This window comes from Chelonia mydas, chromosome 1 (assembly GCF_015237465.2).
Source record: "Chelonia mydas isolate rCheMyd1 chromosome 1, rCheMyd1.pri.v2, whole genome shotgun sequence".
Classification (NCBI taxonomy): Eukaryota; Metazoa; Chordata; order Testudines; family Cheloniidae; genus Chelonia; species Chelonia mydas.
Window position 1 is genome coordinate 157754486 of NC_057849.1, and position 72089 is coordinate 157826574.

Consider the following 72089-nt stretch of genomic DNA (forward strand, 5'->3'; position numbering starts at 1 on the left):
GAGTGTTGTGTCTAGGACACTGAGGGAATTGGAATTGTTCAAAAACAGTTAATCCTTATGTAAAGATTGTCCCTGTTAGACTGCCAGAGTCAGTGGTAGGCAGCTTGAGTTAGACCAGCCAAGTGGCAGTAACATAAAGCTGGAGATCTGGGGGCTGAGCCTTATTTCAGCAAGAGATGTGGGTTCTCAGCACCTCTCAGCAAATGACATGGGCAAATAGGGGACGTGTGTTTAATGCAGAAGTGGTTTCTTTGTTGGATTCACACCTCTTCCTCCTCTACCCTGCAAATGCATCATTCCCTTCCACTTTGCCAAAGCCATCCTGTTCCACGGTGAAAACCCTTAAGTTAAATGGGAGAATCACATTTTGCCTGATTCATCTGTGACCTTACATTCAATCAGTGACACTCAGACTGAGGCTTCGGAGCTGCAAGTGGTTCTTTAATGTGTCTCCTGCAGCTCTTTGCAGCATGATATTAACACACTGTGTGATTTAATTATTCACCATTCTAAGTTATTAACCAATCGGGATGCTTTTACAATGTTGTTAACCAGTTGTAGAATACTTGGTCAGTCGTTTTGCTGTGAGAATAATCTATATAAAAATAGTAAATTAAACAATGAATTCACACTACCGTGACTCTTTTGGGTAATGTTGATCACTAATTTGGCTCCTGAACCACTGAGGTCTGAGTATCACTGCATTAGAACCATCTTCAACATGAAATCAGTTTTAAGGAGGGGGATTTGTTCCCTAATTGTTCAGTATAGGTGGCTTTACCTTTAGATGATCCCAGGATGATGTCCTGCTATCACACAACAGTGATTCTGTTTGCTATTGATTTGTACATTTGCATGTTCACTGTAAGTTCACCGATGTTAGCCTTTGTTAGCTAAAATTCACATGAATTAGTAACACAGCAGGGGCCAGATTCTCAGCTGACCTAAATGGGCACTGTTCTATTGACTTCCAAGGTACCTGGTCCTTATTGGAGTGGACAAATCTGTTCTCTTTGTGATCCACAGAATAATGAAAGCTTGGAATGAAAAACTAGATTTTAAAATGCTGACTCCCAGGGAGTTACATCAGGATGCATCTGCCTCTGATTTTTATGTCACAATTTATAAACCATTTACCACCAGGATTGGTGTAAACCCATGAAACATGTGAAACAGACTTTTTTCTTTCAGAGAATGAAAACTTTTTTGCGTGATTTCATAATACGCAGGGAGCTAACCTTGTTATTTATGTCAGAGAATAAATGCCAAGAGGGAGAAAGGCAGAAGAACAAAACATGTCATAGCTTTGTTCCTTCATCCCCAAACACAGAAAATGTTCAAAACATTTCTATTCATAAATGAGACCTACCATTAGAAAATCTCAGTTTGCATGGGGCAAATTATACCGAGACAGAGGGTTTATATAGTCTGCTTACTTTTAATAAATGTGTATGTTATATGGTTACTGACTGTGTATCATATGACACACATTAGACATTAGACAGGACTCCTTCATAAAGGAACACACACATTGGTGTGTAATGTGAATTCTTCTCACTTTTAAGGGCATATTCCCCCCCACACACACATTTTCCCGTTAGCATTAACACCAGTCACATGTCTAGCATATGAATCAAGAGAACAGTTGTGAACACATATACCTGAACTCATGAAAAGCTACATGCTGAGAAAGGGAGAGAAGTTATAGAAGAAAGATAAGCTGGAATGTCTCAGATTTGGCAATTCTGTAACTCTGTTGACATTTGCATAATACTTTGTGAGGGCAGCAAAAAGTAGCTGCTGGTTTCATAATGAACAAAGATCTATGTAAATTGTAGCCATGAGATTGCAGCCAGTCCTGTTACAGCAAAAACTAATCTTTCCCCTTCCTATATTAAAACTGCATGTGAAATGTTGTGATAGTTTAAACCCTAACCATAGCACAGTTACAGGTTCTTGTCTTCTTTTTCTTTTTTTACTCCACTGTGTTTCCTTAGCAAAATTAATATTATGGAGTCTATCTACCGGTAGACATTTATATTGGGTCACGGTATCGGAGCACCTTACAAGTTATTCAATATTAAGGCCAAATTCTGCACTTAAACACTGTGCAACCCCATTGATCTCAGTCACTGCAGAATGTAGTCATATGTCTTTGGAATATCAGTACAAAATGTGTCTTTTTAAAAATTAAGTGGGCCCTTAATGTTAAATGGAGTGAGACTTTGCTGTTACTAGTCACATATATGCTAAATACTTTTGAAAGGTGCTGAACTATTATTATTTGTACGAGGTTAATAGCTGGATGCCCTACCTGAGTTCAGGGCCCTATTGTGGAAGGCATTGTACAGATACTAAGAGACAGCCCCAGAGCACTTACAGGCTAAATAGGGCAAGATGGACAAAAGAAGCTTTATTATCCCCATTTTACAGATGGGGAGCTGAGGCACAGAGCTGAGGTGCCTTACCCAAGGTCACAGGAAGACTGACAGAGATAGAAATAGAATAATAATAGCCACTTTTGGCCCTATAGCATGCTGCACTTCTTACTTAGTGAAGTCAATGGGAGTTTTGCCTGAGTTAGGAAGACTGGACAGGGCCCTGCAACACCTCACTAATTAATAAGGTAGCACTTCGTAGATGGAGGTGGCATATTCATCTTGAGGAAGGAGCTCACTGTACCACTTCATGACAGCCTGGCTGTCTCTGGAGCAGAGATGACAGGCTTTGGAAGGATCTGCATTCGGGTCTTCACATCTGGAAGGACAATTGGGTCAGACCTTTAGGAATGGGGAGAATTTATTGGAACTTAGCAGTCACTCCTTTGGCTGTGGGAAAAGAGTAGAAGTTTTCTACATGGTTTGTTCTTCAGCCACATAGAAGATCCTTTTTAAATGGTCTTTACATATATTATATAGGGTTATGGCCTAGGATCTATGTCACTTCCACTAATATGACACAGTGCACATGGTTGGGTTCTCATAGACTCATAGACTTCAAGATCAGAGTGATCATCTAATCTGACCTGCACATTGCAGGCCACAGAACCTCACCCACCCACTCCTGTAATAGTCCCCTAACCTCTGGCTGAGTTACTGAAGTCCTCACATCATGATATAAAGACTTCAGCTTACAGAGAATCCACCATTTACAATAGTTTAAACCTGCAAGTGACCCATGCCCCATGCTGCAGAGGAAGGCAAAAAAAAACCAGGGTCTCTACCATTCAGATCTGGGGGGAAGATTCCTTCCCGACCCCAGATAAGGATTCTGAGCATGTGGGCAAGACCCACCAGCGAGACACCTGGGAAGGAATTCTCTATAGTAACTCAGCCCTCTCCATCTAGTGTCCCCATTACTGGATGTTGGAGCTATTTGCTGTTAGCAGCTGCAGATCGGCTACATGCCACTGTAGTCAATCCCACCATATCATCCCCTCCATAAACTTAACACGCTCAGTCTTGAAGCCAGTTAAGTTTTTGCCCCCACTGCTCCCCTTGAAAGGCTGTTCCAGAATATCACCCCTCTGATGGTTAGAAACTTTGCCTAATTTCAAGCCTGAACTTGTTGATGGTCAGTTTATAGCTCTTGGTTCTTGTGTCCACATTGGTGCTTAACTTGAATAACTTCTCTCCCTCCCTGGTATTTATCCTTCTGATGTATTTAAAGAGAGCAGTCATATATCCCCTCAGCCTTCTTTTGGTTGGCTAAACAAACCAAACTCTTTGAGTCTCCTCTTGTAAGATAGGTTTTCCATTCCTCAGATCAGCCTAGTAGCCCTTCTCTACACCTGTTCCAGTTTGAATTCATCTTTCTGAAACATGGGAGACCAGAACTGCACACAGTATTCCAAATGAGGTCTCACCAGTGCCTTTTTAATGGTACTAACACTTCCCTGTCTCTACTGGAAATACCTCGCCTGATGCATCCCAGGACCACATTAGCCTTTTTCACAGCCGCATCACATTAGCAGCTCATAGTCATCCTGTGATCAACCAGTCATCCAGGTCTTTCTACTCCTGTCACTTCCAACTGGTAAGTCCCCAGCTTATTGCAAAAAATCTTGTTGTTAGTCCCTAAATGCATGATTTTGCACTATTAAATTTTATCCCATTTCTATTACTCCAGTTTACAAGGTCATCCAGATCTTCTTGTAAGATATTCCGGTCCTCCTCTGTATTGGCAGTACATCCCAACTTTGTGTCATCTGCACATTTTATTAGTGCACTCCCACTTTTTGTGCCAAGATCAGTAATAAAAATGTTAAATAAGATTGGTTCCAAGTCTGATCTCTGAGGAACTCCACTAATAACCTCCCTCCAGCCTGACAGTTCACTTTTCAGTATGACCCATTGTAGTTGCCCCTTTAACCAGTTTGTTGTCCACCTTTTAGTTCTCATATTAATCCCCATCTTCTCAAATTTAACTATTTCCCTTGTGGAACTGTATCAAATGCCTTCCTGAAATCCAGGTAGATTAGATCTACTACATTTCCTTTGTCTAAAAAATCAGTTATCTTCTCAAAGAAGATCAGGTTTGTCTGGCACAATATACTTTTTGTAAAACCATCTTGTATTTTACCCCAATTACCATTCACTTTTATGTCCTTAACTACTTTCTCTTTCAAAATTTGTTCCAAGAACTTGCGCACAATTGAGGTCAGACTAATAGGCCTGTCATTTCTTGCATCACTTTTCCCTCCTTTCTTAAAAATAGGAACTTTATTAGCAATTCTCCATTCATAGGGTAAGACTCCTGAGTTCACAGATTCATTAAAAATCCTTGCTATTGGGCTTTCACTTTCGTGTGCTAGTTCCTTTAATATTCTTGGATGGAGATTACCCGGCCCCCCCTGATTTAGTACTGTTAAACTGTTTGAGTTTGACTTTCACCTCTGATGTAGTAATTTCTACCTCCATATTCTCGTTCCGATTAGCCACCCTGCCATTGCCCCTATGCTCTTCATTAGCCTCATTAAAAACTGAGGCAAAGCATTTGTTTAGGGGTTAGGCCATGCCTAGTTAATCTTTAATCTCCACCCCCATCCTCAGTGCTTAGCGGTCTCACCTCTTCTTTCCTAGTTTAATTCTTATTTGTGTGGCTATAGAATGTTTTACTATTGGTTTTAATTCCCTTTGCAAGGTCCCACTCTGCTTGGCTTTTGGCAGTTCTCACTTTATCCCAGCACTTTCTGATAAGAAGCTGCTTTCCTTGCTGATCCCACCCGTCTTCCATTCCTTGTAGGCTTGCTGCTTTCTCTGAATCACCTGTTTGAGATGCTTGCTCACCCAGCTTGGTCTGCAACCCTTCCTTATGAATTTTTCCCCCTTGCTTGGGATGCAGGCTTCAGATAGTTTCTGCAACTTTGATGTAAAGTAGCCTCCTCCACATTCAGATCCTTGAGTTCTTTGATCCAGTCCACTCCCCTAACTAATTTCCTTAATTTATTAAAGCTAGCTCTTTTGAAATCAAGGACCCTAGTTGCAGATCTATTTTTGTTTATCCTTCCATTTAGTTTAAACTGAATGAGTTCCTGGTCACTCGAACCTCTACAACCAGTTTTTCTGTGAGGTCCTCACTCCTCACCAATACCAAATCTAAAATTGCAGCACCTCTTCTTGGTTCAGCAACTGTTTGATGAAGAAATCTGCTATCACATCCTGGAAAATGTAGGCCCTACGGTTAGTAGTAGCACTTGTCCTCCCATCTATATCTGGGAAGTTAGTCTCCCATCATCACACAATTACCAGTAATATTTATTTCATTAAAAACATTTAAGATGTCTCTATCCGTCTCCAAATTGGATCCTGGTGGTCTGTAACACACTCCAAGCACTGTATCAGGGGAACCTCTAGTAGCTTTTTCCTCCAAAGTGATTTTTGGCTCAAACAGGACTGTCTTATCCATTCCATCACTTCTAATTTCTTTACAGTTCAACTCATCAATATACAAGGGTACTCCACCACCTTTCCCTTTATTTCTGTCTTTCCTGAACAGCACATACCCTTCAATACCTGTACTCTAGTCATGATTACAATTCCACCATGTTTCTGTTTACCCTAATATCTGGTTTCACTTCCTCCACCAGTAGTTCTAGCTTGTCCATTTTGTTAGTCAGGTTCCTTGCTCTGGTGTACAAACATCTTAATTGTGGGCGAAGCCAAGCAGCAACAGTCTTTGCCTGACTGGGTACACTGTCATTTTATGGCTAGTATTGCTTATCTGACTGGTGTCAGCACTATCCTTCCCCTTAATGTCCATTCTCCTAACCACGGCTGTATCCTTTCTTACTTGATTTTCCTTCCTCTCAATCTGGTGTGGAGATCACATGAGCATCTCCCACCTCTCTCTCTAGAGAACCTAGTTTAAAGTGCTTTTAATCAGTTGTGCCAACCTCCATCCCAGAAATCTATTTCCCTCCCTACTCAGGTAGAGTCCATCCCATGAGAACACCACTCAGCATTAAAGTAATAGAAGAGACATGTTAATGGGGGCAATTTAGATCTTGAGCACTCTGTGTCCCTACTGCTGTAAGATTTTTTTGTTGAATTTGGGAAATAGAAAAAAGGAAGTTGTGTTTAAATGCCCATCATATGAATAATAAACTATTAGGCTTCAGCTCTAAATGAGTGACAGGGCTGTGTTTAGGAAATGCATATTGAAAATGAACCTTTTATGAACTGAAAGTGAGATTAGGGCTGAAATACCCTATAATCAAAGCATATGAGTGGCACAGAAAGAGGAAAATATGATTGTAGACAATAACATGGCTGTAAAGGAAATACTGCATTGATGGCTCCTGCCCCCCACACCCATCCTAGAAACCCAGGCTAGAAGTCATTTCTATATCTACAGTGTAGTACATTACAAATCCCACTAACAATTTTGGCTGCCTTTCCATTGACTTTATTGGGCTTTGGCTCAGGCCCTAGAAACTGTATTTCTGTTCAAGCTATACATTCCTCTGTTTGCAGATAAGACAGCTACAAACTGCAGCCTGAATTCAGCAGACCCCATATGTGGGCCTGAAATAGGGGGGGTGAGCACAGTGTTTCCCCCTCTTTCCTTTGTATGGGCCATGGAAAGGCTAGAAAGAAGGGCAGTCCCTGTGCATGATTTAGCCCTCAAAGTTCATGGTGCATCCTACAGCCATTGACAGAGGAGGTTCTGACCAGCTAGTCCAAGACATTTAGAAGGCCAAGTTTGAGAACTTGGCCACTGTATTTTGTTTTAAAGAGCACTTTATAAAACTACAAGTTCTGCTTTTACAGTAGGTTGAATCCAGTGTAATGAGAGCAGAATTTGGCCCTTATTTTTGTAGCTACTAAAACAAGGACAATTTATCTTTTAAAAACACTTGATCATATTGTTTCCTCCATTTTTTCCTCCTTTAGAGAAAGGCAAGCTTAAAAATGACTGGCATGTTATGGCCTACTATCTTACGGTGGGAAACAAATGACTTATGGTCTTTGCAAAGTGGCTTATTCCATACCAAGAAGTGCTGGGAATGTTTTCCAACATGAGTGGGAGTTATGCATCCTACACACACACTTACCAGTTTGGTACTAGGTTGTAATAGCATTTCTACAGAACATGGAGTTATTCTGGAATAAGTGTCCATAATTGCACTTTAAAATTCATACTTTACCTTAATCCAAATGATCAAATGCCAGTTTGAGTTAAAACTCTTGAAAAATATTAACTTCTCCAGATGATGGGGGAACATAAGTTCTTGTAACTTGAATCAGACATATGTACTGTACTCTCTAGCAGTAAAGGGGGAGAGGGCCAGCACAAGGCTGTTTGAGGAAGGGCATAGAGCCTTGTGCAACATGTTCTGTACAAAGCTAATTCTCCTCCCACAAGAGCTGTACACTGAGGTACCTCAACTCTTTTCAAGAGAGACTTCCTTCCAGTTTACACTGGTCTGAGGAGAGAATCAGGTCTGTGACTTTAGAAGGTATTTCTGTTCCCAAAAAGGACTATAAGCCAATCAAAATATTTAGGAATTCATAGAAATTATGCACACCATTTTTTCTGTTTAAGATGTTTTAATAAAGATTTGTTCCCCCCCCCCCACACTGTACAACACATTTCAGTGTACATCAAGCTCAGATAAAAAATAAGGCTTACAAATTACATTTTTCCAGTGAATTGGTTTTTTTTTTTGCAATAAAAAATAGCTGCTACATAAATCCCTCCTGATCTCTGAAAAGGAGCCACAATTATTTCCAAAAATAGAATTCATATTTTAATCATATGGGATAAACCAGAGGGGAAAAAAAAGACAACTCAGAAAAAGGCTTGTATATAAATTGTTTTTAAAAGGACATGCATAGAAGTGAAAAAACATGCGCCATTTATCAAGAAAAATTCCACTTATCCATTTTAATGTTTTTTTTCAGTTAGGCAAAACAGGCCCTTTATGCCCCAGACTACATCAGTTTCTTGTAAAAATGCCAAAATGAACAAAGTTTACCAACTACAGTCAGAGCAAAATATTCACCGATACCCTCCATCTGACTGTCATATTACAGGCCTACAGTATAATCACGTACAAGGCATTTAAACAGACTTCCTCAAACTGCAAAATGTTGTATGTCCTATTCAAACATGAAACAAACATTTACATTCTTCCTATTTCAAACACACATACAATTAGTTTAAATTACATTATACAATATCTGTTAAATAGGAACATTAAAGAACTTCAAGAAGCAGCATATAAATATATACAAACTGACTTGAAATGGTGTGATTCCCCCCTCGAAAGGAAAAAATTATAATTGCTACACCAAGTTTTGAAACGTAAAACAAAATTTGTTTCTGTACCTAACATGTTCGTGTAATAAAATGTACAATACAAATTGTCTCACCCTCGGCTTTAAAATAAAAGGTTAAGTAGGTTTTTTTTAAAAAAAATGCATATCATGATGTAAGCAACGTGGTTAAGTTTTGAGCTAGAATTCTGATGTATAACTGGTCACTCTCCAACCTTTGGTATTAAAAACAACCCATAATAAAAGGCCAAAACATTTAACCCTAGAGCATTTTCATGTCTTCAGGTTAGAGCTAGGCACTGTGTCATCCTCCACACTGCTCCACGGGACTTGGTGCAGCAATACTTGAAGCCATTGCATCTGACGAAATAAGGCCACTTCTTCCTTCAGCTTTCCCTGATTACAAAACCAGTTCAAGGTCCTTATTTCTTAACAGTTGCACCAATCTGAAAAGACTGACTGCAGATGGGTCCTAGTCACAGTTCAAAATCTTGCAATCTCTGCCAGTTTTGCATGATAATCGCAGCGTTCAGTCTTCTGTGTCTGGCTGCACTCCCAGCATGGCATGAAGTTCCTCTGCCGTGTACCCCAGCAGGTTCTGTAGGTCACATACAAACCGGTACACGTAGCGTTTCCCTGAGGTTTTGTGGATGATGTTCTTGTCATAATAATAGCGCAGGCCTCGGCTTAGTTTCTCATAGTTCATTTTTGGCTTGTTTTTCCTTCTTCCCCACCGTCGTGCCACCTTCAGCCCCAAGGGGGGGGGGAGAGAAAGGCAGAACAAACCAATTAAAGCACACTATCTCAGTTAGCTGATAAATAGGAAAATTAAAACTTATTTAGCAACCAAGTCATTTTGTTGGTTCAAATGCCATCAAATCAGTGAGGATACTTAGGTCAGTAAGAGTTGAAGTCTTAAACAAACAATCTGAGTTATGGGCCAAACTTTTTGGCCCGAGGGCCACACTGGGGTTGCGAAACTGTATGGAGGGCCAGGTAGGGAAGACTGTGCCTCCCCACCACAGCCTGGCCCCTGCCCCCATCTGCCCCCTCCAACCCATTCAATCCCCCCCTGCTCCTTGTCCCCTGACCACCCCCTCCCGAGACCCCTGTCCCTAACTGCCCCCCTGAGACCTCACCCCCTATCCAACCCCCCCGCTCCCTGTCCCTTGAGTGCCCCCCGACCCCTATCCACACCCCTGCCCGGCCCCCTGGGACCCCAACCCCCCCCGTTCCCTGTCCCGAGTGCCCCCCCAGAACCTCTGCCCTTTATCCAAACCCCCTGCTCCCCACCCCCATACCATGCTGCTCAGAGCAGCAGGAGCTCACAGCCCACCAGAGCCAGCCCCACCACCCGGCAGGAGTGGTGGGCCAGAGCGCTGGCGGCACAGCAGCAGCACTGCTGCGGGGGAGGGGCCAGGGACTAGCCTCCCCGGCCAGGAGCTCAGGGTCCGGGTAGGACAGTCCCACGGGCCACATATGGCCCACCGGCCGTACTTCGCCCACCTCTGGTCTATGAACATGATGCCAATAGGTAGTGGATGGGCGCATGAGGCACCTTGCCACAAAGGGTTTTAAAAGAAAAAAAGTTGTTAGTGATAGAGAAGAGGTTAAGGTGAATTCCTCTCTCTCAAAGAGCTAACCACCTCACATGTGAGGTGGTTAAGTCACTTAAGGCCATATCCAAAGCTCACTGAAGGCTATAGGAGTCTTTTCATTGACTTCTGTAGGCCTTGGATCAGGCCCTTTAACTGCGTCAGAAAGGGGTTCCATCGTCAATTAGAGGGTTGGAGTTTATTCTGTTAGTGACTAATTTCCAAATGATCACAGCAGTCATTTGATGTATATCTAAAAACAGACCTTTGAAGGCCTCACTAGTCTGTGCATCTGCCATGTTTCTCTCAATTCCCAGAGGTTTTATCAGTTAAGTTACTTTCCTTAAACAGTTAAGCAATGCTGCAATGTAAAGGCAGCATGCAAAGACAGGACTATAATACACTAAACTTTTATGTACACTTAAGTACTTGACTGATGCTCTCGAAGTCACCCAGCAGTAAAACATTTACAGAGGCAAAGACTCCTGATCTTGTAAACACTTTGCCTTGAGGGGTGCCTTTCACTGATGGAGGATCAGGCCCTAGGTTTTTATTCAGTCACAATTAGCCACATACCTCATCTGGATCAGCAAGTTTAAACTCCCATCCATCTCCAGTCCAGCTAATAAATGACTGACAGGATTTGTCTGTTAGTAACTCCAGAAGGAATTGCCACAGTTGTATAGGTCCACTGCCTGTAAAAACCAAGAAGAGTAAAATTATTAGCCACAACTAAAGGATATAATAAGACCCCTACCATAATCCTAAGATTTATCTAACTAATATAATTTTAAGATGTTTGGCTGAGGCAAAGAACGACTGTTTCTGTAACAGGAATCTGCTGAAGGATACATTATAATGAACTGAGTACACTATTTTAATTCAAAGTAGTTATTTGAACCAAGCTTTACTTCTCCCCCACCCCTTCACTTCATTCCTTTCTGCTGGCAGCTATATTTAAAACCTTAAAGGTCCTAAACTAAAGTCCGTGCCCTGATGAAGCTTCCAGTGATGAGCATTTTGCCTGAGTTAAGTAGTCTAGGAATGAGTGCTTAGTGGGTGAGTCAGTGCTGGTGAACTCCTTGAACTGAAGGTTTTGTCTGGAGTTTCCCTTCTTTTTAGGCAGATGGAGCTCTACCCAAAATAGAATTCATTCCAGGTTTTAAAACAGGCTGTTTTTTTACTAGAATATTGCATTATTAGTGAATAAATCATTCATGAACAAACAATGAGTAAGGGAGCTTGAGAGCTACACTCTTCCTTTATCACAACGGACATATACCCACACAAGGGATCAGAAGCGAGAGAACAAGAGATATATTGTGTGACATCACTTGCCTGTAAAGCCTGCTAGAATTGCTGCTGGTATAACTGGTTTCCCTTGCTCTACAGGATCACTTCTTTCTTGAATGTAGTCTTTGAAAGACATTGTAGGTTTGTTCAGACATAGAGACTGGCTACAATCATCTTCAAAACTTTCATAAGAGGGCACACGTTGTACATCCACTAAAGAGGATTGGCTGTTCCAGGACTGAAGTTGAGAATCTGTGCTTTCATAACTTTCTGTGCCGCTGTCACTTGATTCATGCTCTCTGGGCTTACCTAAAAAATTAAATAATGGTTGTTGTTCAGTTTATTTTGTATGTATAAGCCACATTAAGTAAAAAAGAGTGCACAGAGTATAGAGCCTTAAAGTAATAATTAGCAAATGGATAAGGTAAATCTTACCAGAGTTATCCATCAGCAAATTCAGATTGTTTGTGAAGTCGCGGGTCATGGAGCAGTAGTTCACGTTGACGGTCTCTAACTGAGCTTTGGGGAACATCGAAAATTCTTGATCTGGGCTGAGGAGATTTGGTCCTGCAGAAGTCTGACATAAGTCACTCAGGAGGCTGGCTTTGGGGTAGCTATGCATTTGCATACCATAAGGGGCCTGTTCTGTATTAAAACCTAAAATGACAAGGAGAGGGGGGAAAAAAGGAATGGATTAGTTATTCACAACAATCCTTCTCATAAACATAATACCTTCATGTAAGCAGAACAAAACCAAGTCAACCCTTCCACTGCAACACAGACATACAGTTATGCCACTAAAAAAATATTTTTAAGCGGAAAACCAGACTGGGTAGGAACGATAGGGTATGGGTCTAATCCAAAAAGTCTACTGAAGTCAGTGGAAGGACTCCAATTGACTGCACTAGAGTTTAACCAGGTTCTGTATCACACAACCAGTATCTGCCGTATGATTTACAGATTGCCAGTTGCGCACAGAGCTCTCTGGTTTCCCAGAATGACAGAACAGAGATAGAAAGTGCTGGGGAGGGGGGCTAGGTGGTCCATAGCAGGATTCCTCTCTTGTTAACTGATCAGCAGATTGAGAAATACTGTGCTGAAAATACAACCTCATACACATAAGCAGCCTGGGGTAGGGGGGAGAGAGAGATGTCAGGAGAGGGCCACTGGTCCCTGTCCTCTCCCTCCCTATTTACTCCATCTGCCCTCTGAGGCTTCATATTGCCTCCACCTTCCTTCTACCAAAAAGAACCAAAAACATGACTCCTGCTGGACCCTCATCAGTGCTGCTTTTAGATTCAGCCTGGTAGTTGTGGTAATGGCCAGTTTGTACTAAACACTTTATTTGTGCAGAAAAGTTATGAAATCCCAAATTTGTTTTTGGTAAATGAATTGCCAAAAATCAAGACTTGACTTTGATTAACCACAACTTTCACACTGTCTTTCCTCCTGGTTTCACAGACTCCAAGATTTGCCTCAAGAAAATATCTAGTCTGATTATTTTCAGTGTTCAAACCAAACTTGCAGAATTACAGTTTGTGATATCACGTGCAGCATAATGCTAAGGAAGGGATTTTAAATGTCAACCAGATCAGGATACCTACTTAATGAGTTGTTATTGACCCAGTGTGGGACTGAGGTAAGATGAGAGTTTTCAACATATTGGTCCTGTGTCTTCTCTTGACTGTCTGAAAACAGAACAAATATTCTTTTTACACATCTGACCAGGACATTATGGGGAACTTCAAGGCAACTGGAGGTATTTGTGACAGTCACAAAGTTAGTCACCCGACAAACTTTCAAAGAAATAACTGTTGGTAGGGAAAATTTCATGCCGATAGAATTCTAATATTCAATCGGTCTAAAAATCTGCAACACATTTAAGGCCCTGATCCTGCAAACATTTCAGCAATTGCTTAACTTCATGCACATGTGCAGTCCCATAGAAGTCATGGGGATTATATACACATACTTAAAAGTTTGTAGGATCTGGGCATTAGGTAAGTGTTTTACACACAGGACTATAACAGTGAAAAGACAAAAAGCAAAATCACCAAAATCCAGCTAGACAAAAGAACACTCAACTTCCAAAGTTGTTTAACAAATGCTTAAATGAAAAAGACAGCTTATGGTAACAATGGGAAAAGAAAAAAAAAGTTCTCCTTTTTTCAATATAGTAGTTTTGGCTCTCATCTTGTTGGAGGATTAGGGTGGGTAGATCCCTGCATCCATGTGAAGCCCCTCGACAAAATTTGTCCTCATCCTTCTTTTGTCTCAATGAAAAGACCCTCAAGTCTCTGTCACTCCTACATTCATTCACTGACTTATTCCAAAACACTGGTAAAAGTCACTAGTAACATGACTTGACCTAGTTTGACTTTTGGTTACATTTTTTTTCTGATTTGGATTATATATTGCATCAGATCCATCCTAATCTCATTTATATCAATGACTATTCTGTATAGAACTGCTGCTGAGACAACTGCAGTCTGGCAGTAATTGACAAGCTAGAAACAACTGATTGCTTTTATGCTCTCCAGAAAACGATTTTTTAAAGCTACCTTTGATAATGTTTAAAGATTTTAAAAATTCACTTTGAGTTTTTTTAGGCAATTACAAAACCACAACTCAGTGAAATACATCACAGTTTTGTTTGAGGGGATTGCTTTGTTAGGATCACAGAGCAGGAGTCCTTTTTGGCTCTCTAGTTACCTTTTATCATCTGTTCCAGGTGTTCCCACAGAATGTCACCTACATAATCAGGAGCCAGCTCCAAGAAATGTTCCTTGCCCAGGTTGCACAAGTCTTGGCCGTTCATGACAAACTGAGGAAAGTTCACATTTGCCAAACTAAACTCCCTGGTAGCCCAAAAAAGCCATTGGCAAACCTGCTGTTCAGTCCATAGCCAAGGATCTGCAAATGGGGGAGGCGGAAGAGAAAAGAAAAATGCATAACATTTAGAGGCAACTCTTGATATTTATGTTCATAAGAACCTAAAATAAAAGTTTAGGTAAAAAGATATTGAGAGTGAGGGCTCATGTTTAAAAGAGTTATCTAGGATATCTACTTCTGAAGCTCAAATATCAATGATTTAGTCTTAATTTTAAATCACTGCCCTAATTTTTCCTTCTATCTTCTTTTAATCAGTGGATGAGCTCAGTTTACTTGCTCTTCTCATCATCTAACCAATCAGCATCATTTTTGCACTAAAAAGATTATAAAAAGAAAGCACTTACTATTTGGGATACCCAAACGACACTGTTCCTTTGCAAAGCCACTGAAAGTAGCTTTTAAAGCTTGACTCATCACGGCCTTACTGCATGGGGTTAGGAGAGGCAATTCACAGCTGTTTGACTCTAAAAGAAAGGGGGAGGAGGGGAGACATTAGCATTTAGGCTAATGGACCAGACAAGGAAGAATCCACAATGTTAAAGAACGAGCAAAAGAGGCTTCCAACTATAAAATGGGACCAAATATGGCAAGCCCTATCTGTAATAGTTATTTCTATGCCAGCGTAAGATTGTCGCAGCTAATGATGCAGACTCAGATTGACTTTGGTAGTAAGAAGTATGCCTTTGTTATGTAGAGTCAATTATCTTTATGAGAAAACAAGAAGACTGCTTCTTCCTCTTCTCTCCTCTATAATCTGAGAGCCAAGTGACCTCTTGTCAACTCTGGATACCCTGCACTGAGCTTGAGAACCAAGTAATGAGGAGGGTAGCAATGATGAGTTGGCTTGCGGTACATTTACCACTGCACTAGATTGAATGTCAGACCCACTCATGCATAGATCAGTCAATTGAATTTGTGGTGTTGTCATGTATTATTCAATGGTTAGAATGTAATACATTTTGGGTCACAAGCTAGTTCCCAATGCCAAATTTATGTAACTGGCTGATGATCCTGGTACTTGAATTTTATGCAGCCATAAACTGTTATAAATTCATAATATAGATAAGCAACTCCTTAGTTAATGCTGCAACCAACTTCCATTCAAAGGAATAATTTAGCCCCCATCCTATCTTCTTTATTAGAAAGATTTGGCATGAAAATTTCCAGACTTCTTCTGGAAGTAAAGAGCATCTTCAAGTAAAGTTTGAAGAAAATTGGTCAAATTGTTTTTGCATTATCTGTCATTTTAAAAAGTTACCCGGATTTGATATTCTGACTGGTGTCAGACATTTCCTTGGGTTCCCTCTAGCTTGGAACCAGCTGGTCAATACTTCTTCAAACTTTCAACTTTCCACAAATCTCTTTGAAAACGAGTGCACAGATTGTAGTTAACATGAGTGCAACCTAACTGCGTCATTAACAATTGCTATATCTAATAAAGTTAATGTCACAGGGAGAGTGTGCATACGCATGAGATAAGCTGTCAGGCTTTAGGACTGTGCATGAACCTGCAAAGCTAATCTAGCTATCTATGGTCTGCAATGAGCTCCACGTGAGCAAGCAGGTGAACCTCTGCACACATGTGGAGCTCACTGCAAGGCTGACTAAAAAACTTAGGTGCAACACCCATCACCATTGTATCGGAGTAGCTTGGGAATAAGCCAGTCAGAGAGATCTGAGGTGAAGGTAAATTGAGAACTTTGAGTACAGTCCTGCTACAAGGATTTCAGTGTGTTACTTATGCAAAATTTCTAAAGCTGCACAATAAACCTGAGGGAAAGGGGGCCAAGGACCTTGCAGAGTTCTACATTTATACAAGTTCAGTGGGACTAAATACAGCTCTAATATTCTGTCTTTCCCCATTTTAAAAATACACCAACTTGAGTTACAGAAATGAACAAGTAAAGGTAGGTAAAGATTATTAGTAATGTTAATCTTAACAGATACACACATCCAAAGACCTTTTTAATTTTGCCTCAGTATGCCTAACTGGCCTTCTACAGACAACAGATCCTCTTATATTCACACACCCTACTACAGTGTAGCTTTCCGCTATGGGAAGCTGTAAGCCAGCAACAGAACTACTCATGTGAATAAACTTAATGTATGTAAATGTCTACAGGACTGAAGTCTTAAGGTAATATTAAAAAAAAAAGTCTTCTCTATTATTAAAGATTTATTGTTGTGCATCATAGGTAACAGTGACAGAAATCTACTTAGAGAACCCAGCACTTTCTATTTTGACTGATGTGGCTGATCAAAGTAAAACGCAAACAATATTTACCATAAGAAATCGAATCAAATCCTGTTGGTACTTCTTGAAGGGTTTGATCTTCATTTAATGAGGGAAAACATCCTGCAAACAGAGAGTTTGTGACGTCAAAGGTGTCAAATGCTGGTTGATGCTGCAAAACAGTTTAGAAAAAGAATATTCAGTGTAAGTATTCTGCTAGAGCACTGCTTACAGCAACTACGAAGAGGACAAGTTGTTTGTATGTACACTATCTCCAGGTACTATCTTCTGAAATCTATTAAACCATGAGTTCAGAGTATAAACAAATAACTATTAATGCAATGTTAAGGGTTGCATAGTTAAAATAAAAATGCAGAAGATTCCAACAGCAGTGTTCACTTTCCTGCGTGGCACGTTCTGTATGTCCTATGGTAATCATTTTTTTACAACATGAACAGTGGTATACTAAGCTACACATTATACAAAATAGATGAATGCTATGTTTATATAATGCAGATGAACTAATTTTTCTGTTATGTTTCCTGTCTTTCTGCGCCAGACCCACAGATGGTGTAAATAAGAATAGATCACTGACTTCACTGGAGCTAAGCTGATTTACATAAGCTGAGGATCTGGCCTTCTGATTTTTGACTGTGCAACTCTGATACGCTAAAATGCAAAAAAAGAGCTGTGTTTAATCTTTTCAAAGACAATGCTGCCTGCATTAAATTGTTAGAAGTTAAATGACCCCAATTAGGCACTGATGCTTCTACCTCCATGAAGGTGAGAGGATCAAGTTCCCAGATGAGCGGTTATTGACTGGAGGCAGCGTTCTGCAAGACTGTGTTTGAAAAGGCTGCTTTACAGTGTGACAGCTGCATCTTTGAATTAAAGATGCTAGACTATTTTAAAATTGAGATACAATGAAAACTACAAACTTTAGTTATAGTAGGCACAACTAGCAGCCATTTTAACAGGTGTGTATCTAAATTTTAACTGATTGCTAAATTGTAAAGAGATGTTAGTATCATTTTTAGCCTTGTAACAGACAGCTAATGATGACTTCCTTTAAGTGCTAATTATTATAATTCACTAGTCCTTCTAGTATAACAAAAATAATGGCCAACGTGAAGACGCAAGTAGGCTTACTTACATTTTTGGAAATATTCAATCTGAATGACATTACTTAAGACTGTAAAACAGTCTTACATGATTTATGAAGTAGAGTCTTTTCTTAGGTTTATTTTATTTTTATGGTTTAGGTAACCGGATTGTACCAACTAATGCATTTCATAAAAAGCAGCTTGTTAATCCGCAGCAGTCTCTAATGAGCCTTTGCTAGTTTAAACCAATTAACAAGAATAAGTGGGACTGGCTATAATAGAATGTTTGAGGGGGAAAAGGAGAGATTTCTGATGAGCTAATAGTCACTTATTAAAGATTACAAATATTTGTAGAAAGTCTTGTCTATCATTCAAACTCTGAAGTGCTCTAGTTGGGAGGTGGTGTACATGCGAAGTTATTACTGAATCTCCCAGGCCACATGCACCCCTCCTTCATAAATAGGTCTAGAAGTTACAAGCTTTTTCTACCAAAGTGAGCTGAATAAGTTTATACTTAACATGCCAACTAGTCATGAAAAAGACTTGTAGCAACAGGTAGGGGCTATCACTAGACATTCCTATTGATGAGATTTAAAAACAAAAACCAAAAGCCACAACCCAAACCTGTGGATACAGTATTTGGAAAGCTACAGAACACAGCAATGATACCCATATGAGAGCATCTGCAGTAAAGGGGAGCCAGAGACTAAGGAACCACATACAATATCTGTGGACAGTTCCTATTTGCTTAGGCATCCACTTAAATGTTAATGCCAAGGTACAGATTTCTGTTGAGAATAAACTAATGCTCCTCAGCATAACACAGATTTGGTCTCAATTGACTGTACTAACTTAAATTGTTTTTGCAGAGTAGCATATTAACCATCTGGTCTTTCCTGAATCCACCATGGTTCCTTTCTGGAGTTTACAGCTTTTCTATTTTGGTGTATGGTGCTATTTTTGTTTTGTAAACTGGCTGGGCAGAAACTCAAGACAGACAGACACTTTGGCTTGCAAGTAGTACTGAGATTGTTTTTTATAAAAAGTTGCTATGCATTTCAGGGTGCAATTCATAGCAGCCTATGACCCACAGAAGGAAGAGGCTGGCATGAAGAAAAATCTAGAAGTCTTCCTTCTAATGGCTAATTTAGTCCAAAAATTAACTCTGCTGGTCAGCTCAGTGTAAGTAATATTTTTCATACTAATTAAGATTGTTCATGTACATATGACAGCAATAAAAAAAGTCAGAGTAAAGATACTTTAAAGATTTTTGTTATCTGTGAAATAGTTTTAAAACCAGCTGGTCTGGTCTGCTACTAAAAAATGCTTTAAACGTTAATAGATAATAGCTCTGATTCACCATTTGTATCTAGAGAAAAGGCCAAGATCTTTCAACATAATCTGGAAACTCCTGTATTTTGTGTAAATAAATGACCCTTACAGTGACTCACTGGAGGGAAAAAAAAGCAGTAGTATATGAATGAGTAGAAAGCATACTGTACCCATGTCTCATACTTCAGAAATGTAAGATGTATTAGTTAATGTTCAAACATTGCTCTGAATAGGTAATAAAACCCCATATGGGATAAATCCTGCTCACTTTACTCAGTCAACCAAAAAAAAAAAAAAAGAGGGGGTGGGGCATTATGTGGTTTCATGGCAGTTATGTATAAATTTAGTAATAAACTGTGCAAAACTTGAAGCAAATCCAAAAGAATATTTCACCACTGCATAGTTGTTTCCAAGAGTCTTAAGGGTTGACCTAAGATTGCGACAAATTGTCATCTAACTCCAATTTCCTTTGTGCCTGGCATAACTCCTGCATGGGAGAGCACTCAATTCACAAATTTCACATAAAGCTTCCTATTATGCTCTGTGAAATGAATATTTGGTTGCTGGTTAGCAAAACAAATTATATAAGTCGGGGGGGGGGAGAGGAGGGGGAGAAGAGGAGAAACAAAAAACAAAAACACACATTTGTAACTGACTTTAAACGAAATTGTGATATACCCTCAAACACTAGCATTTCTCATAGCATTCTAGGCCAAAAAGAGTTTGACTGGTCTGTATTTGCTTTTCCTTGATCATCACAATACAAGCGACCAATGCTGGCTAAAGACCTTTCATGAATAATTACAAAAAATATGTTAAATGGATGTTCTTGCAGACAGTTACAAAAATGAAATCTTTTAAATTCTGTTTTTTCTAACCTGTCCTCGATTTGTAAATATCTTTTAAAGCAAGTCAAGACATTTGAACAACCGTTTCTTACATATAAGACTGAATAGTTTTGTTTTCATGCATTTTACTCTAGATTTTCGTTTGGTAGATTTGCACATAACCACAGAGAATTTAATTTTCCCATACTAGACCAATGCTTTTACATACATCAGTCCTATCAAAAGACATTGACAGCCTTGCATGAAGTTAAATGTAGAAAGACCATCTAGGACCCAGTCCTGCTGCCCTTACTTGCACAATTCTGATTGAGTTCAATAAATTGAACATCAGAATCTGACTTTTCATTTTGCTTTCCAATCTTTAAGATGGATTTGTCAAATGTATATTTTCCTGTTTAAACAGGGTGCTTTAAATGGCTAGGTATAAAGTGTTTGTTCCTTATCTTATAGAAATAAACATCAACGAGAAGGAACCCAAATGTAGTTAGCATAGTCTCTCTTCAGCATGCATATGCAGGTCTCTCACTAACATGAGAAATATGTGCATGGAGTGGGAGTTTAGGCCGCTTGTTTTTAGCATCTCTCCTAGGAAAACTCACCTTGAGCATTCCTCTGTAGACATTAGACACAGGGGCTACCTGATCCATGTTCTTGATTCCAAAGTCACTCATCTGAAATGAAAAAAGAGAACGTATGAAAAATGTGTTCTTGTAGAAGGTGAGTCCATTAACAGGAACACCTTATCTGCTCTATTGTAAACCATAAACTTGTAATACAACAAAATGCTTCATTCAGAGAATCCTCTGACAAGGCAATAATATGAAAGCTTTCATCTTGAGTACTATGTCCTCAACACTGGGCCTGATTTACACATTTTGAATTGGGATGAACTCCATCAAAATCATTGACATTAAAATGGTAGGAGATGTATATGTGAGAAGCAGATCAAGCTCTTAGCATACAAGATGAAAGTCTTCATAGTGCCTAAGTTTGTTGAATTTAAGTTTACAGGCCTACAGAAATTCTTTGCTTGCCAACTATTCATTGCTTATCCCTAGGAGTCTTCAAGTTTTGGTTCCAGTGCCTTAAATGTTCATGCTTTGACTTTTTGAATTTTGACTTTGTTTACTGGATTTTTACTAAACACCCATAAATGACTTACGACTTTCCCTTTCCAATTAGGGTGTGGAGCTGCATGTAAGATTTAGTGAGTCCTCTTTGTTTTCACTCAAAATATTTTGGAACTAAATCTTGGACAATATGTCTTTTGGGACAATCCAGAATACACAATCAAGTACTGAATACAAGTTGTTTATAATGTGAATTATTAGCCTGAGAAAAATGTAGTTTCTGATAGATGGATACAAGTTTCAGTTATTTACCCTTTGACAATCAGTTGAATAAACAGTATTTGGAGACTAAGCAAAATAAGCAACAACCCATTGTGAGCAGATGTAATTTCACAACACTGCAGCGTTAGGTACTTTGAACACATCAGAAGGAACATGCAGTAAGACGTATCTCTGAAAAAGCTGACTGTCTGGTAGATATTTTAATTCTATTACCCATTTTACATTCTCTCCCTTTTTATGGAAATCGCAACACAGTCTATTCCAAAGACTGATCCGAGTATTTATTAAAGAAAATATCCCCAAAGTGTTACACTACTGTTTTGCACACTCATAACTTAAAATATAACCAAGTTTGGTAAAAATATTTGTTTGAGGATCAACTGTCTGCCAAGTTTCTGCCTAAAATATCTTACTACAGTTATAAACTCAACATCTTAAGAGGTTTTGTAATATAATGGGACTGATAACAGACTTGTCTGCAGTGGCATAAAAATATACTGTCCTGTGGCCTGTAATACAGAAACAGAATTGTGTGTGATTTTATGACTAGTTCTAATCTATGTTTGACAAAATAGTGACATATTCATAGTAGCTCACTCAAACAGAAGGCTGTAACGTAGGCTTACGGGTATTGCTCTGGCTTATAAGGACAAACCACATTGAACATAAATGATTTATCAGAATCCACTGAGACACTGTTCATTTAAAACTTTTCCTTTCATTTTGTCTTAGCACAATGCTGGCTTCTCCACCTTCACAGAAAGTGTTTAGAAACTAATATTAGTCCATAAATGCCATATCAGGAGAAGGTCAGCCCCACCATTCCCACATCAAAGCTGTAGTTATTAGAAAATTAAATTATTTCTGCCCCCCTTGGTTACTCCTATATACACGTGTAAAAATAAAATTTTTAAAAAATCAAGTACTCAAAAGAAACTAAGCAAATCAAAGAAGGTCTAAGCAAAACAAATACAGCTTGCTGTAATGATAAACATCCAAAGTATCTATAAAAATAAACCAATAAAACCAGCCTCTTTTCTCCTCTCCTTTGTCCGATCACTCAAAATCCTAAATATTTAAACTTAAAGGCTCATTTTGGCTTTAGTGTCAACTGTTCTTCCACATACAAAAACAATGACTGAAAATAGAAAACAACTGCATTTGAAAGGAATACAGTCAGACAAACTTCACCTAAATATGGAAAATGCTAATTGGTGTGATTGTGTGGAAATGAGAACACAAAATATCCTCTCTCTTTTATGAACGTGTTGGTAATGAATAGTGATCTCTCCACAGTTCAGGTCATAAATTCATTCAAGTGTCCCTCATCCCTCCCCTGAAGATATTACTATTTTAAAATTAACATCTTATCCTGTTAATCCTGTTGTTGCTCCTTTTCAGAGTATCATGAATTTCTAAAGCTTTTTAGTATCTGTTACTGTTAAATTATAAGGAGTAGTATCTAGCTATAAGCCTCAACTTCTAGATATAGCTGCAATTTGTGATGCAGAAATGCATTTGCCTATGTTTTCCCAATAACCTTAATTTTTGGCCCATCATTTATTGTGATTAGTCTGAAGATTTCAGGTGAAATCCTGGCCCCGAAGTCAATTGTAATCTTGCCAATGACTTCAAGAGGACCAGGATTTTACCTGTCTTTTTTTTGGTCTCAGTAAGTGTTCACAATACAAGTAGTATTTAAAAAGGTGTAACTGGCATTTCTTCCAGTATATTAAACTGAACACTATTTCTCTATGCCAGTCTGCTTACTTGCTATTTCAACCACACACAATCACTTTCACTTTGTCAGTGTTATGTTTTGAAGGCAACTGGAAATAGACTCTGTAGCACACAATTATGCACCAAAATCCTCATCAATATTTTTTTTTCCTTTGATCAAATTCTTCAAGTACAACTTGTATGACAAATGAAAGGATACAGTTACTCATAGTGTTACCAGTTTGGGTGATCTACCAATGAGGCAAGGGTTTCCAGCTCTGTGATAGGGAACTCACCAGCATACTGGAAAATAAACTGGGCGGAGTGTGCGATACAGATCTTTGCAACAGAGAGACTTAAAGTTGGAGTATTTCATTGGGATGGTGAATGCTGTTATTTTAAGTTCTTAAAAAGGCACAATGGCTCAATGTGACTGGGCCTCACTACCCACTCCTCCACTAAACACTGACAACTGATTCTCGTTGGCTACAATGAGTAACTAGCAGAACACCTTTGTCAACACCTGTGCACGGCTGAGAGTGGGTGAACCTGAACAGACAAAACAGGATCAAGCAATTAACTAATACTTCTGAATGCTGGTCAACTTCTTTCAGCAATAACCAGGTACTTCCTTTACCTAGAGTAAGCCTGTACCTATTCAAAAGAAAAACTAAAATCGGTGTTAATATTTGAGACCTAACTAATTAGGCAGCTAGTCTTCCTAGCCTAGATCACCAGTTCTTCCTAAGCAAAACTCCATTGGACTTCAAAGTGTTTCTTACAATGGGCTTTAAAAAAATAAAAATAAATAAAAAAAAAAAAATCAAGAAAGCTCTTAATTTCTAAGTTTAACTATTCGATTCCAGTTAGGAGTGATGCTTCCTTAAATACATGATAGATGACTTGTCACAGCTGACACACTTGCCCATAAAAAAGTAAGGTGTAGAAATCATGCAACCAGACCTACCAAAAAAACAAAACAACCCCCCCCAACCTTTAACATAAAAAGCCACCCAAAACAAAAAACAAAAACCAGACCAAAACATCTGATGTATCTGCCTATCAAATGGTGGCTTAGAAAAATATTTCTAGATGTATTGGGGGAGGGAGAATCTATATAGCTCTCACCCAAACTCCTGGTTACTGGTTTTAGATCACACAAGGGGTTTTTAAAACTTGGATTTAATTTTTTTAATTGACTTTATACTGTGATGTACATAGACTCCTATGTAAAAGCTGCTGCTGTTGAATCTGTTTGCTCCCCCCAGCCCTCTTCTTCCCCCTCCCCCCCCCCCGTATTTGTATTGTAAGGTAACAATAAATAGTTTTATTGGCTGACATGTCAGCCAGTCTTTGCTATTAAAAGAAACAAAAAACAAAAAACCCACCACACCCCTCTTTGCCCCCCAACACTCAGTCACATCCAAGGGACTTCGGTGAGTTCCAACGTTTAACCTACTGCTCAAGCTTCCAGAGTATCAGAAACAATGTGCCACCTTCTTCCTACCACACTAGTAGGATAAAGGAGATCATCATAATCCAGCGATAGATTCCAAGAACTCACAGTTCAGCGTAAGACCAGCCAGGCTAAAAGAACTTCTAAATGTTTCTCACACCGGCAAGGCTAGGAAGAGCCTCCCTGTAAGGCCGGGGGGGACACACGACCTTCAAAACCCAATTTCGATTTGCCCTCGCCGCTTGACTCCAAATCGGCTCTCACCTACTTAACCGGTGTCATCTGACTCACCGCTATAAAATACAGCGATTCCCTTACACGCCAAACCGGAGGGGGGAGCAGCCGGGCTCGCTGAGGGAGCGGGTGGGGCGAGGAAGGGTCGTTCCGCGCCCAGGGCGCTGCCCGCGCCGCAGTACGAGGCGGCTCCCTCCCGCAAAGTTTGGGCGCCGGGGCAGACCCCGAGCCCGCTGCGGCCCGGCGGCCCCTCCAGCGGCGGCGGCAGGAGCGGAGGCTGGTCTCGCTGCAGGCGCCGCGCAAGAGCGGACAGCGTGAGACAAGCGGCACAGGCTGCGGATCCACGCGGCGGCCGAGCGCCCCCTTCAAATCCATCGCGCCCCCTCCGGGCCACGCCGGGCGGCTGAATCCTGCGCCTTACCTGGGCCGCCCCGAGCCGAGGTCCCGCCGGGAAGCTCTCCAAACCCAGCGCTCGCTGCTGCTGCTGCTCCTCCCGCCTCCAAACGCCGCCGCCTCGTCCGGAGCCAAAATCGCCTTTGCGCGGTGGCTGGGGCGGGGCGCGGGGGGCGGCGCGGCGCGATGGGTGCGTGGGCGCTGGCTGTGCCCGCCGCGGCTGCTGGCTCCGAGTGCGCCGCGCTCCGCCGTGTGCGCTCCTCCGAGCCTCCCGCGGGCTCTTCAGCGGGCAGGAAAAGGGGGCGGAGCGCGCCTCCCCGCGGGCCCGGCCTCCCCGGCTTATACGAGGAGGCGGAAGAGCCGCTTCCTTTTCTTATCGCGGGTGTTGTCCTTTCGAGTCTGCCGGGGCTGCCAAGCCAACAGCCGCCACCCCCTCCCCCGCCCGGGTGCGAACGGAGCCTGGGCTGGGGCTTTCACGGGCCCCCGCCTCTCTCCTCCATCTGTTTGTTGTTTTCTTCCCCGAAGGGAGGGGGCCAGCCTGCCTTTGAGGAGTTTACATCACAAAAGAAGAGAGAGGGGGGAAGAAATACCTATATCCTCTGAGGGAGATGGGCGTGATTCTCTCCCAGAGTCCGGGGGACTTCTTCATCAGGGATGATTTTGTTTTTCCAATTCAGACTGGATGTTTTTCTAAAAGCTGTGCTCTAGGCATTATTTGGGGGACGTTCTACGGCCCCTGTTATACAGGATCAAAGAAGTGGGGTTTTTACCCACGAAAGCTGATGCTCAAATAAATCTGTTAGTCTTTGAAGTGCCACCGGACTCCTTGTTGTTTTTGTGGCTACAGACTAACATGGCTACCCCCTGAGACTAGATCCGTGGTTTTCAACCAGTGCTTAATTTGTAATGAAAGAGGTGCCCGGGCTCACACATTTAGGTGCTGGGGTTCAAACAATTTTTTTTATAATCATACCTGATGCCACAAGCCCAAAGGTGCCAGGCGATGAACTTCTAAGCCTAAAGGTGCCAGGGCTGAGCCCTGACACAAATTAAGTGCTGTTTTCAGCCTTTATTTTCATTTGTGTATCCCTAAAAATTGTGAATGGAGGTGTGGACCCTTTTGAAAATCTTAGACATAGCCCATGGACCCCTGAGCATTGTAACCGCTGTTCTGTGGCAACGACAGCCTTTTGCGGACCCCTTACACATAGTCTGTGGACCCCCAGGGGTCTGCAGACCATGGTTTGAAAACCACTGGGCTAGGTGATCATCCTGGTCCTGCCTGGCCTTGGAATCTGTGAAGCTAAGAACATCACAAGCATATAAAATATTTAGTTTTTAATTACACCAAATGATGTACCAAACTATTGTAAGATGAGGTGTGTCAGGCTCTTGGGCACAGAGCAACATGAAAATAGTTCTTCAAGTCTGCCTTCCAACCTGGACAGTATTGAGTGCCATGGTAGAGGATGTATCACATTAAACTGACACTGGGTTTCCCCAGGGCCACTGTAACCTATGTAAATGGCTTTGTTGGGTATTGTCCATATATCACTGTAGATACTTCTAAGGATGAAAAAGCACAAATGTTGTCATTCGTTCCAAGCCTGTTTATTATTTCTGATGGAGGAGTCGCCATGCCAAATACTAAATTATGGGATTGATGCAGGAATTTCTGGATGAAATTTTATGGCAAAAGATCATGGTCACAATGGCCCCTTCTGCCCTTGTATGTATCTTCTAGAACTGAGTACCTTTCACTGAAACACTTCTTGCTATCAGCTTGATAGCAGATCACAGCTGCTGTAGAATCACACAGAGAGATGCTTTTTAAGTAGCCAGCTCCCAAACCATTTGAAGGGTTTTAGATACAAAACCAAGACATTTCATCTTATTCCTTTAATTGGGAGGCTACAAGATCATTGAGATATGTAACCAGGATTCTGGAGCTCCACCACATAGAAAGGACAGACAATATCTTGGGACAGCTAAATATTTATTGGCTGTTCTTTTTAATGTAAGCAACAGGGAACTGGGGGACTACAAGTGAGAGTTCAATCTTCTGGGTTGCCTCAGGCAACAAAACCTTAGAGCTGACTGTACAGTGTGTTTTTTGTTGTTAAGAAAACCTAGACCTATCTTTACCTGCAGGACTGCAGTGTATTTATTCTGAGTCTTGGTCTTTCTCCCCCCTCATTTATTTCTAAGGTCACAGTGATAAAATTCATGGACCTTTTAGGTTTAAGATAGTTTGCAAGAAACTAATGTTATGTATTTGATTCTGTTGCTTTGTCTGAGACACTGACTGTTCTTTTTGTATCCTGTAAAAAAATATTTTGATAAAGCTGATGAAATTTTCATTGGTGACATGTGACTTTTTGTTGTATTAGGGGACAGCACAAGCTGGCTTTTTCAAGCTCTCAGGGGAGATAAGCGGATATTTTAAAGCCTATGTCTCTGATCTTTTCTGAGGTGAATTTCAATATAGTCTGTTTCTGAGTGTTGGGGATGCAGAGTAAGGGATGCAGAGTAAACTAAAGATTTTATGTAAACAAAGCTAAATCTTCATAGGGTCTCCTGGTTAACAAAAGAAAGTGCCCTAGGCATGCCCTGTCAATACAAAATCTCAACTGCCTTGTCTTGCTGCTGTTTCTCTCAAAGGGAGCAGGTGTTTATGCAGAATCCTGTTTACTCATACAGGTGCAGAACTGTCCTACTGGTTAAGGGAGACAGGCCTAGGTGTCTGCACAAGTAAGTACATCCATTTATTCATATCTGAATATCGGTGACATCGTAGCAGAATTTTCTAAAGCCTTCACAATCCATCGCTAACTTTAAGTACTCAGAAAGAAAAGGAGTACTTAGTGCCACAAGTACTCCTTTTCTTTTTGCGAATACAGACTAACATGGCTGCTACTCTGAAACCTTTAAGTACTCAGCACCTGATCTTCCAGTGACATGCCACACACCATACATCTACTTTCTTGTCATCCCCTACTGTGATGACCCACCATTCCTTCCACAGTAACTTTCTCAAGTTTATTTCTAACTCTACGCCTTTGACCAAAGTACATAGGCTCGTGTCTGTTGTTTTCCGACATCAGAGTCTTCTTCTCTCCAATAATATTTCTAACAGAGGCATTCGTTCTTTTTTCTGTCCAAGAGGTACACAAGAGTCTTTGCCAGTGCCACCTTTCAAAAGCTTCAGTTTCCTTCTTGTCAGCAGCTTTAACTTCCCACAATTCACATCCATAAATTGCTATGGAAAAAATTAGGTTTTTCATCAGTCACTCCTTTGTGCATATCAAGGTGCTGTGGTTTTCCCACACTTTCTTAAGAGAGGCCATTCCAATCTTAGGCAGTTCTAAAGAAATCAGAAGAATCTTCTTGGTTGGATATATATGATCCCAGATAATTAAATTAATCTACTGCCTCTATAGTTTGTGACTTCCACTTGCATCCTGTTTTTGTTAGTCAAGTCACACACATGTATTTTGTTTTCATCACATTCAGGAATATTCCTCAGTAACTGTTTTTACAGACTCCAGTTTTTGTTGCATTGCATCCGTGGTTGTAGCAAAGAGTGTTTCATCTGCGTATCTGTGGTTGGTTAAGAGGTGTCCGCCTATGGAGATCTCAGCTCCTTCCACTTTGTTAAATCTTCCAAGGCTTGTCTCATAATAAATTCTCTGTATAAGTTAAAGAGGCTTGGGAACAAAATACATCCTTGTCTCACACCCCCGCACAGGGGAAAACCGCTCCCTGTCACCTACTGCTATTTGCACTGCGTTCTGTTGGTGGGGGTAGAGACTTGCAATGAGTTCACTGAGTTGCTTTGAAATCCCCATATCTGCGAGTATCCTTCAAAGATGGTCATATTGGGTGGCATCGTATGCTTTTGCGCAGTGTACAAAGCCCATGATCAATGGATGATCATACTCTCTTCATTTTCAGTGATGTGACCGTCATGACTTACTCATGTGCCTTGGCTGTCCCTGAAACTAGGTTGTTGTGGTATTAGTTCTGCTTCTATCCTTTGTTTCATGTGATCAGAGCAGAACTTTGCTCATGTGAGATGTCAGGAAAATGATACGATAGTTACTGCACTCTCTTTCCCTTCTTTGGTATGGGCAGAAAAATTCCCTTCATCCAATCTTCTGTCCAATTTCTAGTCATCCATACGCCATTCAAAATTTTCCACATAGCCTGTGAATCTGTCTGCTCAGTTTCTCACAGTCTGTCCTGTGTTCTTCTGTCTCCAAGCCAGTCTCTTTCACTCTGTCATTTTCCTACCAGCTCAAACAACCTTTTCAGTTAACCATGATTTGGGCAGAGACTTTGGTTTGGGAATGTGTGCTTTGGTGGTTTCAGACATAACAATTTTTATTATGGGAAAAGCAGAATAAACACAAGACTGTCTTGGTCAAATCAGAGGGACAGAGAGACTCTGAGTCCATAGTGAAGAGAAATCACTTTGGAATATTTTCCCACTGGTTTTAATTAACACCCTTATCCCACCAAAGACTTATGAGAGAGAAGCCTTAAAAAAAAAAGTATGAATAATTGTATGGTTTTTTTCTTACAGAATTTGTTCTTATAAGTCAACCATGTCACTTGTTCTATTCATTTTAACAACGGTTCTGTACATAGTATCTTCTGCAATAGTTTCAGATCACTTAACATTTAAAAGCAAATTTAAAATCATTATCAGATGTATACTTAAAACTGGTACCTATTCAGCTTTGTGAATTTGAATCAGAAGCAGATAGCAGAGTCATGACATGTGAGTACTCTTCAGGACTTGAAAAATCTGCTTGCCCTGGAAAGTGAGATGCTTCCCCTAGTGAACGCAACGGCCTTAAAGTGTCAACTTTGTGCACAATTTTTCATTCAAAACATTTGTTTCTCGCTCTTAGTGAAAGTTGAGCTCCCCAAGAGGAGGTAGAGTGGTCCATCAGATAAGGCACTGGACTGGAAATCAAGAAACATAGGCTGTATGCCACTGATTGCTCTACCATTGTGTGTCTTTGGGCAAGCTACGTAATCTCTCTGAGTCTCCTGATTTGTAATTTGTGCATAATAATGATACTTTGTAACCCCTTATAAAGCAGATATCCGCAGATCCCCTTATATCCCCTTATATTTGATATCCGCAGATGAAAAGTATTATAGCCCTGATTCAGAAGAGTATTAATGTAACTCACATTCTAGTTTAACTCTTGCTTTCATTTGTAGCATAACTTGGTAGCTGTTACTTTTATGTTCAGATTTCTGTACTGGAATTCAAACCATCATTTGAACATTGATTTCACATCTCAAAATCAGGATTCTTGGCATTAACAATTGTAGCTTCTTTTAGTGCTGGTGGTACAACTTTATAATTCCCCCACTTGCTGCCCCTAAATAGTGGCTCCCCTGCAATTTGTGGTTCTGGAGGTCTGTACTCTATGGCTTGTAGACCAGTTTCCTCAAAATTAGATTCTTGAATTTAATACTTTCCTCATAGTGTATCTTCCATATAGCTTTTGCTCCAGCCTCTAGATAGGAGCTTGATACCTGATTCCTTCTGTCAAACGTGCACAAATCAGGCAAATTATGACGGCACACTTTCGAGAGAGACACAAAAATGGCTTGATTTTGATGATGACATTTCTTAATACAAGAAAGTCCTGATCTAATAGGGTGGCATCTGCTAAACTCATAAGGGAAACAATTATATACTGTATGTCAGCTGGATAGCGATGTTAATTATAAGACTGACAAGAACAATTATGCCACCATTAATAGAGGGGAAGCAACTCTCAGAAAGGATAAGATGACAGATTGGAAGTTACTCATTTTTTATTGATCGTTTCTGTGCTGGGATCCTATGCAAAAATAAAATCTTTTAAATAACTCCATTAAAACTAATGCATACATCACTATTTTAGCTGCCAGATAGATAATGTTATGCTATTTTAAACTGAAACAGTCAAATTTACATCAGAACTTGGTTTGAATTGATTAGAAACACTTGGTATTAATGCAACTTTGTCTTGTCTTAGGTGCTGCCCATTTTTATTTGTTTTAACTTACTATAAAACATAGTGACACGTGAATGGTGCATCATAAGTCAATGAATAATCCCAATGTCAGTGCCATTGTGAAATCTCCACTGAGAATCTTCATTGTGAAACCACTGTGGGAGACTGGCACCTTCTTTGCCGCTGAGTTCTCACACTGTTGCCAAGTGACTAGGAAGGTGTGACAGCCAGACAGTGAAAGGGAAGAGAAGTGTTAGGGTCAGAATTACTAGAAGCTTGTGTTGCATGGGAAATCTCCAGTAATTCTTCCAAAGATTGCTTTTCTCAGTACATGTCATCATATGCTGTCTTTCTAGTGAGGATGGAAGTGAGTTCTCAGATTTGGGGGATGGTTCTGGCTTGCTTCCTGCCCTTCCCTGTTATAATGTCTTCTAAACACTCTAAAGAATGTCCCTCTGACTTTTTGATTCCCAATGAAAGAACTTGCTGAAATGTCAAAGTATTTAAATATGGGACATTTAATGGGTCAAATTTTTCTCTTGGTTATATGTCTCCCATTGATATCACTGAAAGCTGTGGATACTTATCTGGGGGCATAATTTGGGCCAATCTTCTTATCAATTTGGCTCCGGCTACTTTACATTTAACCGCACATCTCAAAAGGAGAAGGGTATATCAAATTTCCTTCTGATTTCTCTGGTCTCAAAGTGCATGTTCGACTCCTGTTCTGTGCACAGAACTCCCACTGATGTCAAGACAGAGCAAAATAGGACCCTAAGAATTTATGGTTTGAATCACAAGGGGTGTGTGAGAGGGAAGGTATGAGGAGGGGCTTCATACAATGGGCACCCAGATGAATTACAGCTGACTGCCCCAAAATTCCTCCTGGGACTCTGGAGAACATACTGGGGTGGAAGCCTGTCATGCTTATAAAGGATGCAGCGTGTGCTCACCTTCATGTTGATTCAGCTTCCCCGATGGGGTGCATGGGGGAGGGGAGGGAAGCCTGAGGGCAGGCATGGTCCCACTCTCACCACACCCTCTCCTCCCACTGAAGAGCCTAACAGTGCTGGCTGCACTGTCTTGGAATAGTCCTTGCACTCAAGACTGCAAATTACAGCAGTCCCTGCTCAGGGACACAATATCGACGGTAGGCCTGTGCTGTCTCTCTTTTGAGTACCCATGCAGCACCTGCAACAGTCTTGCTCAATGGATCATTTGTGTTAAGTACTGTTATAAAAGGAATCATCTTGGATTAAAAAGTCCACATGTGTGTGGACCTTAAAGATAATTTCCAGTAAAACTACAGAGGACACCACATATAAGGTCATAGCATAAGGGTTTGGGGAAATAACATCTCCAAAGGCTAAATGCTTATTTTTCTCAGTTTGAAAACATCAGCATCCAAACTAAATTCTATTATAATTTAAACAAAACAAAGGGCCAAATTCATCAACTCCATGATCTAAATAAAGTTGCAGCAGAGATTAATTTAGGCCATAACATTTACTCAACTGGTACCCAGCAAATGATTGGTTGTATACAGTTAGAGTAGAAGTAAGAAAAGTGACCCTCCCAGAATCTACCTTTCAAGCCAATGTGCATTCCATTCCTTCTGAAGAAGAGACTTTAAATTATTTGAAGAACAAAATTTGACCAAGGTAACATCTGGAAAGACATCTCAGTGAGTCATAAAGTACAGTAACTTCTTCGTGTGTGTCATTGCTCTTAATACATGCAGACTGGCATTAACACTGCAAAGGCAAATACTATGCCAAAGTTTTTTAGGCAAGTTTGAACAAAAGAATCAACACCATATATTCTACTTGTGTTGAATAAAATTGATGATCATTAAATAAACCTTACAACTCAATCATTTATACTTAAAAAACTCAAAGATTTTTATGTTCATGTGGCTTTTGAATTGATTAAAATGATCTGAGCATGACTTGCATAACTTTTGCAGTTGGACTGATGGAGATGCATAACACATGAATTTTATTATGTATCATACAATTTGAAAAACTAAGTCTTTACTCTTCATATTAAAGCAAAAGCTTAATCATTATACTACTCAGCCTTGCTATTGCTTAAGAGATTGCCCAAACTATTTAGAGTACACTTACTTCATTTGGTGCTGTTGGAGGCATAAAATAAAAAGCATATGTTAATATTTTGAAGGTCAAATTTGTCCAGAAACTGAAGAGGGCATTCACTGGTTTTTGGATTTTGGATCTCTTGTTTTCCAATAGATTGTGTCTTTTGAAATTTCCTTTAGCAACTGAAAGGTTTTATATCTTTTATTGTTTGCATTTTACATACTGCTCATTTCTTTTATAAGCTTACCTTTCTGTTATAAGTTTAGCCTTTCCTCTGTACAGACTTACCATGCTGTTGTCCCAGACTTTTATAACTAACGTGATCTCGTCACCAAAGTTAATTAGGTTTCTATTGATGTGCACAGTTGAATGATTCCTTCACCAGTAAATAGTGTCCATGGTTTAATCTATACACTTTTTCCATATTTGGATTTTCACCTTTTTTAAGGTTACCGTAATTGCTGTTGGTACTCTGTTGCTGCTTTTGCCCCAGATATGTTTAGGAAGGCATTCTAAAATACAAAATCAAAAAGCCCCTGATACCAGGCTTGCTTCTTGTTGTGCAAGCTACAGCATTCTGGGAAAGTGAGAGGTTTTGTCACTGGATGCCACTTCAGAAACTCTGCCTTACCTATATCCTTTAACTACTGGTTTCAGAGTAGCAGCCATGTTAGTCTGTATCCGCAAAAAGAACATGAGTACTTGTGGCACCTTAGAGACTAACAAATTTATTAGAGCATAAGCTTTCGTGGGCTACAGCCCACTTCATCGGATGCATAGAATGGAACATATAGTAAGATATACATTACTAAAAAATAAAAAATTTCTCCTGCTGATAATAGCTCATCTAACTAATTAGCCTCTCACAGTTTGTATGGTAACTTCCAACTTATCTGTATGTGTGTGTATATATATATTATTATTATATGTTCCATTCTATGCATCCGATGAAGTGGGCTGTAGCCCAAGAAAGCTTATGCTCAAATAAATTTGTTAGTCTCTAAGGTGCCACAAGTACTCCTGTTTTTTCTGTGCCTTAATGTGCAACCCAGCAGCAGTGGAGAATCTGCTCCCTATTGTAGTTAAGGAAAAATAAACATTTGTTATATTCACACACCATGCTTCACATTATGGCTCAAATTCTGGCAGGTGCTACACATAGTCACCCAGAAGACACATGGTTCCCAGTACCAGCATTGTGGGGGAAGTTGTTTGACTATTTTGACCTGCACATAAATACATTCAGAGGCAGGCTGCTCTATGGGCTCTCTGAACTCAGATAAGCTAGGGCTGCCAGGATGTAAGCCACGTGTTGGTGAAATTCATCACTGTGCAGAGGGTTAGCATGAGGTCTACACATAGGGTGACCAGATGTTCTGATTTTATAGGGACAGTCCCGATTTTGGGGTCTTTTTCTTATATAGGCTCTTATTACCCCCCTCCCCCGTCCCGATTTTTCAGATTTGCTGTCTGGTCAGCCTATCTACATACCACTTCAGTTCTATTTTAAATCTCCAGTTTCCTGCATGGGATATTTCCTACATAGAGAACAATTTAGGTCCTGCTGTCTAAAGAATTTGAGCTAAATCTCACAGAAATACTTGGCAAGCTAAAGATAGTAGCAGGCCTGATGCGTAGATGGGTACACTGTACTTGGAAAATTGTCTACCGTTTGCTAACAGCCATCTCTTCAATGAGGCATGTATTTTGTCTAAGCAGCATCTTCTGCCTTTTTGTTTGCTTCTGCAGCCCTAAAGTCATAATGTCAAATTAATCATTTTTATACCAGAGAAACTTTAATATCTACACCCATATGTATTCCAGAACACTGACAAGACAAAGCCATTTTTATACAACTGTAAGCAGCGATTGTTCTATTTTTCCAACACTTTTTTAAACAGGGCAGGTGCAATGACCATATCTCTTATCAGTTACTAACAATGAATCGCTCACATTCTTCAGGTATTACATGCTCTTATTAGTCATCCTGTCCTGTGCTTATCGGAATTCAGACAGACAAAACATTGCTCAAGGTGTATCATTTAGGATTCATTGAAGAATATCCGGGTGCAAACAGCAAATGAAGTAGAAAAATGGAGATGATGGCTTTTTTAAACATTTGTAGACAATGAACTTGATAAGCCAGGTCACAGAACAATTTAAGAGTATTATTTATGAAGCAAAAACTACCACTGTCACTTGACCCAGCCATTGATCTACTTGAGTGAAATTCACTCCACGTATGTAGAGCCTAAATACTTGGGCTTCTTTTGGGTGGATCGTAGGTCAGTGGGGAAGGTGAAATCCACCACCATACCCAACAGGGCCAATGTGTAGGACTACATTACAGTCCACTGCCGGCAATGCCTCCTCCATGGCTAATCTTCCAGTTTATGGCTTGAATAGCATTCACAGTCCCAGTGTTTTGGTTGCACCAAGTACTAGGGCCACCGTAAACACTGATCCACAACGCTTCCCACTGGTCAGTTCCCTGGCCTACCCACAATGTGGCCTCCTGTTCCTGTCCTGCAAGAATTTTCAGTGTTTTTTGTTTGTTTTTTGTATTAAAAATTCCTATCCTGAATCAGGATGAAAAGCTGAAATTTCAAAAAATTTTGTTAACTGAAAATCTGGAGAGGAAAAACAATTGCATCATGTCAACTGAAACACTTCATTTTGATTTCAATCATTTAAAAAAAACCTACATTTTAAAACTAGAAATGTGGAAATTAAAAGTCATTTTGACCAAAACAGAACATTTTCATTTCAAAGTGGGATGTTTTGACAATTTTTAACCTTGTTTCAAAATTTTTTGGAAATCGATCCAAACCAGCTCCTGCCTGTGAACAGTTTTCAACAAATCAGCATTTTTCTAATGAAAAATACATTGTGTCTAAAAATTCCCAGGGGTGTAGGCTGGCAAGTGAAGATTCTTCTTGCGGTACAGCCCCTGTGCAGCCGCTCAGCAGGCTGATTCAGTGTAGCATCTATGGGGGGCAGGGTGTTGACTCTCCACACCAGGATGAACTTCACCTTTTGTCCCAGACTTTGGCCTTCTTACTCCTTGCACCGGTATGAGCAATTACTCAACTGAGCAGTCCCATTGCCTTCACTGGGACTTGTACTATAAGGAACTGCTCACTGGTGTAGGTAAAGCGGTCATAATCTGGCCCTTTGGGAATAAGCAACATTTGCAATTTAGTGCATGTGTGCTTTCACCCAGCATCTGAAAATGCTGGATTCCTGTGAAAATAACTTTGCTAATTCACTACTGTTACCACAGTGTAAAACTGCTGTTTTTTTATTGTTCCAATATAACCTACATTATTAATCTGACAGATTTATAGAAAAGCTGGGATGAGTACAAAAATGTTTTTAATTAATATTCCTTATGCATTCTGCTGTAACTTCTAAATTCATCATTCCTTTTCACTAATGATCTGTGTTACTTTAGCAATCAGTACACACTTTATATCTCTAATTTGATTCATATATGGAATCTATGCTTTGGAAATATTATGCTTTAACATATATGGATAATCTTTTGAGCCAAGTTCAGAGAAGAGGAAAGCGAAAGCAACTCCACTGACTTCCACGGGCTTTATTATGGAGACTTGTATCACTTTCAAACTTGCCAGGTATACAAGGGAGAATCCAACTGTCCTGAGCTGATCTGTGGTCTGAGAAGAACAAACAATGTCTTGTTTTCTGCTCAACCAAATATAAAATTCAAAATATGGAGATTTTGATCTTTCCTTCTTTAAATCCCTTCTACACCCTTGCAGCAGCTTACACTCTTTGTCAGTTCCAGTAATTCTGGAAACCAATGCCAATTGCATGCAGGGGCCACCATTCCAGTGTGAGACTACCAGCCCCTGTGAGACTGTAGGGGCCACCACTCCAATGACCTGGTGGATGTGCTCAAATAGCAAAACTGTTGGTAGCTATCTATTAAAATATCCTATCTCACATTCACACCATCGGCTGCCCCACCCAGTCTCCTCAGAATTCCCACTAAGGCCATCCCTCCTACTGGCAGACCTTTCAATTTCTACCATTGCGAGACATGCCAAAATAGAGGCCTTCTAACTAAACATAGTTGCTTAAAAGGTGTGTTCTAAAAGGAACCTGTTGGACACCCACACAGAGGAGATAACGATCAGCCCTAGACAGTGAGAGGATTGGCTTTTGTGCAGAATACACTACAGTGAGAAAAGACAGGTTAAAATGCGCTGTAAATCATAAATACAGCTGCCTCCAACAGCACACATTTTGACTCGAAAAGCTTCCCTGATTTTTTTTGTGCCTCTGCATACTGTTTGCTTTCACACTCCAGTGGAGAGTTCAGCTACTGAGACAGAGGCGAAGAGGGCTTAAATGACCATGCACTTGACTCCTTTCGGCATTTTGAGTATTCTAAGGATATTTCCTTTCTCTGTTCCCATCCCCTTTCACATCTCATACACACACTTGGAGCTAATCAGTGTATGAAGACTCCTTAGACTGAGACAGCAAAGTTTCTTGGTAATATTTTTTGAGAGATGAGGGGAAGGTTTTGTGTTTATGTTTGTTTTGCATAACTTACCGGGAGCAATATTGCTGGGATGAGCAGAATAATGAATCACTTACACGCATAAGTAATGTCCTGACCGTGGTGGAACTGGATGACTCACTGTTGATAATAGGATGCAGAACATACCTGCATTAATCTGGTTTGGATTTGAAGTGTCTGGAAATTGTTATCATCTGTAGGCTATTCACTGGCTAATGTGAAACGAGTTGGTGATTTCACACTGGCACCTATTTGGCAACTGGCCACCGCAGTTGGTACCCATGTTGGTCAAGTCTTGGCAGGAAGGTCAGGGCTGAAAGAGCATGGAGACTGGGCACTCATCTGTCTCTAGAGAGCAGTCAGCTCTGTTATCTTTGTTTTAAATGCATATTATTTATCACTTGCATTACCCCTTATTGTACCATAATTGATCTGTGAATGATTAGGGGACTTCGTTATAGGTTTAAACAGAAGGGGACTGGTGGTAGTGTTTTCACTGAGAGTCCTGCCCTATAGAACCTGCTCCTCTCCCCACTTCAACAGAACCTATGTTTCTAGGACTTCGGGGTTCACGGCAAATTTTATCTATTTCCCAGGCATTCTCTGGGATGGGACTGAGCATGTTTTAGGGAGTTTTTTTGTTTGTTTTTTACTTGGGAGGATTTATCAGAAAGTGGGCCTGTTTGAGTTTACATCTGTATTTTATAAATTCTGAGCATTGGATGGGCACAGATTTATAAATATAAAACCCTAAAATAAATACAGCCTAGAGCATTTGAAATCTAGCAACTTTCATCAACACTAAATTCCCTAACCCTATCTTATAAACAGTGGCAATCACATTGTCTAATGTGGCTTATTACTGTCTTCATTTCAGGAAAGATGTGGACAAATTGGAGAAAGTCCAGAGAACAGCAACAAAAATGACTAAAGGTCTAAAAAACATGACCTATGAGGGAAGATTGAAAAAATTGGGTTTGTTTACTCTGGAGAAGAGAAGACTGAGAGGGGACATGATAACACTTTCAAGTACGTAAAAGGTTGTTACAAGGAGGAGGGAGAAAAATTGTTCTTCTTAACCTCTGAAGATAGGACAAGAAGCAATGGGCTTAAATTGCAGCAAGGGCAGTTTAGGTTGGACATTAGCAAAAACTTCCTAACTGTCAGGGTGGTTAAGCACTGGAATAAATTGCCTAGAGAGGTTGTGGAATCTCCATCATTGGGGATTTTTAAGAGCAGGTTGGACAAACACCTGTCAGGAATGGTCTAGACCAGTGGTTCTCAAACTTTTGTACTGGTGACCCCTTTCACATAGCAAGCCTCTGAGTGCAACCCCCCTTATAAATTAAAAACAGTTTTAAATACACTTAACACCATTATAAATGCTGGAGGCAAAGCAAAGTTTGGAGTGGAGTCTGACAGCTCGCGACAGACAGCTTCGCAGACAGACAGACAGCTTCGCAGTTTGAGAACCCCTGGTCTAGATAATACCTAGTCCTGCCTTGAGTGCAGGGGACTGGACTAGATGGCCTCTCGAGGTCCCTTCCAGTCCTATGATTCTATGATTCATCCGGTGGTTAGATGGATGATGATGATGATGATTTGTATTACATGAGTTTCCAGGTTCCCAATAAGAATCAGGTCTCAGGGTGTTGGATGCTACATAAACAGAGTAAGAGTCAGTCCTTGCCCCAAAGATTTTCTCAATTTAGTTTGACAAGATGGAACAGGCAGGTGTAGTAGACAAGGGACTGACTGGGAAGAGCTGATGATGGTAACAGCAATGGAACGCCAGGTTGATTGGATATGCTGTGTGCCTAACTTGTAGTTTTCAAACCAGGAATTATATACTACAAAGAGGAAGGATTAATGAATTTCGACAGGCCATTCATCTCACTATTATCATTGTCCTCCTTCAAATCCCTCCCTAAAATTTTTCTCTGCCATGACACCTACAAAAAGCTTGACAATGGTTAGGCAGCTAGCTTGCTGTGACCACTGATTTGCATAAGGAAGAAGGCACAAAGATGCTTGAGAAGGCATTCAGGCACTTGACTCCCACTGAAATCAGTATGAGTTAGGTGCCTAAGTATCTGTGAGCATTTGGGCAGTATAGATGGAGCAGAACTGGGGTTGAGCAGATAGGTAGGGAAGGACTAAACTGTAGAAGACCAGGTCCTAGTAAGGAGCAAAAGTCTGTGTTTGATGCGATGGATAGTTTTGAAGAGAGGGGCCAAGTGAAGACCAGGTCCTAGTAAGGAGCAAAAGTCTGTGTTTGATGCGATGGATAGTTTTGAAGAGAGGGGCCAAAGTGACAAGCCAGGAAGATGATTTTAGCAGCAGTGTTTTGAATGGCTCTGAATGGGGCAAGGTGGGTATCAGGAAGGCCAGGAAAAAAGTTGCAGTGGTCAAGATGGGAGAGAAATAGCCAGCTGAAGGATTAGACCACACTGTAGCCCTTGTTCACGTGACAAAAAACGTAAAGAACAAAATTTGAGGCCACTTTATCTAAATCAGTTCAGTGTCTTTTCAGCCAAAATAAACTCCAGTTTAGTGAGCTGGGTACTGAACATTATATGTAATGTGGCGTGTTTATATTATTGCAATTTTTATTTTTATTTAACTGTTTTGATGTCAAAATATACCAAGTGTGCCTTTTGGTGAGTGAATAATAGAGATCAGTTCTGCAAAATGTTATTAGTGGATGTTGTTTTGCTGTTGGCCAACATTCTGATGCCACACCCAGATGTATCCTTTTAAAGATACTTCCAAAGAGGAGCTATGGAGATAAGACAAATATTTGGCAACATGCACTGAAGCAGTTGGTTGAAGTGGTCATTTTTAATGTTAATACCCACACATCTCTAGGGAACAGTGAACAATATTGGAGTCATTCTTAATCACTGGTTCTCCACTATCAGTCATCAACTCCTCCTTCTCTACATACTATTATTTATAGAAATGACTATTATGCTACCTTAAATGTGGGGTGCAAACTTATTTAATTGAAATTAAAATCTGAACTTGTATTTAGTGATCTGAATTCCTATCCTTACTCATTCATCTATCATTCATGAAAATTATGTATCTGGAATGTGACGTGCATAATTAAGATTAATTAAAGCCACCAACAGTATGCTGAAAGACTTGCATTTAAAATAGGGACCTGAATAATTAAGGTAATTAGTCAGATTAGCTGTAATGTAGCTTCTCAAAAATATGGAAGAATAAATCGCTAATTTTCTAGATAGAGCTGGACAAAATATCAGTTTGGTATTTAATTTTGTAAAGATCAGATCAATTAACTGAGGAGGTGCAAATCTGAACCTCTTTTTATTCAAACCTCTAACATTCAGGGAAGGAGATAAGTGGCAGATAAGTGGTTCCAGTATTGACCCCTCTGTATAGGGAGTTTCCATTGTTCAGAATACATAAATAAGAATTCAGTGTACCAGCAAGAATCCCCAAACCTAGCAGGACACTTCCCACTTTTAGTTTCCATAACTTTGGTTTATAATCCTTAATTTATCTACTAGCTCTCTACAGAGTGTAACAGCTCTTATTTCACTCGCAGCTATTGTACTACTGTTAGGGCACGGCTACACTTGCACATGTAGAGTGCTTTGAGTTAAACCAGCCCTCGGAGAGCGCAGTAGGGAAAGCACTGCCGTGTGTTCACACTGTCAGCTGCAAGCGCACTGGCGTGGCCACAGTTGCGTCACTTGCAGCGGCATTGGGAGCGGTGCATTATGGGCAGCTATCCCACAGAGCTCCTCTTCCCATTCTGGCGCTGTGGCTTGTGGGAAGGGGGTGGAAGGGTGCGGGGCATTCTGGGTCCTGTCCCAATGCCCCATGATGCATCGCTTTGCATCCCAGCAATCCCTGTGCTTCCGTCCACATTTGGCGCCATCTTTCAAAGTTTTTTGTACTGCGCGCTCTGTCTTCCCTTTTGGTCTGCGGGAATGGATCCTGAACTGCTGAGGAACATGCTGACGAGTCTCGCCAGCACGTCACGAATGGCAGTCGAGTTATTCCTTAAGCTACAAACTGATAGTGAGGAGTCCAACGATGGTGTCGACTTGCATAACGCATATGACACGAGATTGCTTGTGGCATTCACGGACATACTCACAGCAGTGGAATGACACTTCTGGGCTCGGGAAACAAGCACCGAGTGGTGGGATCACATCGTCATGCAAGTCTGGGATGACGAGCAGTGGCTGCAGAACTTTCGGATGAGAAAAGCCACTTTCATGGGACTGTGTGAGGAGCTTGCCCCCACCCTGCGGCGCAAGGACATGAGATTGAGAGCTGCCCTGCCGGCGGAGAAGTGGGTGGCTATTGCAGTCTGGAAGCTGGCAACTCCAGACAGCTACCGATCGGTCGCTAACCAGTTTGGAGTGGAAAAGTCGACCGTTGGAATAGTGTTGATACAAGTTTGCAGGGCCACTAATCGCATCCTGCTCAGAAGAACCGTGACTCTGGGTAACGTGCATGACATTGTGGATGGCTTTGCTCAAATGGGTTTCCCTAACTGCGGAGGGGCGATAGATGGCATGCATATTCCAATTCTGGCACCAGCCCACCAAGTACATTAATCGGAAAAGGGTATTTCTCTATGGTTCTCCAGGCTCTTGTGGATCACCATGGGCGTTTTATTGACATTAACGCAGGCTGGTCCGGAAAGGTGAATGACGCACGCATCTTTCGGAATGCTGGCCTGTTCAGGAAGCTGCAAGCTGGGACTTTCTTCCCAGACCTGAAGATCACTGCAGGGGAAGTCGAAATGCCCATTGTGATCCTTGGAGACCCCGCTTACCCTTTAATGCTGTGGCTCATGAAACCCTACACAGGGAGCCTTGACAGCAGCAAGGAGCAGTTCAACAACAGGCTGAGCTGGTGCAGAATGACTGTGGAGTGTGCTTTTGGCCATTTAAAGGGCCACTGGCACTCTCTGGATGGGAAACTGGACCTGGCCGATGACAACATCCCCGCGGTTATATCCGCGTGCTGTACCGTCCATAACATTTGTGAAGGGAAGGGTGAAAGATTCACTCAGTCATGGACCTCAGAGGTTCAACCCCTGGAGGCTGAATTTGAACAGCCAGAGAGCAGGGCTATTAGAGGGGCCCCGCGTGGGGCTGCAAGGATTAGGGATGCCTTGAGGGAGCAATTTGAGGCTGAAAGCCTCTAGTAATGTTTGGTGCCCTGCACGGGAGTGAAGTGCAGTGGTTCCAATGTTAGTAGGAATCTATGTTTGCTACACTGACTTGCAGTGCCTGTTTTTTTCCTGGGCTAAGGTATCTTTTACTTCATGCAATAATAAAGAATGTTTTCAAAGCCAAAAAATCCATTTATTGAAAAGAAACACAACTGCTTGGGAAACAGAAAGGGCAAGGGGGTGGGGTGGGGAACGGGACAATCACAGATTTGCATATGTCCTGTTATCATATTCAGCCTTCCTGTCTGGAGTGCTGTGCAATGAATGCTGCACTTCAGGATGGCTATACTGCATGGTGATGGGGGCTGAGTGCACTGGGTAAGGGTCGTAGTTTGCAGGGCGGGGTGGTGAAGCTACAGGTGTTGGAGGCAGCTGGTGGTGATAAGAACCCGGATGTTGGGGAAAGTGGGTTGGAGGTGACATGGGGGCACAAGGGAAAGAGTTTTGGGACAAGGGCTGCAGGGATGGGGGCGGGCAGGCGCTGAAGTGCTCTGCCTGCATTGCTACGAGCGCCTGTATCAAGTCCGCTTGGCGCTCCATAATGCTTAGCAGCCGCTCCATGCTTTGGTGCCAGTGATCCGCATTCTGCTGGCGGACCCTCCTGTCACTCTCCCGCCACTCCTGTGCTTTTTGATGTTCATTAAGGGACTGCTGCATTACTTCATGCAGCATGTCCTCTTTGCTTCTACGTGGCCTCTTCTGAATTCTTTGGAGTCTTTTGGCCGGTGATAACATGGATGGCTGAGATCTCAAGGTTGCATCTGTAAAGCCAAAATGCAACACTTAACAGAGGCAGCATTGTTCACACCAGACAGAGCAATGATTTGGCCGTACTTAAAGTAGACAAGCGCAGTCTACACAATAGCAGAAATTGCCCATCCCAAAGTGAGCGCACATAACCCACAGGAGCCCCCAAATGGTGAGTAAGCACAGGGGAAAAGGGGACTGATTGTTTCATGGCCATACTGTCCTCTAGGATTCTGTGCCTTGGGGAGAGCCAACAGCTGCAGGGGCCCCTATATGGAACACTGTCCCCACATTTACCACAAGATGAGTTCGTCCTGGAAGATATCTCGCTGCTGAAGGTGACCTGGGAAGCAAGGGAGGGTCTTCTACTGCAATGCGGCTTCCGCCCTGGCCCATATGCAGCTTGCCTGTGTCCAGCAATGGTCCCCCCGCCCCTCACGGCAGTGGCATGGACATGTTAGCCTGACTGGGACTAGGACCCCAGTAGCTCTGCCAAGGAACCTGTGAAAGCGGATTGCCCAGCTTCTGCATGAGACCTTTGAAGAGGTCACCGAGGTTGATTACCACAATGTGAGAGAGCACATCAACGCCCTATTCTGCATCTAGGCATGCATGCAGCCCTAACCCTCCTCGCCCCAAGAGCCCGCACCGAATAACTTCCTTCCCAAAATAAAAGCCGCTTACTGGGCACGTCCTCTGATGTTTGTTCTTCCCCAAGCACCGGCCACTGTGACTGGCTACCTTCCTCCTGGCTTGAAAACAGTTCCTGGCTGCATGCATCTAGGGATTCTGGGGTGTCTTCCTCCTCAGCACCCTCGCTTCCACTTTCCTCCTCCTCCTCCTGCCTTGTTGAACTGAGCTCTGAATTGTCCATGGTGGTACTCGGAATGGAGGCGGGGTCGCCCCCAAGTATCGCATCCAGCTCTTTGTGGAAACGGCAGGTCACAGGGGCAGCACCGGAGCAGCTGTTTGCCTCATGGGCTTTGTGGTAGGTATCCCACAGCTCCTTCACTTTAACCCTACACTGCAGTGCGTCCCGGTCATGGCCCCTTTCCATCATGTCCCTTGATATCTGCCTGAAGGTATCGTAATTCCTACGGCTGGAGCACAGCTGGGACTGGACAGCTTCCTCCCCTCAAACACTGATAAGGTCCAGCCCCTCGCCATTGCTCCATACTGGGGATCGGCTGGCACGTGGAGGCATGGTCGCCTGGAAAGATTCTCTGAGAGCACTCCATGCCTGGTTGAGCAAACAGGAAGGGGATTTTCAAAATTCCCAGAGAATTTAAATGGCAGGTCTGATGGTTGGTCACCTGAGGGCAGGGCAGTAGATTTCAAAGTGATGACCAGAGTGTCTAGAACAGGCATTGTGGGACACTTCTGGGGGACAATCAGGGGGCATTAATAGACAAGGGCATCCAAACTGGCGCTGGGGCGTTCCAGCCGGGGCGCAGCAAGCATTATGCTTCTCGTCGAGGTGGATTACCGGGAGCGCTCCAGCTGCAGAGTCCGGGTGCCCTACGTGCCTTGCCAGTGTGGACGCGTCATGATTTAGGGCGCCCAGGGCTGCTTTAATGTGTTCTAACTCGCAAGTGTAGCCATGCCCTTAGTGCTACTGTTAGTGCTTGCCTTAGATCTGTGTGCAAGATACAACATGGCAAGATATCTCATGTTCTTTATCCCTCCCTGTAGGCTTAACAAGCTTCCTAAAACTTTCAAGGAAGGTGTGATGGAATCTAACACCCACACTCTGGGAATGCACCTCTTTGTCATCATGAGTTTACAAACTACCACTGGGACTAGAACTCAAGGAGAGAGAGAGAATAGGAGAAAGATCTGGAGTATTGCACAGGTTTTTTAAAAAAAGGAGGACTTGTGGCACCTTAGAGACTAACAAATTTATTTGAGCATCAGCTTTCGTGAGCTACAGCTCACTTCATCGGATGCATTCAGTGGAAAATGCCGGTATTTTCCACTGAATGCATCCGATGAAGTGGGCTGTAGCTCACGAAAGCTTATGCTCAAATAAATTTGTTCGTCTCTAAGGTGCCACAAGTCCTCCTGTTCTTTTTGCGGCTACAGACTAACACGGCTGCTCCTCTGAAACAGGTTTTAAAGAATCTCCCAAAACTGAACCTTTTTGTTCTTTATCTACATCCTCCTTAGTTGGACTAGCATCCTTTACGTTCAGTGGCATTTTTTGCCTGTGTAATGGGGAGTTGTGGATAGGTTCCACAGTCACTGTACCATATGTATCACTAACTCAGTGCTATAAAACACTCCATTTTTAGAGACTTGAAAAGGTTCATTATAAAACCTTCTTTTCTCTTGGACTTAGAGACTTTTATACAAAAGGCAATGCTAGTTAAATTATTTATTGCAAGATCTGAAATTTTGTATTTCCAAAAACGTTAACGTGCTCATGCCAAATTCTGCTCTTGGTTACGCAGTTCCTGAATTTGGATCATTCTCTTCAATGTTTTGCATTAAAACCCAGTTCAGCAAAGCACTTAAGCACCATGCATAAGTCCTATTGACTTCAATACTTAATTTTGAGCATGTGTCTAAGTGATTTGTTGAATGGGGGGCTTTGTTTCTCAACTGAATAAACCTACAGGGAGATGACTAGCAGGGTTTTTTTAACCAGATCAGAAATATTTTTAGAGTCTGACAAAATGATACTTTATAACAACACAGAGTAAGCTGTTTAAAAAGAGGAAATAATGTCTCAAGGGAAGTCAGGAAAACGTTGCCATCTTTCTAATTACTAATCCTTTTGATGTTGTCAACTTGTACCTAAGCAAGGGGAATCATTGTCTAACTTCCTTCCTATTTAATGCGGTCACTTTATTGCTTACAAAAATGGCCATTGCTGGTAACACTTACCATTTAAGGTCTTGATTGCGACATACAGGCACAGCCTTGTGTCGGGGGTGGTGCTACACTGAATAGCCCCAGGGAGAGCACTGGGAAGCATTCTGCCTTGAGGGGGAAGGCGGCTTCCCAGAGCTTCCTGGGGCACACAGAGAATGTGCCCCCTACACAACACCCCTTTGCGGGGTACCTGTTGCTCTTCCTTGAATGGCCTGCTGACTCTATTTATCAATGCAAAAGAGAGGCAGAACCATGCCTCTTCCCAGCCCCATCCTGGGATTCTATGTACCCCATGAAAAGTGTGGATCAAGCAACCCTTGCACACCTCTGATCACAGGGTTTGCAATTTTACCAGGCCTTTACATAGGCTGCACACAAGGTGGGGGAGGAAGACTCCTTAGTCTTTTTACTAATTTTGGGACTCTTTTTCTGGGAGTTACTCTTCCAAAAACTCCTTTCTTTATCACTGGTGCTCAGTGTTTGTTATGAAGGATTTGTTTATTCATGCTTTCTTTTTTTGCTGCCCCTTAATTTATTTAGGTTTAATTATGAAAAAGGAAAAATCAGGCTTGCAGGCAAAAAGAAAAGGAGTACTTGTGGCACCTTAGAGACTAACCAATTTATTTGAGCATAAACTTTCGTGAGCTACAGCTCACTTCATCGGATGCATCTTGCAGGCAAGTATTTCCTTAAGCAAAGACTGATAAAATTCACACTAAACTTGATTCAAAACTAGACGGAGGCTCTATACTGATACTATTCAAGAATATTCCTGGTCTGAAGCTGAGCTCAAATGCCACACTGTGTATGTGGCATGCAAGTCCATGTGGGCTCTGAGGTATTGTTATATTATCTTTCACAGGGCCTTATGAAATGCTCCAAAATGTAAACTTGCTTTAGATGATTTTGCACCATATGTGGTATCAACACATTAACAGGTTTCTACGGTGTTTGTAAATGAGATTGATCCCTTGCTTTCAAATCTGTTTCCAAACATGCTGAAAATTCCTTGTACCTTAGTATTGTTATGCAGGTTTGCAAGCAGAAAGGTGCATACAAACCTGGCTAACCAGTCTAGAGGGAACTGTGTTTCTCAAACTGAAAAACAAGTGGTAACTCCAAGTGGATGGAATAAAATTACCTCATAGTCCAGATTTAAAATGTCCACACGAATAGTTTTAAAAGAAATCCTGCTGAAATGTGTAGCCTGATTAAAAAACAGTGACTAAAGTCAGCTATATGTTTGCATTATCATCACATTATTGGGTCAGATCCTCTGCTCATCCTCCACAAGCTCTGCCAATTTACACTAACTGAGGATCAGGCCCTGCATATTTAGTGGCTAAATTCTGTAGTCTTTACTTAGTTTTGGCCCCATTTTATCAATCCTTACTCAGGCCAGGTCTACACTAGGAAATTAGGTCAGTATAACTACGTTGCTCAGCAGTGTAAAAAATTCACACCCCTGAGTGATGCAGTTATTCCAGATAAACTCCTGGGGCAGACAGAGCTATGTCGACAGGAGAGCATCTCACGCCGACATAGGAGTACCTCTGCTGATGGAAGAAGACCTCCCGTTGGCATAGGTAGTGTCTTCACTGAAGTGTGAAAGTGGCGCAGCTGCACCAGTGCAGTTACACCGCTGCAGTGTTTCAAGTGTAGACCTGCTCTCAGATAAAATCCTATGGACTAAATAGTCCCCAAGAAAGCCATGTTTAAGAATGGTCAGATTGGGTCAGACCAATGGTCCAGCTAGCCATCTGTCTTCTAACAGTGGCCAGTGTCAGATGCTTCAGATGGAATAAACAGAACAGGGCAATTTTGAGTGATCCATCCCTTGTTGTCCAGTCCCAGCTTCTGGCAGTTGGAGGTTTAGGGACACCCAGAGTATGGGGTTGGGTTCCTGACCATCTTGGCTAATAGCCATTAATAGACCTATCCTCCATGAACTTAGCTAATTCCTTTTTTTTAACCTAGTTACACTTTTGGCCTTCACAACATCCCCTGGCAACGAGTTCTACATGTGGACCGTGCATTGTATAAAGAATTACTTTATTATGTTTGTTTTAAACCTGCTGCCTATTACTTTCATTGAGTTTCTTGTGTTATGTGAAGGGGTAAACAACCCTTCCTTATTCACTTATTCACTTTCTCCACACCAGTCATGATTCTATAGACCTCTATCATAGTCCCACCCCGCCCCCCTGTTTGTTGTTTCTTTACTATGCTGAACAGTTCCAGTCTTTTTAATCTCTCCTTGTACAGACGCTGTTCCACACCCCAACCATTTTATTGCCCTTCTCTGCATCTTTTCCAGTTCTAATACATCTCATTTGAGATGGGGAAACCAGAACTGCATGCACTATTCTAGGTGTGGGCATACCAGGGATTTATATAGTGGCATTATGATATTATCTGTCATATTATCTATCCCTTTCCTACAGGTTGCTAACATTCTGTGAGCTTTTTTTGAGTGCTGCTGTACATACAGCAATGTTTTCAGACAATGAACCATGATGAGCCCAAGATCTTTCTTGAGTGGTAACAGCTAATTTAGATCCCTTAATTGCGTATGTATAGTTAGGAGTATGTTTTCCAGTGGAATTACTTTGCATTTATCAACATTGGATTTCATCTGCCATTTTGTTGCCTAGTCAGATCCCTCTATAGCTCTTCGAAGTCAGCTTTGAATTTAACTCCCTTGAGTAATTTTGTACAGTCTCCAAACTTTGCCATCTCATCATTCACTCCATTTTCCAGATCATTTATAAATATGTTCAACAGTACAGGTCCCAGTACAGAACCTTGGGAGACCCTGCAATTTACCTCTCCCCATTATGAAAGCTGACCATTTATTCCTACCCTTTGTCTCCTGTTTTTTAACTAGTTACTGATCCATGAAAGGACCTTCCATCTTACTCCATGACTGCTTACTTTGCTTAAGAGCCTTTGGTGAGGGACCTTGTCAAGGCTTCCTGAATGTTCAAGTACCCTATATCCACTGGATTACTCTTGTCCACATGCTTGTTGACCCACTCAAAAATTCTAATAGAGTGGTGAGGCATGATTTCTCTTTACAAAAGCTGTGTTGACTCTTCTCCAACATATCGTATTCATCTGTTTCTGATAAGTCTGTTCTTTACTATAGTTTCAACCAATTTGCCTGGAACGTAAGTTAGGCTTACCGGCCTGTAATTGCCAGGATTGCCTCTGGAGCCTTTGTTAAAAGTCAGCATTACATTAGTTACACTGCAGTCATCTAGTACAGAGCCTGATTCAAGTGATGGGTTACACACCACAGTTAGTAGTTCTGCAACTTCACACTTCAGAACTCTTGGGTGAATACCATCTGGCCCTAGTGATGTATTACTGTTTAATTTATCATTGTGTTCCAAAACCTCCTCTACTGACACCTCACTCTGGACAGTTCTCAGATTTGCCACCTAAATGGAATGGCTCAGCTGTGGGGATTCCCTCCCCCTCCCCCCCAATTCCTCTACAGTAAAGATCAATGCAAAGATGCATGGAACATGGATGTCTCCTCTCCAGCACGGAAGGGACATTTGGCCATATCGGGTAATACCGCGCCCCCCTTCTGTTGGACTCAGGTGCTCTGTGTGTCTGGCATCTGTACAGTAGGAGATGGTGGCAACTGTGCAGGCCAAGAAGCCACATTGCTCCCCGCAGCCTCACAAAACTTTGGCAGAAAAGATAATGTACAGTATGATGTCCCTCTGCACACAGGGTTGCTCAGAGATTGTCTCTGAGGCGCAATTTCTCCCCAGGAAGCTATGCACCTCTGAACTGCCCCCAACAATTTTACCCTTAGTTGTTTTACCATAAAATGCCTTTCATACTGTGTATTAGCTATGTGTGGTCTCTTATGATTTAATGATCCACTGTGTTTAAGGCATTATACCATAAAGTTATTATTGTGTATAGACGTATAGAGAAAGTTCGGAGTACAATAGTCTATTGCGATATGTACATTTTACAAGGCAGGGTTATTGGGGGGGATAGCTCAGTGGTTTGAGCATTGGCCTGCTAAACCCAGAGTTGTGAGTTCAATCCTTGAGGGGTCCATTTAGGGATCTGGGGCAAAAATAAGGGACAGTACTTGGTCCTGCTGTGAAGGCAGGGGACTGGACTCAAGGCTCTTTCCAGCTCTATGAGATAGGTATATCCCCATCATATTATTATATATCTGATTTATAAAATAGCTGCCCAACTCATAAATGATTTACTGGGATGGTAAGAGATTAGGAAACAGCTCAGATTCATAAAGCTGACATTTATGGTTCCTACGTGTGGCCCCATGTGTCTTAAACTTTTTGAAGTGGTCTCAACCAAGCTTCAAAATCAGCACATAATTTTTTCATACAAAATCTTGCATGCAAATAATAATATCTCATCTCCCCAATCTCCATTTGCAAACACATGTAATTGTGTAGGTAAAATTGTATGGCCTAATTTAGAGGTTGCATTTGAAAATATAGTTCTAATTATTCTACATTATATATACAGAAAGTTGGCAACTGTAATGAGCCAGATAAATTTGTCAAGGTGTGCAGGTTCTGATGCTTTAGTGTATTTTTTTTTTATTCTGCAAGCTTTTAAGTAACTAAATACTTCTAGAAATGGAGTTGTTTCTACTTTATTGTTTTGTCTTGTTGAATAAGTGAGACCCAATCAGTATTAACTATACATATATATATATATATTTGAGCTTGAGAGAGAGAGAGAGAGAGAGAGAGAGAGAAGAGAGGGAAGGTAGGTAAGGTAATATTGTTTATTGGACCAGCTTCCATTGGTGGAAGTTACAGGCTTCTGATCTACAGAGTTCTTCAGGTCTGGGGAAAGAAATCAGAGTGTCTGAGCTAAATACAAGTTGGGACAGATAGTTAAGCATAATGGGTAACATTGTAGGAGGTCACTTGAAATGGAATGGGCAATAAGGGTTGGATTGTTATGCAAAACGGCTTTGAAGAGGGCCATTAAGAGTTAGCAGGCAGGCATGTATTACAGATTGTTGTAATAAGCCAGGAAACCAGTGTCCCTGTTTTAAGTGATGAAGTGAGCTGTAGCTCACGAAAGCTTATGCTCAAATAAATTGGTTAGTCTCTAAGGTGCCACAAGTACTCCTTTTCTTTTTGCGAATACAGACTAACACGGCTGCTACTCCGAAACCTGTTTTAAGTCCATGGATTTTAGTGCCTAGCAGTGTTATGAATTGAAGTTCCTAGGCTTGCCTTTCTGCAGATGTTGTGCAGGTTTCCGCTGAGGATGAATTCTGAAAGATTAGATATGGAGTGGTCACTTTTGTGAAAAGGTGTTCGCCATGGGTAATGTGGTGTTTTTTGTCTGTCTTTTATCACTTTTTTGCGTGAGTTCATTCAAGAGTGTGGTGCTTGTCTGGTTTCACCCACACAGTTGTTACTGGGCCATTTAATGCACTGTATGCACCACATGTTGTGATAGGCATGTGTAGGCCCCGTCAATCTTGAAAAGTGTGTTGTGGGTTGTGTTTAACACCATAGAAATGGAGATATGTCTGAAGGTTTTGCCTCTGTTGCTTTGACAGGATCTGGTGCTGCTTTGAGTTGGTGTGTCCTTGCCTGCGGGGAAATTGTTTCTGATGAGATGGGGTGGGGGGGGCGGTGTTTGAAGCCCACAAGAGGGGGTCCAGGAAATATTTCTTGCAAGATATGGTCCCCGTCAAATATAGGTTGTAACAGTTTGATACCCTGTGTGGGATAATAAGTGACAACTAGGGGTGTATGGTCGGTAGGTAGGTCCCTGGTTTCAAGAGACAGTTTTGGTGTCTGGGAATAGCCAGAATGCAGAGGTACTCAGCCATGCCTCGTTTCTCACGTGACACTTCATATTGTAAGGCTGCAAGAAGGGTGACACAGGTCTGTTATGCCAGCTCTGTGCCACACAGGGATTCCTTCTATGCCAGGGGAATTTCCATGTAGCTGGTTAAGCCAGGTTTTACAGCCACTTTAAGTTTTTTGAAGCAATGTGAAGGGGTAGTGGATGAAAAAACAGGCCCATTGTCTTAATCCCAACAGTGGCATGTATACAATGGGTATGCAGTTCCCATTAAATGATATATATCCACTTGTCAAAGGGGGTTTTGAGTCCAACGTTGGCAGAACTGCCTAGTGGTGATACTCCGGACTGTGCCACCCAGTGGTGAGAGTCAGTGGCCACATTGCCTAGTTGTAGGATTCAGCAGCCGAGTCACCCAGTGATGAGAATCAATGGCCACTTTGCCTAGCAGCAGGATTCAGCGGCTATGTTGCCCAATAGCGAGAGTCAGTGGCCATCTTGTCTAGTGGCTGAATTCAGTGGCTGTGTTGCCCAGTGGCGAGAGTCAATGGCCGTGGACAGGGGAACCTGGGCCCACCCTGCTCCACCTGGTTCCAACCCAGGGTCAAAAGAAACAGTCATTTGAATTGCATGTCCTAGGAGATGGGCACCCCTATGACTGATCCCTGGGCCACTTCCTACCCCAGCTTCGGATCCTCTGCTGGTTTCACTGGTCTGTCTCAGGGTCCCTCTTGGAGTTCTTTCAGGTCACTCCCTTTGTCTGCGGTGGTTTGGCATCCTCAGTGCCCCCAGCTGACGGGTCTGCAGCAGCGTGACCGTGGGGCCCGTTCCTGGCCTTTGGGAGCCTCCATGGCTCCTCCACAGGAGGCTGTAGCACCCAAGTGCTCTCCTGCTCCATCAGCCCAGACTGAGCTGAGTTGCTCCCTTTTGAACCCTGCTTCCGCTGGCAACGGAGGTGAGGGAGCATGGCTTCCTGTGTCCAGAGCAGCTCCTTAATGCTCGCCGCCCCAGTGTGGGGTTGGTATACCCCGTCACACCACTTCAGCTCTTCCTTCCTGCTGCCCAGACTGACACACTCTTTTTATGAGCAGCCTCACTGTGAAAAAAACAAGGGGGCTGACAATGTCTGAGATCTAGTGAGAATGGACAAAATGACCTGTTTCAAGACTCATTTGTGACATTTGGACTCTATGGCTTCCTTTCATCAATTATGAGAAAAGAATACAGGCTTAAAAATAAACTAAGTTCCATAAGAATTTCTCTGTTAATAAACTTAGGTGTGAACACTTTACATTTTTATCTTTGTAAATATTCATTGTACAACTGTTCTTCCTTAGGATATATTCATACTGTATCTTATATTATTGGGATATATTCATACTGTATGTTATATTATTCATGGCTGATCCTGTACACCATACTCTTTTTCATATTCTACTTGTTTTTATTGTCACAGAATATCTTTAAATTAAAACACTTTATATATAATGTGTTAAGAGGGACAACATTGCAGTTGTTGTTTTGTGACCAAAGTGTCATAGCGGCAAAGAGTCCTGTGGCACCTTATAGACTAACAGACGTATTGGAGCATAAGCTTTCGTGGGTGAATACCCACTTCTTCAGATGCAAAGTGTCATAGTCGTTGTATTTTGGGGAAAGACAAAGCAGAGAGCCAAAAGACTGGTATAGATGTATGACTCAGTATAAACTGTATCTGATACTTTTCAGTTTAAGATTATTTAAAAAACAAAATATTAGTACTGTCAGTTTTTGTGTGTATGTATGTGTGTGTGGCAAAATACATATTTCTCAGTCATTAGTATAAGTAATGGATGTTGCCATTTGCATGAAGCCCCATTCTCTAGGTTCTAGACCAGGGATAGGCAACCTTTGGCACATGGCCCATAGGGAAATCCATTGACAGGCTGGGACAGTTTGTTAATCTGCAGCGTCCGCAGGTTCAGCTGATCGCAGCTCCCACTGGCTGCGGTTTGCCGTTCCAGGCCAATGGGGGCTGCGGGAAGCGGCGTGGGCCAGTGGGAGCTGCGATCGGCCGAACCTGCGGACGCTGCAGGTAACCAACCCATCCCGGCCCATCAGCGGATTTCCCTGACAGGCCACGTGCCAAAGGTTGCCGATCCCTGCTCTAGACAAACCACTTCAGGCTGTGACCTGATGAGATCTCACAAGTTGAACCGGATTGGATGACATTCCATCATGGAGAATGTCGGGTGCTGCAGGAAGTCTTTCTGGTGATTCAGTAAGTGGCACTCTCTCTGAATCATTACTGAACCCTGTTCTAACTCAGTATCAATGGAGCATTTCAGGCTTCAGGCTCAGACATAAACCTGAAATCCTCACCACCCATAATTAATAATTATAGTACGACATTTATTTATTGACAGAGTTGGGCTGTTAATCTGTGGTGTTCTTGCCAAATTCCAGTTTGGATAATTACATTCTGCCTAAGTCTCCTCCACAGTTTCAATTTGATACGCTATTCCTTTTTATTTTATAACCTAAAGGGTTTAAATTTTGGTCAACTTTACTTTCAACCCAGAGCTTGCTGCATTTCAATGGTAGATGATGATTCTGCTATCTACATACTTTGTAAAGGAAATTCAAGGGGTGTTGGATTTCTTGGGTTGATAGCAGAACTGGTCACAAGTTTTTGACACAAACTTTCAGTTCTACGCTGGTCTACGCTGACGCGTGCTGTGCTGCTAAGTCACACAAATGCATTGGAGAACGCTCCAGAGTTGCTTCTGCAGCGTTAGAGCTACAGTAACTGACAGCTTGGCTGGTGGACTTGCATAGCTGTGGGTCCTCATACAACAGACTTGCCTAGGTTCCACTGTGTTCAGATTCTTTTGGGGCCTGTACGTGGGCCAGAAGATTACTTATTTGTAGTACAGTATCACCTACAGGCCCAAACTGAGATCATTGTGCTCGGTACTATACAAACACCTGGTAAGAGAGAGTTCTTGTCCAGAAGAGCTTACAATCCAAGTAGACATGAGATACAAATTGTGGGGGAGAAAATATTATACTGGTTTTGTTTCTTAATATGGGAAGCTGAGACAGAGAAACTAAGCAACTTGTCTGAGTCTGTGGCAGAGCTGGGAAATTAATCCGGATCTCAGAGTTCTAGTCTAGTGCAGCCAGGTCGTCCTTCCTTTCTAATTATACAACCCTGAACAAGAATTATGAAAAATATCAGCAGTAAACTGATTTCAGCTTTCAGAATGATCTGTTTGCGAGTTATGCCCTGTATAAAATCTCCTCTCATTTTAAGCCAAAGTTTCATTTTTAGATCAGTTACACCTTAGTCATAATTATACTTTGTACCAGTCACGTTTACAAGCACAACTTCCTGGCTCTGCCTGTTCACTTAGTAGAGGAATTCATCTGAGGGATTCAAATGGGAAGAATGAAAACTGGCATACGTCCTCCCCACAAAAACCACAACTGAGGCACCATCCACAACTGTAAGGGTGCTAAACTATTACGTCCACGGTGAATAGCATCACTCAGCATGACATTAATCTACCAACATGTTGTCTAAGGTCCTTGCTTTATTATTTGCATACCAACCCCACCACCACCACCACCACCACCGCCCCGAAAGGCTACTCTGCTGGCCATTGCTTGATCCTAAGCACCCCACATAAAAGCCAGGTCTTTAATGATACTTTGTTTAGTGAGTCAGAAGCATTTGTAGGATTTGTGTGGGAGCACAGAATTATTTTATGATGAAAGATTGAGTCAAAGTTTGTTGGCATCTCATGTAGTAGCTGTTTACATATAAACTTGAAACTAAATCTAGCAAACAGAGTGAAACCATCCAAGGCCTAAACTGTCATCTGGCAGAGTAGAATACTGCAAATATCAGATCAGAGTGCACAGAACCATTTGGCTGCTGTTAGCACTAAAATGAGCTGTTTGCCAGACGTTTGAAAGCTGGCCATAAAGCCTTTCTAGGCTCACTTGCTTAACCTCCTACAGCTTATTTCAGGTTGAGAAACAAGTATGAAAGCTGCCTCTGTTTATACATTGGTATGGGAAGGGGAGCAAGGAAAAGAGCAAGAGTGACTTTCTTTGTGTGTTTTTTTTTGTTTGGTTTGGTTTGTTTGTTTGTTTTGTAAGTCCGCAGTAAACAGCCAGATACCACTCCCATTAAAATCAACTGAAAAATTCCCATTGATTTTTGTTTCATTGATGGTAAGTTGAAGCCTAAAGTATAATAATATACCACAAAGGCAATGCTGGGGGCAGCCACTCCATTTCTCCGTAGTTTCCTTTGTATAAGCCAGTAGAAATATATGGTGTCTCCAGACTTAGTCTGTCTGTAGCTTTCCTGTATAAAAACTGTACATGGACCATAATGGATAGAGCTTCCGCAATCATGGGGTGCTGTTCTGGGAAGGAGAATTTCTGGGAAGTGATGGGGTCCACCTGACTAAGGGGAGAAGCACTGTGCACCAACTCACCAACATAGTGAGGACGGCTTTAAACTAGGTTCAAGAGGAGCAGATGACAAAAGCCCACAGGTAAGCATATAAAAGTTCATCTTAATGGGGCTAGATCATAGAATATCAGGGTTGGAAGGGACCCCAGAAGGTCATCTAGTCCAACCCCCTGCTCGAAGCAGGACCAAGTCCCAGTTAAATCATCCCAGCCAGGGCTTTGTCAAGCCTGACCTTAAAAACCTCTAAGGAAGGAGATTCTACCACCTCCCTAGGTAACGCATTCCAGTGTTTCACCACCCTCTTAGTGAAAAAGTTTTTCCTAATATCCAATCTAAACCTCCCCCATTGCAACTTGAGACCATTACTCCTTGTTCTGTCATCTGCTACCATTGAGAACAGTCTAGAGCCATCCTCTTTGGAACCCCCTTTCAGGTAGTTGAAAGCAGCTATCAAATCCCCCCTCATTCTTCTCTTCTGCAGACTAAACAATGTTATGTTATGTTATGTTATGGAGTGGGGGGAACACAGAAAACTACAATAGGGTCATAGGAGAAACAAGAGGGAAATCAGTGGAGGAATCTGCTCAACCTCAAAGGTCTATATACAAATGCAAAAAGTAGGGGGAATAACCGGGAAGAACTGCAAGTATTAGTACATAAGATACATTGTGACTTAATTGGCATCACAGAGACTTGGTGGGATGTAGTTCAGGAGTGGAATATTGGTATAGAGAGATATAATTTATTCAGGAAGCACAGGCACAGAAAAAGGGAAGAGGCATTGCACTATACATCAAGAATATATACACTTGTTCTGAGATCCAAAAGGAGGTGAGAGGCAGACCAGTTGAAAGTCTGTGGATAAAGACAGAAAGGGAGAAAACTAGGGGTGACATTAGAGTAGGGGTCTACTATAGACCAAATGAGGAAGAGGAAGTGGATGAGGCATTTCTAAAATAAATAGCAGAAATATCCAGAACACAAGACCTGGTGGTAATGGTGGCAAATCTAAAGACAGAAGGCAATTTGGGTGAAAGTGATCACAAAATGATAGATTTCATGATTCTAAGGCAAGAAAGGAGAGAGGAGCAAAATAAGGACAATGGACTTTAACAAACTCAGAGAACTAGTAGGTTCTAAAGGATAAAGGAGTTCAGCAGAGCTGGCAGTTTCTCAAGGAGACAATATAAAAGACACAACTGCAAGCTATTCCGATGCAAAGAAAAGATGGGAAGTATAGTAAGTGAGTGATAGAGCTCCATTAGGAGCTCTTTAATGATCTGAAAATGAAAAAGGAATTCTACAAAAAATGGAAACATGGATGAATTGCTAAGGGGGAGTACAAAAGAACAGCACAAACATGCAGGGACAAAATCAGAAAGGCCACAGCACAAAATGGGTTACATCTAGCTAGGGATATAAAAGGCAATAAGGAGAAATTCTTGAAATACATCAGGAGCAAGAGAAAGACAAAGGAAAGTGTAGGTCCTTTACTTAGTGTGGAAGGAGAGCTAATAACTGATGACATCAAGAAGGCTGAGGTGTTTAATGTCTATTTTGCTTCAGTCTTCACTGAAAAGGTCAAATATGATCAAATACTTACTACATTTAATATTAACAAAAATGGGGAAAGAACACAAAGCCAAAACAGAGAAAAACAGCTTAACAAATATGTAGTTAAGCTGAATGTATTCAAAGTGGCAGGACCTGATAAAATGCACCCTAAGGTACTTAAGGAACTAGCTGAAGCAATCTGGAAACTGTTAGCGATGATCTTTGAGAACTCATTGAGGTCCCAGAAGTCTAAATAATGGCAAACATAGTCTTTAAAAAGGGAAAAAAGAGGAGCCAGGGACTTACAGACCAGTCAGCCTAACTTTGAAACCTGGCAAGTTACTGGAACAAATTATTTTAAAGAATCAGTTTGTAAGCCCCTTGAGGATAATAGGGTTATAAGAAATAGCCAGCATGGATTTATGAAGGACAAATCATGTCTAGCCAACCAAGTTTCTTTCTTTGACGGGGTTTTTGGCCTAGTGGATAAGGGTGAAGCAGTAAACTTCATATATCTTGATTTTAGTAAGGCTTTTGACACAGTCCTGCATGACGTTTTCATAAGCAAACTAGGGAAATGTGGTCTAGAATAAATTACTAATAAAGTGGGTTCACCACTGGTTGAAAGACTGTATTCAGAGTTGTTATCAATGGCTTGCTGTCAAACTGGGAGAGTGTATCTAGTGAGGGTCCCTCAGAGTATGTCTACACTGTAATTAAATACCTGTGGCTGGCCTGTGTCAGCTGACTTGGACTCACAGGGCTTGAGCTACATGGCTATTTAAATGTGGTGTAGTTTTTTGGTTTTCAAAACTTTAATTTTTTTTAGATGAAGGATTCCCCTTCCCCTCACATGTTGTCAGGAAATGGCCAATTCAACGAAACAAAAGTCATTTTCCACTGAAAAAACACTGACAAATTTTCAGTCTTCTTTCTTAGTGGACCTCAGTACAGTGTCACAGGATAAGGCTCGTGAAGTGGGATGCAGGCTGAAAAAGCTGTTGTTGTAACAGCAGTAGTATACTACTGTACCATTCTGAAGATGATTAACAGGAGCAATGTCCACTTCGACGTTGCAAAATTTGAAAGGTTCTCCTTATGACAGTTAAACAGATTCAGGTTCATAGAGTTTATTTCATTTACAACAGTTCTATACCAGAGTAACTTCATTGACTTCCGTGAAGTTACCCCTTATTTAACTGGTGTAAGTGAGATCAGAATTAGATCCTGTGGTACAAGCAAACATGGCTTTACACTGAACTTTATGTGGGCTAGGTACATAATTGCTTTCATAATGGACAGTCCAGCTCTGTCTCCTTTAAGTTTTGTTGCTGTTTGTTTTTGTTTGACTCTCCTGTAGCTCAGAATTTCTTCAAGTAAAGATGGAATTACCATCTTTCTCAGCAGCTTTCCATATGTGATGTACCTATATGATATTCTTGCGATCTGTGACGTAAGCACTACCCCGAGGGTGTGTTATTGTATCTCTCTCTCTGTGGTAATGTTTCATCTTTATGTGGTTTTTTTTGTTGTTGTTAATCTTGGGACCTCTGCTGTGTGGTATGTTTCTGTAACCTTAGCTTTACTTACATTTAGCTTCACTGGGGATTTGGGTTGTCTGGTCTCTATGGAATGTGTCTTACAAGTATACCCCAGCTTTTAAACAAAAATTGGTGTTGTTTCACGATAGGTAATAAAATTGCACCCTCTATCTTTGAAAAGTTTAGAGTGCCGTCCTACTCTGAAAAGTGCCTGTAAAAATATAATGGGCTTTCCTCTCTTTGTTGTCATCATCAGCTCAGTCTTAGTGATGATGTCCATATCAGTTAGTTCATTTTACAAGTGAAAGATGGCTTTTCTAGCTGCCAGCGCTTCAAACTTAGTATTCCACAAACCGTTTGTGGGTCCTCTGTATGCAGAGCCACAGAAGGTCACTGCAGGATGGAGTTCAGGGGGTGGGAGAACATTTTCATTGAATCCAGATCCACTGACAGATAGGAGTCCTTGGCACAGAGTCAGAGAGGAAAGCAGGAGGTTCTGGAACTGGTGTTGAGGCACAAGGCCTCCTCGCTGCTAGCCCTGTTCTCATTTCAGGAGGGACAACCACCACCCTCCACAAAACAGTCTGAGATAAACTGCATGAGGTTCCCCTCAGAATTTTTCTCCCTTTCCTCATGATCTTATTTTTTGACAGGAAGGGGAAATTGAGCCTTAAATTCTTTACATGACCATGGTAGCAGATGGGCCATGTGGTAGATTCCCCCTTTTAATACACTATAATCCTGATACTATATGTAATTTAGCATAAGATAGGAAATGTGTGTGGAGGTTTTTTTGTCACTATTTTAAGACATAACCTCACTCCATAATAACTAAATAAATTCAGTAAATCATAAACAGTATGACTGAGGACAGTAAAATAGTTTGAAAAGCATGAAGTCACTTAGAGGATGCATAAATATAATGAGGTTTCAATCATGGTGTAATGCAGAAAATATTCAATGGACTATCAAGGTTTTCTGTGCTATTCATTTACCATTTCCAGTCTAACACTTGCTCCAAAGTCAGTTGCTAAAGAAAACATAATAAAACTCACTACTCTTCAGAATGGGAGCAGAATACATTTGGGTGCTGATGATCAAATGCCACAAAACCCTCTAGAACAAAAATACAACCTTCTAGTATTGTTACCAAGACCAGTGGGTTGGCCTGAGGGTTGTGTTTTTCAGCCTGCTGTTACACTAAGGGTATGTATTCACTGCAGAGTTAACTCGAGCTATCTACATGGGCATGACTTCTCTTGAGGTAGCCTACCTTGAGAATGGCCACACTACAAAACAACATGTGTGTAGCTGTGTCCACGCTGGCACAGCACTCACCCCTGTGTGATGATAAAACATTTGGGGGCATATCGCAGAGTTCTTTATGCTGCAGTAAGCTGAGCCACTCTGAATTATTTCCCAATGAATTGTGGGAGAACTTGTCTATTCTTTCTGGGCACATGAGGGAATTGTGGGAAGGCACTGGAGGACTAGTGGCACCTGAGTGGAACTAGCCTATGTCCACACGAGAGTGGTTATGTTAGCAGCTGATGAGTTGTAGTAACTTGAGTTTTAGCTCATACCTCTTGATGGGCCAGCCAACATGAGTTAAAATCACTAGGATGCTCAAGCTAAGGGCTTTAAAAAAATTTTTTTGGTAGTATTTGTAAGTACTGGGACAGGCAATTAAGGGTTCTTTTTGTGGGGATGGGACTTGAGTTATAACTTTGTAGCTGTAAGGCGGTCACAGTTCTCTCCCTGCCCGTCAGGGAGAGACACCATGCTTCCTCACTGCAGTGCTCCTAGAGCGACACCATTCAGGAGGGAATTAGCCGACAGTTAATAGTCCCAAGCCTGCAGTCCAGGCCAGGCAGCAACTGGGTCTGGTAGCCCCAGCCCTCAGCCACAGCAGGGCAGTACACAGTTAATGGGTCTGGCCCGCAGTCGGGCAGGGTAGCAGTAAGTCTATAAGCCTGGAGCCTTCAATCAGGGCAGGACCATAATCAGTTAATGGCTGTGGCTTGCATTCAGGCAGAGCAGCAGTGAGTCTATCTGCCTGGGGCCCTCAATTAGGGAAGGGCAGCAATCAGGTAAGGGCTCTGGCCTGCTGTCAGGTAGAACAACACAGCAGTCTTGGGAGGATTAGCTCTCTGGCGGGAGACCCAGCAAAACCGTCTGGCATCCTAGCTCGAGCAAGTGCTAGACCAATGCAGGCCTCCTGGCCTAAAGGTGGGGAGGCTGCCACTCCCAGGGGTGGGGTGGCAGGGGTAGGGGGATGCAGGCCCACCTGACTCCACTGCATCCCAGCCCAGGACCCTAACAGTGGCAGAGTGATCCACTGCTGGGTCAGCGGGGAAAGCCAGCCGCAACACATCTAGTTGGCTGTCAGTCAGTAACACAACTGACTCCTCTTTGGCTTCCCTGGGCTCCTTCCTACACTCCCAGTCAGGGGGTACCTGGGTTCCGGGGTTGTTGTTAATCTCACCAGGGTAAATGGCTAGTGGCAACCCCAACAGCTTCTTGGTGTCCCCAATGTCTGGCAGCTCCGGCAGTCCCTCCCAGTCTCTGGCACTGTAGTGGCCTCCGTCGGGTCTGGGCTTCAGCAGCGGGAGGGAGATTTCCTGCTCCTCTGGCAGCTCTGCTCCAACTGAGCTGGAGGGCCTGCCTTTTATATTTCCAGTTCCTGTCTTGCCCCTCTCCTTCCAGTGGGGCGGCCATGGATGTCCCAGTTCTGCCCACCACAGGGCAGTCACGGTTCATGTTCATAATGTACAGGGAGGGAAACCATGCCGCTCGCTACAGTAGCAAAGACAGGCCCTGAGCATTTCTTTCTGATCTACTCTCATTCTAATCACTTGTTAATGGCTGTATTGGAATTCCCCTTCCTAACCAGAGTTGAGGGGGCAGGAAGTTCAAAGAAATAGCCAACATAAGCCACCTCCCACTCTGTCCCAAAAAATTAAAATTGAAAAGAAGAAGTCCACAAACAACCATTTGTTTTATGGTAATTGGCTAATGTGATACAGAACTTGGCATGCTAAAACAGCAACTGGAATGAAGATACTATCATAAAATCAAATAAATCTTGACTTTATTAAAACCGGCTTAATAAGATCAATGTTTTTTCTTGGCCAAAATATAAATTATGTAATAAAGTGTGCCTTATCCCCCAGGGTTGTTTCCACACTCTATTAACAGGTTATAGCAGGCTTTAAGTATGCATCACGATATTTTGTGTACCTGGGAATAAGGAACAGAGCGTCCTTTTCAAGATTGTATGTACATATGTCTGGTATGATCTTGCCTAAACAATTCACACCATTACCTAATCAATCTTAGCAAAAGCTAGAGGAAGAGATGCCATGAGTTACAAACAAAAATATCTTTCCTTTTAAACGATGGCTGTTTCCACTTACCTAATGATAATTAGCATTTCAGTAAAACTGCTAACAAAATTGATTAATATTCCTTTATCCTTACAGGAAAAAAGAGAATTCAATTATATGAAGTAAAACACTGGTCTCAGTTTCTTAATTTTGTAGAGAAACAGACTTTTACAGGGCTAGATGACCCTATCTATTTGTTTACGTGCGTCCTCCTTGATTTCTCTCCCACTGAATCCTGCTCCCCTTGGGCATTTAGCCACTGATTTCACAGACTGCAGTGAGAACAGAATTAGGCTCTAGGGGTAACATTTTCTAAAGCACCTAAGTGACTTAGGAACCTATGTTCCATTGACTTTCAACAAGACTTAGGTTCCTAAACCATTAGGCACTCATTAAAATTTTACCTAAAGCCTTTATAACCCGTCTTGTACCCTCTTGTGATCTCTTTGACTATGTAATCCTGCTGCCTTTGTTCTTAGGTGTTATGGTATTTCTGTTAGGAAAAAGTAAATTATTCTTTAAATACATAAACATGTAAATAATCACTGCTACCTTAAAGAACATATGCTTATGAGAACAATAAAAATGGAAAATGCCAGGCCAGCTTAGTGGGAGACCAAGTTTTCTGTAATGAGTTCAGTCCTGCACTAGGCAGGATGGATATGCTCTGGAGGCAGAGTACTCTGTTCTGAGGGGAGGAAGTGTCTTGAGTCCCTTCTCATAGTGGAGAAACAGCTTTGCAGGTTACAGGGGAAGCCACATCCATGATTGAGAAGCAGGGTTGGCGTTGCACATTTCTGGGCCAATGGAAAAAGAACAAAGGGAAAAAAGGAAGTATCCTAAATCAGTGGTTCTCAATCAGGAGTACGCATACCCCTGGGGTATGGAGAGGTCTTCCAGGGGGTACATCCACGCATCTAGCTATTTGCCTAGTTTTACAACAGGCTACATAAAAAGCACTAGCAAAGTCAGTACAAACTAAAATTTCATACAGACAGTGACTTGTTTATACTGCTGTATATACTATACACTGAAATGTAAGTATAATATTTATATTCCAATTGATGTATTGTATAATTATATGGTAAAAATGAGAAAGTAAGCAATTTTTTGATAATTGTGTGCTGTGACACTTCTGTAGTTTTATGTCTGATTTTGTAAATAAGTAGTTTTTAAGCAAGGTGAAAGGTACACAAGACAAATCAGAATTCTGAAATGGGTACAGTCTGGAAAGGTTGAGAGCCACTGTCCTAGATGACCTCCTGAAATGAAAACCTCATATTATGTTGGCACTTACACCAAAGCTCCTGGGTAACTTGGTGTTGTACTGAACAGTAATATTGAGAATCTGCGTATTTGCCACTCATCTGTACATGGGTTTCCTGTTGGATGTGGCAGCTCATTGGAAATACAGTAGGAGGCATTATAGCTGCTCCTGTAGTTTGGGAACTATCCACGCAATGAGATCTGTGCTGTTTCCTCTCATTGACATCATGCTCTCTGCTCTGCATGTACTTCAGGCAGAGCAAATGTTTCCACACTAGGGGGCTCAGTTCTCCATGGATGGGAGAAGGTAGCAGAGAGTGGGTGGGTTAGGGATATGTGTGGGTGGGGCTGGAGGACATATTGTATTTCACAGGCACTGGCAACACTTGGACTCCCAACTTGGATGACTCTCTTCCTCCCATCAGGTGCTCCAGCTACTCGTTGGAAAGTTTGGAATCCCCTAAACTCTCCAGTCGGGGATAGCGCCTCCTGCTACTTCCACTGCAGACTCTCTCTCTCTGGCGTGATGCAAACTCCTTTCACCAGCCAATGAAGAGCCAGGCAGAAATGGAGCTCTAAGGAAAATGAGCTCCCCCAACCCCTGAGAGAGAGTGGAGGGGGAATTCTCTTATCAGAGGAGATGGAGCTGTGCCCGCCCTATCTTTAACCTTTGTTGTATCCAGCTCTTTATATGAATAATGATGGACAGCACATTCTGCTGGTTTCACCTGGACTGATCTAGCATGTATTTTATTGAGGGTTTTTTTTTCTGATGCCTGACCATCTTGAAGAACTTTCTAGCAAAACAAACTGAAAAGTGGTCTTGCTCATTTAGGGCCTGGTCCTACAAACACTTACTCAGGAGCAGTTCTTACCAGTGCAAAATGTTTTCCACTGAAGGATGCTACTAATGTTATCCATTAAAGGTGGGACTTTAGAAAGCACTCAGTGTCATTCTAATGCTGCTTCCTGTGAAGTCCATAGTAAAACTTCCATTGACTTCATGGGAGCAGTCAAGTCAATGCTGAATACTTTTGAAAATCCCATCTTAAAGGCCTGATGTTGCATTCCTCACACTCCCCAAACACCCAGGGTGAATTTCTGGACCATTAAAGTCAATAGCGTCAGAATTTCACACCCAGAGACCAATGCAGGATCAGGCCTGAGGAAGTTTTTCCAGAGTTTGTCCAGTTAGTCACATACTGTAAGAAACAACAATGATTTCTGAAGGGAATCAGTGTCCCCTAGTGACTTGAATGAGACACCAAAGCCTGGTGTTGTGTACCCCTTTGGGCAGAAAGACAAAAAGCATGCACAAATTTAGTACTAAACTGAACTGTGTAAGTGAATTCATAAGCCATCCAGTCGTGAGAAGAAAACTGATTGCGGCAACCTGCCAGGAGGCAGGGAGAGAAACACAACTGAATAGTTTAAAAACCTGTGTGGGACCATTTCTGTGTTAGAAATCGATATGGTAGTATACTGAATAGAAAGGGGTTTTTTTCCATGTATAATTCTGAGGCAGGTTCTGCAGTACATTGCTACACTTGCAGGGGCTCTCAAACTGGGGGTTGGGACCACTCCACGGGTCGCGAGGTTATTACATGGGGGGTTGCGAGTTGTCAACCTCCACCCCAAACTCCGCTTTGCCTCCAGCATTTATAATGGTGTTAAATATATAAAAAAAGTGTTTTTAATTTATAGGGGGGGAGGTCGCACTCAGAGGCTTGCTGTGTGAAAGGGGTCACCAGTACAAAAGTTTGAGAACCACTGCTTTACAGCATTCTAGCAATGTGATCTCCATTGCTGGAATTTTAATCTAAGAGGAGGCTCTGAATGCTGTCTCTTTAACTTCATGGTATTTTCTATAAAGTTATTTGGAAGCTAGATATTTTAATGTCAAGGACATGTTTTCTTTATTATTTTCCTAAGGAACAAAATATACCTTATAAAACACTTTATATTTATATCTAAAATGATAGTCTTTGAAAATATTTGATTCACCTGCTGTGACAGTTTCTAGAATCCTTAAATATTGATTATCATAAGCTTGAATTAACAAGTGGACTGAGTGCTCTATCTTGCATGAAAACCTAAGAGGAACTAAAAGGAAGGACATTTCTGTGAAGTTTTTCTCACACATTACTTTTGAATTGTTCTATTGTAGAAGAGAACAAAGTTTGCTCCCATCCTGTGGATCCAGCCATGTGTAGCCTGTGGTGGGGCCATTTACATGAAGCCCCCATGTCTCTGTACCTAGCTCTGCCATTTCCTGCAAGTTTGTCCCCTTCATTTGCAGTTTAGCTCCAACAGAACCAGGCAGTCAGCGCTTCTCCAGCTGTCATCATCACTGGGTAGCCCTTGAAAAGGGGATCCCTATCTTTAAGATTCTTGGAAAGGAACCTTGAGGAATATTCACGGGGTATTGGTGAAATGTTGCTCATTCTGCTCACCTAACCTCAACCACTCCCCACCATTTACAGCTCCACAGAGTGTTTGATATGGGGCAAGGCAGAGACTCTGGCACACAGGCAGCTGACCACCCCTCTCCTCTGCCTGGAAGGAGTGTGACCCACACCTAGAGGATGCCTACCACATGTAGACTGCTGGGTCATGATAAGACCCCAAACGCATTTCACTATCCTGAGTAAAAGTGCAGTAGTGTTGTGTATACACAGGTTCCATACATTTTAATATATTGACCTTTTATAATATTATTGCTTTTTTCTCTCTCAGCAGTACTGCTCCCTACACCAGCCCTTACTGGCTGTAAGAAAACTTAGCTTCGCATCCCAACTGCTGTTGCTTTCATCTGGAATGCTGTCAGACTTGCCTTCAGTCACGTTCTATAATGCAGTCCATTCCACATCTCTTCTTGGGGTGTTGAGATCCAGGAACTGATTACTAATCAGTGTGCTGTAATTCTCTCTCGCTCGCTTGCACACCTATAGGGTTATTTTAGGTTGGGCTAAGTGTCTTATTTCCATTTATACTCAACGCCTTTTTAATTTTCCATAATAAACGGAGGTGTGGAATTATTATGCAGAGTTTTTTTATTTTCCACATCTTCCAGTACAGACAGTAATCAATAATCTTTTATTGTGTGTCTTAGTATCTAAAATAATAAACCAAGGCTATTATAAAACCACAATAAATAATTTACTGATTTCCTTTCAGCTTCAGAATATATTTCTTTCAATATGTTTTGAGATGTAATATTTCTCTGGGGGAATTTATTTAGTGTAGTTTTCTAATTTGATGGGATAAAGGAAGTGAAGTCTGTCCATTTCAGATGCATGCAGGCATTTTAATGCATTAGGGAGATGTTTAGCTCTCTGTGTAGGTGTGTTTAATATGTTTTGCCTAATTGTATTTCCTCTTCACTACCTAAGTATTTCTTAATGGGATTAATCTTTCTAGCCCTACCCTCCTGGTTTTCATTGTGCTACATGTAATTTAATTATACAGTTGTAATGCTTTGATACTCAAAAAGAAACTGTGCATATCAAGAATATGTTTTGATAAACACTCGGGGCCAAACTCTGCGTTGGTGTACACCGCAGCAGCCTTGTTGCTTCATTGGGATTGCAGTGGATGAAAAATTTTAGGTCTCAGAGTAAAATCATAGTGCCCTTGAATACATGTGAATCAAAACTTCAATGGGAGTTGCATGTGCAAATCTGAAATCATACTGCGATTTGTCCTGTACTAATTTAACTTAAGAACATAAGAACGGCCATACTGGGTCAGACCAAGGGTCCATCTAGTCCAGTATCCTGTTTTCTGAGAGTGGCCAATGCCAGGTGCTTCAGAAGGAATGAACAGAACAGGTCATCATCAAGTGATCTATCCCCTGTTGCCCATTCCCAGCTTCTGGTAAACAGAGGCTAGGGACAATTCAGATGATGATTTGGCATCCCTGCCCATCCTGGCTAATAGCTATTGATGGACCTGTTCTCCATGAACTTATGTAGTTGTTTTTTGAACCCTGTTATAGTGTTGGCCTTCACAACATCCTCTGGCAAAGAGTTCCACAGACTGACTGTGCGTTGTATGAAGAAATACTTCCTTTGATTTGTTTTAAACCTGCTGCCTGTTAATTTCATTTGGTGACTCCCTAGTTCTTGTGTTATGAGAAGGAGTAAATAAGACTTCCTTATTTACTTTCTCCACACAAGTCATGATTTTATAGATCTCTAGCATATCCCCACTTAGTCGTCTCTTTTCCAAATTGAAAAGTCCCAGTCTTATTAATTTCGTCCCACATGGAAGCTGTTCCATACCCCTAATCATTTTTGTTGCCCTTTCCTGTACCTTTTCCAATTCCAACGTATCTTTTTTGAGATGGGACAACCAGATCTGCACGCAGTATTTAAGATGTGGGAATACCATGAATTTATATAGAAGCCACATGATATTTTCTGTCTTATTATCTATCCCTTTCCTAATGATTCCCAACATTCTGTTCGCTTTTTTGACTGCTGCTGCACATTGAGTGGGTGATTTCAGAGAACTATCCGCAATGACTCCAAGATCTCCTTCTTGAGTGGTAACAGCTAATTTAAACCCCATCATTTTATACGTGTACTTGGGATTATGTTTTCCAATGTGCATTACTTTGCATTTATCAACATTGAATTTCATCTGCCATTTTGTTGCCCAGTCACCCAAATTTTGTGAGGTCCCATTGTAACTCTTCGCAATCTGCTTTGGACTTAACTATCCTGAGTAGTTCTGTATCATCTGCAAATTTTGCAACCTCACTGTTTACCCCTTTTCCCAGATCATTTATGAATATGTTGAACAGCACTGGTCCCAGTATAGACACCCGGGGGATACAACTATTTATCTCTCTCCATTCTGAAAACTGATCATTTATTCCTCTTTTGTTTCCTATCTTTTAACCAGTTATCAATCCATGAGAGGACTTTCCCTCTTATCCCATGGCAGCTTACTTTGCTTCAGAGCCTTTGGTGAGGGACCTTGTCAAAGGCTTTCTGAAAATCTAAGTACACTATATCCACTGGATTTCCCTTGTCCACATGCTTGTTGACACCCTCAATGAGTTCTAGTAGATTGGTGGGGCATGATTTCTCTTTACAAAAGCTGTGTTGACTCTTCCCCAACAAATCGTGTTCATCTATGTGTCTGATAATTCTGTTCTTTACTATGGTTTCAACCAATTTCCCTGGTACTGAAGTTAGGTTTACCAGCCTGCGATTGCCTGGATCACCTCTGGAGCCTTTTTTAAAAATTGGCATCACATTAGCTAGCCTCCAGTCATCTGGTACAGAAGCTGATTTAAACGATAGGTTACATACCACAGTTAGTAGTTCTGCAATTTCATGTTTGAATTCCTTCAGATCTCTTGGGTGAATACTATCTGGTCCTGGTGACTTATTACTGTTTAATTTGTTCCAAAACCTCCTCTAATGATACCTCAATCTGGGACAGTTCCTCAGATTTGTCACCTAAAAAGAATGGCTCAGGTTTGGGAATCTCTCTCACATCCTCAGCCATGAAGACTGATGCAAAGAATTCATGAAGTTTCTCTGCAATGGTCTTGTCTTCCTGGAGTGCTCCTTTAGCATTTCAATCATCCAGTGGCCCTACTGGTTGTTTAGCAAGCTTCCTGCTATTTTTTGAGTCTTTGGCTAGCTGTTCTTCAAATTCTTTTTGGCCTTCCTAATTATATTTTTACGCTTCACTTGCCCGAGTTTATGCTCCTTTCTATTTTCCTCAATAGGATTTAACTTCCACTTTTTAAAGGATGCCTTTTTGCCTCTAGCTGCTTCTTTTACTTTGTTGTTTAGCCACAGTGGCACTTTTTTGGTCCTCTTGCCATGTTTTTAAATTTGGGGGCATACATTTAAACTGAGCCTCTATTATGGCATCTTTTAAAAGTTTCCATGCAGCTTGCAGGGATTTCACTTTTGGCACTGTACCTTTTAATTTCTGTTTAACTAACTTTCTCATTTTTTGTAGTTCCCCTTTCTGAAATGAAATGCTACTGTGGTGGGCTGCTGTGGTGTTTTCTGTTCTTTATTAAAAATGGACAAGCATCTGTGTGAATTTTTACACTTTCGCTCAATATTTTAAAAGTAATAAAAGGGTTCATATCATACTAACCATAGTCCTTAAAAAAAGTCTTTGTTTTTTAGTGGGGAATTCTGATTGAAAAATGAGGCACAGCCTGGCCACAAAATAATACTCTGCACTTTGATCCTTCATTCTAGGATCTCAAAACGCTTTGAAGTGTGGTAATAATTCATATGAACAAAAATAGCCATATGATCTGGAAAAGAGGAAAACAAATCAATTCACCATTATAATGCATGGATAGATAGGTAAAGAAAACAACACGGTTAATCTGTATTGCCAAATTTAAACATTCAAAAATCACAAGTCAGACCTCAAAAACATGAGATTAATTTAAATCATGAGTTGTGTGTGGGTTTTTTTAGTGCATTTTGTTTTATTTTTATTTGGCTTCTGAGCCTTTAGGGTGCCGTTGCAGAGAGACGCTTGAGAAGGCAAAGTAACCACAAAGGCATATGTGATGGGGTGGGCTGCCCTGAAGGGCAGCAGTGCCTAGTGTTCAGCTCATTCTGCTGCCTGGCTTGGCCCTTTAAGGATTTTGAAAGGCCCAAGAAAGGACCTAAGGAGGCATAGGGATAGAGATGAAGTGGTTCCAGGAGTAATTAGTGGTTAAAAGAAAGATAGGCAGTGTTTCTTTTAAAGGCCTGGGACCAGGAGCCTGGGAGAGTGGGCAGGGCAAGAATCCTCTCTTCCCCAACTAATCAGGGGATGAACTGGGAGAAAATAGCCAGCATAAATGTTGCCTTCTCCCTCACAGCAAGTGCAGACACTGATGGGAGAATGCTGGCCAGCTGAGCCCTCCAGACTGGAAGGTTAAATAGAGAGGGGGTTCAGCTGAAGGAAGATGGCAAAAGCCTTGCAGCTGATTTTTCCAAGGCAAGAGACCTGAGACACCACCTCCAGCCTCAGAGAGAGGGCTGAGGGGGAGTGCCTGTTTGGAGGAGAGAGATATTGATTGCTCTAAAGGTGACAGGCAGAGGGAATGCTTGCAGTATAGTCCAGCTGCCACAGAGAAGGGCTGGGAATGGTCTTTGGGAAAGCATCGTCATAGCTGGCTATGGAGAAGCTGTGAGGAACCACAGATAAAGGCTGGGATAGCAGAGACCTGGTGAAGAGGTCAACAAATGGGGTAAAGGTAGGAGCAGTTCAGGGAAGTGGAAAAGGGATGGGAGGAACAATCCTTATCCACCTAAAACA

At 41.7% G+C, this 72089-nt stretch overlaps 1 protein-coding gene and 1 long non-coding RNA gene across 3 annotated transcripts; both read right to left on the reverse strand.

The window, feature by feature from the left end:
* Positions 1 to 8916: 8916 nt before the first annotated feature.
* ETS2 (ETS proto-oncogene 2, transcription factor) lies at positions 8917 to 25392 on the reverse strand. 2 transcript variants are annotated; one of them, XM_037903885.2, is made up of 10 exons: positions 25259 to 25392; positions 20676 to 20747; positions 16845 to 16965; positions 14905 to 15024; positions 14381 to 14581; positions 13273 to 13356; positions 12104 to 12325; positions 11714 to 11977; positions 10952 to 11070; positions 8917 to 9525 (listed from the first exon to the last, which is right to left on the reverse strand). In XM_037903885.2, exons 2-10 carry the CDS (start codon positions 20745 to 20747, stop codon positions 9310 to 9312), a joined length of 1419 nt encoding a protein of 472 aa, XP_037759813.1. In that variant the 5' UTR covers positions 25259 to 25392; the 3' UTR covers positions 8917 to 9309. The 2 variants fall into 2 exon arrangements, with proteins under 2 accessions (XP_037759813.1, XP_043394156.1); XM_043538221.1 differs by lacking the exon at positions 25259 to 25392 and adding an exon at positions 24712 to 24733.
* A 3600-nt stretch (positions 25393 to 28992) lies between these two features.
* LOC122462150 lies at positions 28993 to 49728 on the reverse strand. The gene is made up of 3 exons (XR_006284531.1): positions 49495 to 49728; positions 40408 to 40412; positions 28993 to 29005 (listed from the first exon to the last, which is right to left on the reverse strand). It is a non-coding gene; the product is annotated as an uncharacterized LOC122462150 (long non-coding RNA).
* Between the last annotated feature and the right edge of the window lie 22361 nt (positions 49729 to 72089).

Excerpts from the sequence above, each read along its gene's own strand:
- ETS2 (XM_037903885.2), bottom strand. The coding sequence starts at position 20,747 with ATGAGTGACTTTGGAATCAAGAACATGGATCAGGTAGCCCCTGTGTCT. Across the intron at positions 16,966-20,675 it reads TCTACAGAGGAATGCTCAAG|CATCAACCAGCATTTGACAC; the intron begins GTGAGTTTTCCT and ends ACTGTTTTGCAG. Across the intron at positions 12,326-13,272 it reads GGTCAATAACAACTCATTAA|GTTTTAATACAGAACAGGCC; the intron begins GTAGGTATCCTG and ends TTGTCATTTTAG.